The following is a 56,192-nucleotide window of genomic DNA, read 5'->3' as shown; positions in this document are numbered from 1 at the left end:
GGAGAACGATTGCGCTCATAGCCTAGAAGCTCTACAAGCCACCCTCACAGCAGCTGTGAGAGAATACAGCAGAATGGGGCTGTCTGTTAACATCCCAAAAACAGGGGTCCATTGTCAGGTCATCTGATCCTCCACCTGAACCACAAGCATTCTCCTTCTCAGACTCCTCACTTGCCATCGTACCACACTTTAAATACCTTGGAAGACGTTTTTAACAACAGAAACCTGCACCTAGACACCGATGTTGCAGTCTACCAGGCAGTGTGTGTATCTACAGTCCTTTATGGATGTGAGACACGGACAGTCTTCAGTCAACATTTAAAACAACTGGAGTCCTTTCACATAAAATGCCTCTAACGCGTTTGACCTGGCAGGACCGGAGCAGGAGCATTGAGGCGTCCATCACCCACCAGCAGCTATGATAACTCGGCCTCGCCATCCGGATGCTAGAGGATCGCCTTCGGGAAAGATGCTCCACAGACAGCTACAACTGGGCCGCCGCACCGGGCAGAAAAAGCACTCTAAAGGATCCCTTGAAGACCTCACTAAATATGTGTGGGGTAAACCCTGCCTTCCTCGAGACTGTTGCCACGGACCATTCCATATGGCGTGGGCTCTGCCAACAAGGTGTGCAGTTGGCTGTGGAAAAAAAGGACTGAACGGGCCATTGTGTTCTCTGACTGTGGCAGACAGTGCATACCACATCAGATTATATAGTCATCAGCAAACCCACAAGCAGTAGTAGATGTCATCATCAAATGCGATGGACTACCTTAAGCAATGTAAGTAAGGAGTCATTTAAGAGGCTTGCTTGGCTAGACTACTTGAAAAAGTGATTACTTTCTTCTTGCAAAACATTGCCCTCTAGAGGTGAGTCTCTCAAATAACATTTCAAATCAATTCAATCCAGATGTTCAACATGATTGAGACATATTGACACTTACATTCATCTGATTTAGTTTTAATTGGCACATTTCTTAAAAAAGAAATCATGTAAAAAAATAAGTTGCAAATGTCATTTAACATCAAAGACTGAAACCCTTTGAAACGCATTAACCCCTAATGTGGATGCTGCCACAAGCATGGGGGAGATCTTCTGGATGGCCCCTATCGCTGCACTGCCAGCAGCCCAGAAACCCAAATACATTTTACCTGCTCCATCATGGCGTCACAGATCAATCAATAACAACACTCCAGAATAACCAATCCAAACCGCTGAGTTGTCAACACTCCAGAATAACCAATCCAAACCGCTGAGTTGTCAACACTCCAGAATAACCAATCCAAACCGCTGAGTTGTCAACACTCCAGAATAACCAATCCAAACCGCTGAGTTGTCAACACTCCAGAATAACCAATCCAAACCGCTGAGTTGTCAACACTCCAGAATAACCAATCCAAACCGCTGAGTTGTCAGCACTCCAGTGAAGATGTCTTATATCATAACAGAGCTTGCATTTGTGGATTCTAGAGACTCTGGGAGCAACTCATCTGCTAGAGGGAGTCAGGACAACATTTTCCAAAACCTTTTGTTTCTTTATTCTTCAAAACCACATAATCAAACCAACTGTACCTTTAACACAGTGCTCTTCATATAGATATCTTATTGTGTATTTTTTGATCATATAACAGCAAAAACAAACACTTGATATGAGATGAATCTACATGCATAAACAATAACAGCATGATGTTAAAGGGCAATTCCTCTTCTTTTCAACATAACTTTCATCATCTCCAGCACTGAACCGGTGTCTACATACACTACATGACCAAATGTATGTGGACACCTGCTTGTCGAACACCTCCTTCCAAAATCATGGGCATGAATATAGAGTTGTCCTCCCTTTGCTGCTAGAACAGCAAAGGGGGAAGACTTTCCACTAGATGCTGAAACATTGCTGCGAGGACTTGCTTCCGCCACAAGAGCATTAGTGAGGTCGGGCACTGATGTTGGGAGATTAGGCCTGACTCGCAGCCGGCTGTACAATTCATCCCAAAGATGTTTGATGGGTTTGAGGTCAGGGCTCTGTGCAAACCAGTCAAGTTCTTCCACACCGATCTCGAAACAAACCATTTCTGGACCTCGCTTTGTGCACAGGGGCATTGTCATGCTGAAACAGGAAATGGCCTTCCCCAAACTGTTGCCACAAAGTTGGAAGCACAGAATCGTCTAGAATGTTATTGTAGCCCGAACCATGAAAAACAGTCCCAGACCATTGTTCCTCCTCCACCAAACTTTACAGTTGGCGCTATGCATTTAGACAGGTAGTGTTGTCCTTGTATCCGCAAAACCCAGATGCGTCCGTCAGACTGTCAGATGGTGAAGTGTGATTCATCACTCCAGAGAACGCATTTCCACTGCTCCAGAGTCCAATGGGGGCGAGTATTACACCCCACCAGCCACTGCTTGGCATTGAGCATGGTGATCTTAGGCTTGTGTGGGGCTGCTTGGCCATGGAAACCCATTTAATGTGCTGATGTTGCTTCCAGAGGCAGTTTGGAACTTGGTAGTGAGTGTTGCAACAGAGGACAGACAGCATTCGGCGGTCCCGATGTGGCCTACCACTTTGCGGTAAACCACAGGAAGCTTCATGAAGTAGTCACCTGGAATGCATTTCAATTCACAGGTGTGCCTTGTTAAAAGTTAATATGTCAAATTTCTTTCCTTCTTAATGTGTTTGAGCCAATCAGTTGTGTTATGACAAGGTATGGATGAAACAGAGACGATAGCACAATTTGGCTAAAGACCAAGTTCATATTATTGCAAGAACAGCTCAAATAAACATAGAAAATAACAGTCCATCATTACTTTAAGACATGAAGGTCAGTCAATCCGGAAAAATTCTGGAAAATCTCAGATTGCAGCCCAAATAAATGCTTCACAGAGTTCAACAGACACATCTCAACATCAACTGTTCAGAGGAGACTGTGTGAATCATGCCTTCATGCTAAAATTACTGCAAAGAAACCACTACTAAAGGACACCAATAATGAGAAGAGACGTGCTTGGTCCATGAAACACAAGCAATGGACATTAGACCGGTGGAAATCTGTCCATTCGTCTGATGATTCCAAATTTGAGATTTTTGTTTCCAACCGCTGTGTCTTTGTGAGATGCAGAGTAGGTGAGCGGATGATCTCTGCATGTGTGGTTCCCATCGTGAAGCATGGAGGAGGAGGTGTGACGGTGTGGGGGTGCTTTGCTGGTGACACTGTCTGTGATTTATTTAGAATTCAAGGCACACTTACAGTGGGGCAAAAAAGTATTTAGTCAGCCACCAATTGTGCAAGTTCTCCCACTTAAAAGAGATGAGAGAGAACTGTAATTTTCATCATAAGTACACTTCAACTATGACAGACAAAATGAGAAAAAAATCAACGGCACAGGTGGAACTATCCAAGCAGAAGATACATCTCTATGTTGATATTTGGTTGTGTCGACCACCAACCACAATTCAATATCAGTTTTGCAATATAGTAAATAGCCTAAAGTTAAGGCTAGCTTACAGACTAATATGATGATATTTATTCAACCTTAAAATGAGTAACACATCCATAGACACATTTTGAGCGACTTCAACTATAAAGTGTCTTCTAATGTAATCATAGAAAGAGTGCAAGTGCAAGTTCAAGATCAAACGATGCGATAATAATCTGCCCAGAATCTCCAACGCCATTGGTCACTTGCACCATGTACTTTTAATATAATATTAACTGCAATCCAGGTCATTTGATTGTGCTATTAGATGAAGCTCATTGATAACACATTAAGCTGTTGTAGAAATAAACAAAGTATCTGTCATTGTATTCCCATTAATTGTTCTGGTTTTAAATGGTTAAATGTGCAGTGATAATAGCACATTTAGCTGACAGCAAAACCAAAAACCAGACATGGTTTTTCTATCGGTTATGCTTCGTGATAACACATTGGGAATTCAACAAGCTTTTCGCTGGCTTTTTGAGTTCACACAAATGGATCGCTCCTACAGACAGTGAGTCAAGTGGCCATGGCTAACTACAGTATATAAAGCAGGCAGACAGGCTTCGAGGCATTTAGTTTGATTGAATGTTATAGTGGGAAAAACGACTAAGCGACTTTGAGCGTGGTGTGATGTCGGTGTCAGGTGCGCCGGATCCAGTATGTCAGAAACGGTCGCCCTCCTGGGCTTTTCACGCACGACAGTGTCAAGGATTTACTGAGAATGGTGCAACAAACAAAAGACATGTAACGGTCGTCGGTGGAAGAAGGTGAGGACCAAAGCGTGGTACTTGTTCATGTTATTTATTTAAACTGAACACTATCAAACAAAGAAACAAAAAACACAACCGAAACAGCTCCATCAGGTGCAAACCACACTAAACAGAAAATAATCACCCACAACTCAAGGGTGAAAACAGGCTGCCTAAGTACGGTTCTCAATCAGGGACAACGATTGACAGCTACCTCTGATTGAGAACCGTACCAGGCCAAACACAGAGCTACCAAATCATAGAAAAAAGAACATAAACTACCCACCCAACTCACGCCCTGACCATACTAAAACAAAGACATAACAAAAGAACTAAGGTCAGAACGTGACAAAACATCTAGTCAGCGGCAGTCCTGTGGCTCAAAACAACTCGCTGATGAGAGAGTTTAAAGGAGAATGGCAATAATCATACAAGCTAACAGGCCACAAACAGACAAATAAGGGGGCAGTACAACAGAACAGTGGTGTGCAGAACGGCATCTCGGAACATACAACTCGACAATCCTTGTCCCGGATGGGCTACTGCAGCAGATGACCACACAGAGTTCCACACCTATCAGCTAAAAACAAGAAGAAGCAACTTGAGTGGGCAGGCGATCACCTACACTGGACAAATGGAAGTGGAAAAACATCGCCTGGTCTGATGAATCCCGGTTCCTGTTGCGTCATGCTGATGGCAGAGTCAGGATTTGGCGTTTGCAACATGAGTCCATGGACTCATCCTGCCTGCTGGCGGTGGTGTACTGGTGTGGGAAATGTTTTCCTGGCACACATTAGGTCCCTTGATACCTATTTAGCAACAAATGTTTCCAACACATTGTAGAATCTATGCCCCGAAGAATTCAGGCTGTTCTGGAGGCTAAGTGACTTTCTGTTTCTTTCAGCTTGACCCAAGAGGCATGGTTGTGTTATTCTTTTTGCAGGCAGTCGTGTTCCTTTGATATTGTATTATCATTACAGTTTTGATGCATGTATTTGCTGTTTTAAGAAAGCATCTACATTTTGAAAATACATTTGCTGTTATGCAAAAGGCCACAAAGTTCTGTGCCTTGTGTACACTGTTTTGAAGATCGACAACATTGTTCAAATAATGTTGTGAGACGTCTCAACGTGCAGATTAAAAAGTGAAGTGATTCAAGTCAAGTGACATAGAAGAGACCTCTCCCGGCCTCATCGTTTCCTAGATCTACTGCTGACATAGGCTGACACGTCACTGGCGGCTGTTCTCGTCTCTTCTCCCTGCTTCCCTCCCTGGGAAAGGACCAGAGGGTTATGCTACAAAGCAGGATCAATAAGTTAGCCAGCTGACTTTGATAAACAACCCAAAACAACAATAGATTTGATGTGTCATTAAGAAAGCTCAACTCACATAGGTATATTTTAATTGTTGATTCAATTAGACCATGCCCATTCGAAGCGCATCTTTCTAAAAAAAAAAAAAATACGAAGTTACTTACGAATATTTTGACAAGCAAGCTGGCTTGTCATTAGTCTTCTCATCAATATGGTGTACACCCCCCTCTGTGGACCCTTTCACTTACGTAACACCAGTCATTTCTGACATATACTTGGATTCATTCATGCTTTTCCAATCCTTCATGCTTTTCCAATCCTTTAATTTCACATTGGTGGGATAACCGAAAGGCAGAAGAAGCTTAGTCTGTAAACATATCCAAACAGATCCAACAATGTGTTTTGATGCAATATGCAAGTGATGACATTAAGGTTACCAATTGCATTAGGGAACTAAATCTGTGACTAAATAGGTAGGTACAAGATCACAAACGATGTATACATTATCTGGGTATTTGCATTTCAATGCGAGTTCAGCCATAATTGGTCTGTGGGATTGTGCCCTGTCTATTCTGGTAACAACTGGATCACTGGTTGTCTCATGGTGTGTGTGAGTCATGATCGGGATGGCCTGAACTCGATAGAATGGCCAAATTTCAGTAACTGCAGTCAAAACACAGTGGAACAAACCCAGAGTGCAGTAACTTCACTTAGTAATTTAAGTTACTGCTGTTTGCCTTGGTTTTTACTTTACTACTTATTTTGTAGTTACTGTAAATGTGACACTCCATAGTATTTTCTCTGAAACTAAAGATAATTGAACCAGGGGACACAAGATAAAACAGATACTACAAAACCTGATTTCGGTCTTAACTCAATTTTGACCAAATGTGCAGTTACTGCGGTTTGCAGTTGTACAGTAGTGTCAGTGGAGGCTACTGAGGGGAGGATGGCTCATAATATTGGCTGGAATGGTGTCAATGGAATGGTACCAAACACATTAACAATGTGGTTTCCATGTGGTTGATTCTATTCCATTGACTCCACTCCAGCCATTATTATGAGCCGTCCTCCCCTCAGCAGCCTCCACTAAGTAGTGTAAACCTATGACCCTATCATTCTTGTTTGCACGTCTGGACATACAAGAGTTGGAGGAAGGGGTGAGAGAAGGGGAGGGGGTGGCATGTTTGTGAGTGAAAGAGCTAGAGGACATCCTGCAGATGGGCTGACTAGCTGACAGATAGGACTGAGTGGCAGAGCATGCCCACTGGGCACAGATGTCAATTCAACATCTATTCCATATTGGTTCAACGTCATTTCATTGAAATGACCTGGAAACAACATTGATTCAACCAGTGTGTGCCCAGTGGGTGGGTTAGGTCGGGGGGTTAAGAGAAGGAAAAGCCAATGCACAGAACAGAGATGGGATGGGAAGTGGTGTGTATTGGTCTGTCTTGCTGTCAGAGGATCAGTCCCAGACAGAGCGCTGGCGTTCATCATTTAGCCAATGTGAGGATGAGAGGGCTATGGAAATACAAACCATTCAATATAACCTTTTTGCTTAGTTACATGCAGATTGTGTGTCAATGTTTAAATGTAATTCAGTAAATAGCCTACACAAGCCACTAATTAGTAATTGTGAAATGTATTGTATTGGCCTTGCAATAAGGGAGGGCAGTGGAAAGCCGAGAGAGAGAGATGTTATTCATCCCCAATATGACAAGTTAACAGAACACATAGCAACCAAAGGGAAACAGATTTGTTTTTATTTCATAGATGGACTCTGGAAAAACAAAGATACTCCCAGCAGGGTCAGAGTGTATGTCTGATAGAGAGAGAGAGAGAGAGAGAGAGAGAGAGTGTGTGTGTGTGTGTGTGTGTGTGTGTGTGTGTGTGTGTGTGTGTGTGTGTGTGTGTGTGTGTGTGTGTGTGTGTGTGTGTGTGTGAGTGTGTGTGTGTGTGTGTGTGTGTGTGTGTGTGTGTGTGTGTGTGTGTGTGTGTGTGAGAGACAGAGAGAGAGAGAGACCCTGTGATCGTGAACATGACAATTGAGAGATGGCTCAAGGCAGACCCCAGTCAGCACATTCCACATGCCCATTAATAACAGTGTTTCACAGAGACCACAACTGCACACCACATGCAGTGCATCTCCTACCAGAGACCATGCTTCTTGCGCTCTCTGAAGTCATCAGGGCCACATTCTCCATTCACGCCAATCTGTTGAGGCTGACATTGTGGGGGCTGAAGAGGATGCTGGGGGAGATGTCCTTGGCCAGGAGCAACCTGGAGATGCAGCTGGAGGACCTGAAGGAGGAGGTGGTTTACTTCAAGAAGAACCATAAGAAGGTAGATCTCTTAGTACTGTAGGTTAGCCTGTTCCCAGATCTGTCTGTGCTGTCTTGCCAATTCCTATGCTGATACTACTGTAATGTTGTTGTTGATGTTGTTGTTGTTTCCTAGAAGACCATGTGGTTCCGTGCCCCGATGAGTGGTCAGGTGCAGGTGGAGGTGGATGCGGCCCCGGTCTAGGACTTGAACACTGTCATCACTGAGATCAGAACCAGGGATTGGTGTCAAAGAGCCGTAGAGAGACCGGGGCCTGGTTCAAGAACAAGGCAAGGGGACAAACACACAGACATAGATTACATCCCAAATTGCACCCTATTCCTGTACGATGTAGGGAATTAGTGTGCATTTGGGACGCCACCATTGTGTATGACTACAGGGACCTGAATACATAACATTTCAAGATGATTTTTTCTGTTCAAGAAATAACAGTATTGATGATTTTTATTATTACGTTTTCATATCATATATTTTATATATGTCTTATACTGATGAAATGTTTATTCATGAGTTAATGATTTTGACCTGTGTGTGTTGGTTCCCTCAGGCTGAAGTGGTGCAGCGGGAGGTGAGCTCCAGTACTGAGGTCCTGCAGACCCCGAGTGTAGAGCTGAAGAGCGGCCAGTCCACTGCCAGAGACCTGGAACTGGGGCTGCAGTAAAGTGGCATTCCCAACACAACCGATGTAGAGTTCCATGGTTTGGTGGCACACCCAGCACGGCAGACTTAGAACTTCTTGGATAGAAGCACTTTAGTTTCTCATTTACCTGTCACATTATAAGACTCTCCATTTGGACCCTATGATTTACTATTGCAACATGCGTCATGATGCTCAGAACAAATAGGCCTAAAGAGTTTCAAAACAAGCCACAAATGATTTTTTACAGTTCCAAGGATCACTTCAGCTCAAGACATCACAACTCTTGCCCTTTACTCGTCTGCTGTAGGGATTGGACATACATCTATTTGGAGAATAAAATGCTAAATGACCTCCAGAAATAAAGTGTACAAGTCAGACTTAACCAAAAAGGATTGAAGAATCAGAGTTCAGCTCAGTTCTCACTGTGTGTCTGTGGCCCTGCCCTTGTAGAAGGCTCTATGGAGGGGAACCTTGCGGAGATGGAAGCTTGCTATGGAGCCATGATGATGAGCCTACAGGCGTCGGTGACAGGTCTAGAGAGCCGGCTGACCCAGATCAGGGCAGACACAGAGCGCAGCTCCCAGGAGTACCAGGCCCGGCTGGACATCAAGACCGCAGGCTGCTGAAGGGAGGAGACATTGGGTGAGCTGATCTCTCAACTCTAACCCATTGACTCTCAGTACGACATCAGTCCTCCTCCTCTCTGATGAAGGCTGTCTGGAGGATATTGTGTCCTTTGAAATCTGTTATCATGAGATTTTGGTTCATTGTGCTGACATTTGGGATTTTTTAAAACTTTCTCCTCCTCTTTTCTCCTCATGTTTGTTCAATGGCAGCTGACCATCAAGTTAGATGTACCTCTATATATTGTGCCCAGTATTAGTTAGATAAATGCTCACTAACGTTCTGTTGTACAGTAGAGCAGTGTGAGTCATTACCTTGGACAGCCTCTAGGTGGCAGTCTTTGAAAACAGATAAAGATGGCTCTCAGCACTTCACAGTAATACGAGCACTGGGAAAACACAATAAATTGGTAACGTTAGTTCAGACCATGGAATGTTTTAGCAGATGAAGGTGCATTATTATCTTGCCAGCATTATGTTTAACACCAGACACAGGAGAATGTTCAGCTCTAATCAACTGCTTCTCTTCAAATCAAAGAGTATAAGTACAGGAAATCAGCAGGAACTAGCTGACTACCAAGTGACTGCTGTGATACTGGCTTATGTGTATGTTGTTGTGCTTGGCTGTTTTTGAGGAAATATACTAAATGCCAAGCTTACTATTGTATGAGCCTATACACACGCACACACGCACACACACACACACACACACACACACACACACACACACACACACACACACACACACGCACGCACACACACACACACACACACACACACACACACACACACACGCACGCTAGCACGCACACACACACACACAAACGAACAGACTCACGAATGCAGTCACGCACACACACACGCACCCACACAAAACACAATACATGAAAGCATGCTTAAGTATATGCAGGTGTATGAGTGAATACATGTGGGAGATTGAAAGAGGGAGAATGTGAAAGGAGTGAGGGAGTTTATCCCCTTTCAAAGATGTAACAGACAAAAAGCCCTGCTTTGCGCGTGGTGTGGCCCCATCTGTTATAGGCGGCTGTGCCTGTCTCTGTTTCAATGCACCACTCAACAACGCTTCTGAGATTGAGCCTAAATAGAGCTAGTTTATGCTTCTATATTATGTAAATGCTACAGCGGGAAGAGAAACCTTTGATCAGGGCCTCTTTGTGGCGGTAACCAGTTAACGCAGCTTAAGCGAAATGAATCTACCGCGTGGGGGAAACAGAGTTAGAAATGCAGAGTTGGAATTGTAAATGGATTTGCTGTTAGAAACGCAATAACATCTGGCTGGGATGTGATTTAAGAGCTTCTGCAGCATTCTCTCCCAGCAGTACACTTATTTTCACAAGGTTAATGATTGCATCCCTCCAATCGTAGCAGTACTATTTGCATAATACGTGTGTACTCCATGTGTGTAAGTCACTCCCATTGTGGGACTGGTGTAGTATTGTTGATAGTCTGAAATACCCATGCCTCAGCCTATAGGGCTCGGGAATTAGAATTAGACTGTAAGTAGAAGTGATAAGGGTTTCTTCTCTGTGTTGATATTTAGTGAATGATAGCTGTTAGGGGGAAGAGACTTCCTATTCACTGGCTGTCATCTCCTCCGTCAGGCCCTCGAAGCAGTCGGCAGGCCTACTGTTCCTCTGCAGAGCCTTTGAAATGCTACATTTGCTTTCAATAGAGGTTTAATATTGACATGGTTGTGCTTCTCAAGGGTTACTATAATGCAAACTGTGCATTATGCCTTGACACATTTTAGGAAAACATTCTGTGGTGGAATAGGGTGTGCCTGGCATGGCCCTTGACTCACTACAACTCTGGGAGTCACTCATCTTGCTACAAATACACTATAGTTTAGCTGATCACAGGTACCCTCTACAGACTAAGCCCTGTTTAAGCAGGGGGGGGGGGTTCTACTAAGCTACAGTATATGGAATTGTTTTAAGAAGGTCACACCAAGGATAATTGCCTATTTGATACAGAATTTTAAGTCCCCTTGAAGTATAAAAAAAATATATGAATAAATGATTTGATGAAAATGTAATATGGCCTTACATACTGCACATAGCCAGTGGTGCAAAATAAAACATGCTTTAAAGTACTACTTATGTCGTTTTTTTGGGGGGTATCTGTACTTTACTTTACTATTTATATTTTTGGCAACTTTTTCTTTTACTTCACTACATTCCTAAAGAAAATAATGTACTTTTTACCTGACACCAAAAAGTACTTGTTACATTTAGACAGGCAAACGTTTCTGTGGCTAAACCAACTAGGCTCGTAACTTAACAATTGTATTTGTATATTTACAGATGGCATACAAGTTTGTTATTAAGGCACATAAAAGTTGACATGTTCCAGAAGGCATTTCTGCACACATACGCCTAGTTTCCTGAATCGGGTCACAAATGGTCCAATTCACACCCTTATCAAGAGAACGTCCCTGGTCATCCCTACTGCCTCTGATCTGGCAGACTCACTAAACACAAGTGCTTTGTTAGGAAATTATGTCTGAGTGTTGGAGTGTGCCCCTGGCTGTCCGTCAATAAATAAACAAGAAGATTGTTTGTTTAAAATAAGGAATTTGAAATTATTTATACTTTTACTTTCGATACTTAAGTACATTTGAGCAATTCCATGTACCGAACAATTTTAGACTTTTACTCTAGTATTTTACTGGGTGACTTTCACTTTTACTCAAGTAATTTTCTATTAAGGAATCTTTACTTTTACTCAAGTATGACAATTGAGTACTTTTTCCACCACTGCACATCACCTGCATGGTATGCAATGCATAATGTTATTCAGAAGTTGAAGACTTCATATCAGTATTAGCTATCCATTAAAGGCCAGAATAATTTTCCTTCATGGGCAGTGTTGCATAATATTTCCAGGCTTAATCAATAGAGAAACTCATCATACACAAATAGCTTTAGCAAAACAACAACATTTATTCCAAAGACTATTATTGCCATAAGTAGATACAGACAGAGACAGCTCCTGGCCATGTGTTGTTAAGAGAGCTATGCACCCTCGTCCTCCGGTGAGTCATTGTTTGATTTACATTTCTAGAGAAGATGCCAGTTGAAAGAGGATGCTACTGAGAGATGAACAGTGACTTATACAGAAAAGAGCAGATATCGCTTCTGCCTGGATTCATAAACAAACTAAACTGTGATCTTGAGCAGATTTACTGAAAGGTCATGTCTGGAAATTCAGACATGTCAGCAACAAAACATACAAACAGTAGCAGTACGGCAGAATAGTAATATCTATTGGTGGATGGATTGGTTAGAGCGGTACAACACAGCACAGGTATACTGTAGTGCTGGTGGAGAGGGTGGAGGCTGGAGGTTCCCCTTAGTGAGCCTGCTGGCTGGGAGTGAACAGCTTGTCCCATACCTCCACCTTCATGATGGCCCTGCCCATGGGGGACATGGTGGCCTTGATGTCCAGGTAGTTCCCTTCATAGCTGATCCCTGAGCCATTGGCTTCTTCTCTTATGAAACCTTTCTGGTTCTTTTCATAGTACATCTCTTTATACAGTGACTCATCACAAGCTCGGCCCTTGTTGAAGATGCCCACAGCGAACCAGTTTTTGTAGATGTTGTAGTCCCAGGGCACACCGAACATGAGGGCCACCGTCTCGATGTAGTCGTTCCGGGACCTCTCAAAGAGGTCATAGGTCAGAACGCCATAGCTGCCCGTTGCCTTGGCGCTTGATTTGCTGAATGTGCAGACTTCGGTCTTTAGGGGCCGCACTGTGGGCTGGGGAGGGTTGTAGGTATCCCCACTCTCCAGGAATACCCTAGTGAGGACACACGCACAACGTTACGCTTTCAACATTTCCTTGAATGTACAGTGTGACAATAACAATAGTTTGGTAAGGTGTGCACTCACTTTGGGTTTATGAGACAGTAGTTGTTTGTGAGATTGGTGATCTCAATGGTGACATTCCTCTTGCTGCTCAGGTTAGCTACCACGGCCTCGGCTGACTCTGCCATTTTGGAGTGGTTCTGATATGTACCTCTTTATTTCTATAATACAGAGACTAGCAGGGTTAAGCCTTTCAGTTAGACTGCTGTGCAGAAATACATTTGTGGTTGACCCCCTGGAATGCCAAGGGGGATCTGTATTCATATCTGATCCAATTCCATCCAAAAACGTACTGTAGAATACAGTTACTGTACGTGTCCCTCTGAAACCCTTCACTCTTTGTTACGACATGCCTTGCTCGGTGTCAAGAGGTTTTTCTCAAATACAGTAGAGAACTTTTCAAATTTCAAAAGCAATGTCTTCACGACACACACAGGTTTTAAACAGCCAGTTTAGAATGGGAGATGTGAGAAACGCCTGAGAACCTGTGTGTAATAAGGAATATTTCAAAGATGTTCTCAACAATAACAAGATGGCTGCTCACTCTGCTCGGCTCATTAGGAAACCTGGCTCTTTAATTACATTACTAAGTAACGGTGAAATAAGCAGTTTAGAGAGGGGAAACCTAGAGAAAATCATTTCCACTTTCATTTGCAGGGAAACGGACACAAATCAAACGGATGTCTCACATGTAAACTGTACTAATAGATTCACATATGCCCAATAATGAATCTATAAATTGTCATCATATCAATGGTTACCGTGGGAGAACCAAATGGAAAGAAGATTTGTGTTAAAAAAGTATCATGGGAAGGGATCAAATGTAGGTGGAATACTGGCACCCTTACAACTCCTACAGTATATAACCTCTAGTTCTACTTATTCCAGTAATACTCATAGTGGTCATGAAAAGAAGTAACATCTTACCTGTAAAACTAATAGGAGTAATATCTTGCCTGTAAAAGTAATAGGAGTAATATCTTACCTGTAAAAGTAATAGGAGTAATATCTTACCTGTAAAAGTAATAGGAGTAATATCTTACCTGTAAAAGTAATAGGAGTAATATCTTACCTGTAAAAGTAATAGGAGTAATATCTTACCTGTAAAAGTAATAGGAGTAATATCTTACCTGTAAAAGACTTCTCTCAGCGTGTTCTCTCAGCTCTAGAGTTTAGTTTAGTAAAAATGCACCTGAAAGGAGGGACCTTTTTTTCAATCCAGGAAACAGTTTCACTACTCTGTCAAACACTTTCAGAACACCCCCCACCCCACCCCAACAACATTATGTTGTCTAGCTCTGTGGGAACGAGTCCGTACCACACCCTAATCTGGGTTTGGAGCTGGCAGACCAGAACAATAGATGGTTCCAGGTGGATAAAGGCCCATTATGTAAGCAGGGAGCAGTCACTCTGCAGTATACTCCGTTTCTCATGATAGATTATGTGTGACTGCATGCTTGACTGACTTGGAGGAATTGGGTGATTCATTGCAATGGCATTGTGCAACAGAGGCACTGAAAAAGCTGAACAAGTAAATACATGCACCCCTGAAGCTACGGTCATCTCTTATATGCTGCAGTTCTACAGGACGTTGGACAAGGCAAGAGACCAAGAACCATGTGAACCCTGACAGGATTATGATCAATTCTGAGCCAATAGTCACTGAATCACATTGGATTATTGTATTATGGCTAATATAACGTCTCTTTATGATTCATTGAAAACTGACAGTTCCAGGAATCTGAATTCAATGTAAAACCTTTTATTCTTAATGGTAAATATGAATGATTACATGAAACGGTTCAATAGATCGGGTGTGTAAGTACATGTTAATAAAGGTTATCACTAAAACATCTTACACCAATTCATTGTTCAACGTTTTATTAAAACAAACATGTACAGGTGCAGAAAAAGACACAGAATCAAATATTGTGAACAATTAGACAGTAATATCTTCCAGTTGATAAAGATTTATTAATTGGATAACATTAACCACCTACGTTGGTTGATTCATTCATTCTTATATTTAGTACGTGATTATGTATCAATATAAACTTGTTCCCTGCTGTGAGTTGGAAAAATGGCTCAGCTACCAGCTTGTCTTATTAGTGCCCCATTTTATCATAGAGCTCCACCTTGATGATGGACTTCCCAACATTGGACATGGTGGCCCTCAGGTCTACGTGTTGGGCCTTGTACTCCACCCCTGACCCACTGGCCTCTGATCGGACAAACTTGCTGAAGTCCTTCTCCTTGTACATGTGGTTGTACAGTTGCTTGTCGCAGGCGCGTGCCACCTCGAAGACGCCCACCCCTAGCCAGTTCTTGTAGAAGTTGTAGTCGTAGGGCACGGAGAACATGATGGCCATGCGTTCTGAGCACACGCGGCTCTGCATGTGGAAAAGGTCATAGGTCAGGACCCCCACGGCGCCCGTGGCTGTGTCGTCATCCTTGGTGAAGGAACACACCTCTGTCTTGGTGGTGCGGACGGTGGGCTGGGGTGGGTGGTAGCAGAAACCACTGGACATGTACACCCTGGGAGGTAGTAATGGGAATGGGGTGTCATTAAAGTTCTAATTAATTATCTGAACATTCATGTTGCTGATAAAATCCTAAACCTTACAACTGGACTTAAAGTTGTGTGAAAATACACTTTTTAACTTTTAGGATCACTGTCTCTCTACTTTTAGTCATTTCACTCTTCCTTTCTTCCTGTCCAGCCACTCTGTGCTGATGGATGGAGTGTGAGTGCTGCTATGGATTCGTAAGCAACACAGAGTGAGCCAGCGTGCAGTGTGCAATGAGCCACGTTGTGTCACTTCATGATGGATAGGTGGATGTACGCAAAGACACGTTACACATGAAAACCACCCATCCAAGAGAAGCCTGCCATAAAATATATTTACTCTGAGAAATTCCACCGAAAAGTAACATACAAATAACAATCTGGGGATGGGCAGCTGGTTTGTTATTTGGTTAAGTCATTTCTTTTCCATAGTGGTGTACTGTATGTAATGTAAGGAGATTAGAGTATTGAACGCCAACATACTTGGGGTTGATGAGACAGTAACCGGTGGTGACATTGGTGAGCTCTATAGTACAGTTCCTGTTGGTGGTTAGAGTGGCTGAAACGGCCTCTGCGTTCTCTGGCATCTTGGCTGGTCTGAGCGAGTTAGAGGGGGAAAAAGCTGTATAGTGGTATTTAGATGTGTGGAAACAGAGTACGTCTGGAGTGTAAAGATTATGACAGCTGAAGACATAATATTTCTCTCATGAGAGTAGCTTTGCCAACACAATCAAAATAACATTCATTAAAAATCTCTTTAATCTTCCCTTCAAACTAAAACCTCAGAACAGGTTTGCAGGCAGATGCATGTTTCTAAAAATCTAGGCAAGGTAGCAAACAAACCGTTCTGATCCCAATGCATCACTTGCTAAATATTGTAGCAAGCAGAAGACGTGAATTATGATGAAGACAATGTAAAGATATTCACCTTCTAAGTTCAGAAAACTCCAGTTGTGTCAGGCAGAGTAGAGTAGATTCGTGTTTCCCCAGACTGATGGAGGAGAGGAGGAATTGGCTGAAGTCACGCCTACTCCGATTACACTTTTGCGTGTTCGTGCACAAACACAGGTGTGGCACGGAACATAGAAAACAAGGCATACTTTTGAATGAGAGCAGCCAAAAAAAGAACGAAAAACAGGAAATACTGCATACCAATGTAATAGTTTTGACTTTTCCTGTATTTATTGGTGTTATGCTGGCTGCTGCCAGTTCTATTATATCAAATACTATGGGAGAAGATATTTTAGATTGAAAAGTAAGGGATTTGTGCCAATGAGACTGTTGTAACAAATGCTATCAATACAGCCAGCTCTACAATACTCATAGAACATTCCATAGTACTGTGTTTTGTGCTCTGACATGATGAGGAAGATCAAATGAAACATTGTTGCTGGTATCACTGCAGGCCTGGGAAAGATGTGGGTTCTGCATCTGTACATGTGCACGTACCAACCTGTAACAGATTCCTCACAGCCAGGTACCACCCTATCACAACAATGCATTGCAACACAGCCTTTGACACACCCCAGCTTCACAAACCTCTCCCTCACTCACACTTGTCAATAGAAAAATAAACACACCCTTCTTTTAATGTAAAAACCGAGCGGGGCAATAATTACTCAGCATCGATTGAGAAACCCAGTGGATACTGGAAGTCCAAAACGTCTGCTGGTTATTGGTGGCTGGGAATGACAACTGAATGAACAAGAGCTACAAATGTGTGCTTTGGAATCCCATGTAATTATCGTAGGTTTGCATCCCAAATGGCAACCTATTCCCTAGAAGTATATAGTCCCTATATACTTTATTTAACCAGGTAGGCTTGTAGAGAACAAGTTCTCATTTACAACTGCGACCTGGCCAAGATAAAGCAAAGCAGTCCAACACAAACAACAACACAGAGTTACACATGGAATAAACAAACATACAGTTAACAATACAATAGGAAAAGTCTATATACAGTGTCTGCAAATGAGGTAGGATAAGGTAGGAAAGGAAATAAATAGGCCATAGTGGCGAGATAATAACAATATAGAAATTAAACACTGGAGTGATAGATGTGCAGAAGATGAGTGAGCAAGTAGAGATACTGGGGTGCAAATTGCGGTAGATAATTTAAAAAAGAGAGGGTCCAGATTGTCTGGCCCGGCTGATTTGTAGGGGTCCAGATTTTGCAGCTCTTTCAGAACATCAACTATCTGGATTTGGGTGAAAGAGAAATGGGGGAGGCTTGGGAAAGTTGCTGTGAGGGGTGCAGGGCTGTTGACCGGGGTAGGGGTAGCCAGGTGGAAAGCATGGCCAGCCGTAGAAAAATTCTTATTGAAATTCTCAATTATAGCGGATATAGTGATCCCTATGGGCCCTGGTCAAAAGTAGGGCACTATAAATGGAATAAAGTACCATTTGGGACACACTAAATGCTGTGAGATGTGCTGGTGTAATTGGACCATTGCTGCCTGCTGTAAGTGTTGCCAGATTTCAGACTTCACCAGATGGCGCCAAACATGCACTTACAGTTTGAATGGTCAGCCTTATGGACAAATAGAACTTGCTTTACGAAGGTCGCAATGCTTTCAGAAATGCACTGATGCTTCTGTGTTGTAGTTTGACCTTTCAATATCAGAAATTAACATTTAGTCCTGCACAGATTTGATAGAGTACTGTGAAAATTTCCTCTGAATTTCATGTTATGGTCAACAACAATAACCGTGAATCACAGGAGGTTGGTGGCATCTTAATTGGGGAGGATGGGCTCGTGGTAAAGGCTGAAGTGGAGTTGGTGGAATGGTATCAAATACATCAAACACATGGTTTCCATGTGTTTAATGCCATTCCATTTGCTCCATTTCAGCCATTATTACTATCCGTCCTCCCCTCAGCAGCCTCCACTGCTGTGAACATAGGACACACAGCAACCTTCAGCCATAATGACTAGAATAAGGCATTATTTCTGTATGAATGAGTCAGAATATTAAATGCATCTTGGTAATTGTGTTTGTATAAGTGAGATATGTTTATTAAAAAAATCTCAACCTGATCATATTAGTCCTACTATTTACATTCAAAGTCCTCTTTAAACTTACACACCCAAAACTAAAAAACACAACCGGATAAGAGCAGAAGACACAATAAACATTCAACAAGATGCAGTGAAAATCCAGTAGTCGGTCACAGTAATTGTTATAGTTTATGCCTTGATTGTCTTTTATCTTTGTCGCTGGGGTTTATCCGTGACTGAAGAACTGCATATTAAACTATTATTACTCATGCATAGAGCTCAACGTTTCTGAAATATCATTGTTCCGTATATAGAACCATTTCTTATTGACCTAACACATCTACTGTATATCAATCGTTGATGTGCTCTGCTTGGTTGATGGCAAATTGCTATGGAATGTTCTACACATTGCACATTACACACGTTGGGAATAAAATATAGATTGAGTTTGAGAGAGAGCGAGAGAGAGAAAGATCAAATCACATTTGATTTATCACATGCACTGAATACAACTGGTGTAGACTTTACTGTGAAATGCTTGCTGATGAGCCTTTCCCAACAATGCAGAGTTGAAAAATAAAATAGTAACAGAAAAGGAATAAAATAAAGTACACAAGAATAGAGCTATATGCAGGGAGTAGCAGTACCAGATCAATGTGCAGTGGTACGAGGTATTTCAGGTAGATATATACTAGAAGGCAGGGTAAAGTAACTAGGCATCAGGATAAATAATAATAATAATAGTGAAATAAAGAACAAAGAGAGAGAACGAGGCAGACAGAGAGAGAGGGAGACAGAGAGGGTGACTGAGGCACTCAGACTCCTGACTCACTGTCTGCTGGCTTCCAGACGTCGTTTGCTGTCTATGCCAAACTTGTATCTTGCCCCATCCCTGATGCACCATATCCAAGACTGATACTAGTAGTCACATCCATCTATAGTATATCTGGAATGTCAGACTAGATTGTCAGGCGTTTCCTTTTTCTATAATCTGTCCTGGTCTGAGTCCAAATTTGAACATTTTGGTTCCAACCAATGTGTCTTTGTGAGAGGCAGAGTAGGTGAATGGATGATCCCCGCATATGTGGTTCCCACCGTGAAGCATGGAGGAGGAGGTGTGATGGTGTGAGGGTGCTTTGATGGTGACACAGTCAGTGATTTATTTAGAATTCAAGGCACACTTAACCAGCATGGCTACCACAACATTCTGTAGTGATACGACATCCCATCTGGTTTGCACTTAGTGGGACTATCATTTCTTTTTCAACAGGACAATGACCCAACACACCTCCAGGATGTGTAAGGGCTATCTGACCAAGAAGGAGTGTGATGGAGTGCTGCATCAGTTGACCTGGCCTCCACAATCACCCGACCTCAACCCAGTTGAAATGGTTTGGGATGAGTTGGACCGCAGAATAAAGGAAAGCAGCCAATACGTGCTCAGCATATGTGGGAACTCCTTCAAGACTGTTGGAAAAGCATTACAGGGGAAGTTGGTTGAGAGTGTACAAAGCTGTCACCAAGGCAAAGGGTGGCTACTTTGAAGTATCTCAAATATAAAATATATTTTCATTTGTTTAACACTTTTTTGGTTACTACTTCCATATCTGTTATTTCATAGTTTTGAAGTCTAAAATGTGGAAAATAGTAAAAATAAAGAAAACCCCTTGAATGAGTAGGTGTGTCCAAACTTTTGACTGGTACTGTATATATACAGCGGGAGAACAAGTATTTGAATCACTGCCAATTTTGCAGGTTTTCCTACTTACAAAGCATGTAGAGGTCTGTAATTTTTATCATAGGTACACTTCAACTGTGAGAGACGGAATCTAAAACAAAAATCCAGAAAATCACATTGTATGATTTTTAAGTAATTCATTTGCATTTTATTGCATGACATAAGTATTTGATACATCAGGAAAGCAGAACTTTATATTTGGTACAGAAACCTTTGTTTGCAATTACAGAGATCAGACATTTCCTGTAGTTCTTGACCAGGTTTGCACACACTGCAGCAGGGATTTTGGCCCACTCCTCCATACAGACCTTCTCCAGATCCTTCAGGTTTCGGGGCTGTTGCTGGGCAATATGGACTTTCAGCTCCCTCCAAAGATTTTCTATTGGGTTCAGGTCTGGAGACTGGTTAGGCCACTCCAGGACCTTGAGATGCTTCTTACGGAGCCACTCCTTAGTTGCCCTGGCTGTGTGTTTCGGGTCGTTGTCATGCTGGAAGACCCAGCCACGACCCATCTTCAATGCTCTTACTGAGGGAAGGAGGTTGTTGGCCAAGATCTTGCGATACATGACCCCATCCATCCTCCCCTCAATACGGTGCAGTCATCCTGCCCCCTTTGCAGAAAAGCAGTCTTTTATACAGGTAACGAGTTCAAACAGGTGCAGTTAATACAGGTAATGAGTGGAGAACAGGAGGGCTTCTTAAAAAAAAACGAACAGGTCTGTGAGATCCGGAATTCTTCTTCCTTCTTCCTACCAACTTCTGGTTGGTAGGTGATCAAATACTTACTGTATGTCATGCAATAAAATGCAAATGAATTACTTAAAAATCATACAATGTGACTTTCTGGATTTTTGTTTTAGATTCCATCTCTCATAGTTGAAGTGTACCTATGATACAAATTACAGACCTCTACATGCTTTGTAAGTAGGAAAACCTGCAAAATCGGCAGTGTATCAAATACTTGTTCTCCCCACTGTACATACATACAGTATATTAAAATACAAAAACACATTCATGAGAAGCACAAATAAAACATCACCCAGAAGAACATTTAGATTCCTCGACAAGTAAGTCTCCAGTCAATCATTTAAATTGCCAGAAAGGCACCAGAACATCAAGATTGAATGTTTTTAGAATTTTGTTCTTCTATCTCCTCCTCTGACGAGGAGGTGCAGCAAGGATCGGACCAAAATGCAGCGTGGTAATTTTCATACATGTTTAATAGACGAATAAACACGAACAATACAAAACGCAAAAACCTAAACAGCCTATTTGGTGCAAACAAACACAGCGACAGGAACAATCACCCACAAAATACTCAAAGAATATGGCTGCCTAAATATGGTTCCCAATCAGAGACAACGATAAACACCTGCCTCTGATTGAGAACCACTCCAGACAGCCATAGACTATGCTAGAAAACTCCACTAAGCCACAATCCCAATGCCTACGAAAAACCCCAAGACAAAACACCCCACATAAAAAACCCATGTCACTCCCTGGCCTGACCAAATGAATAAAGAAAACACAAAATACTAAGACCAGGGCGTGACAAATATGGTGCATTAAAACTAAAATACCCTCGGAACCTCAAGAGTTAATCAATCCAGTGAATGGGTTAGGCAACTCAAGTGTCTATACTTCAACAGCAAAGTTAGATAAGATGGAAGTTTATGATGTAGGGCCCACAAAAGGGAGTAATACAGAGATCTATGGGTCTTTAACGAAGTCCAGACAACCTTTTGATACAGGATGCAGTGATGAATATCAAACCTGTCACATGTAACAAAACGAAGGGCACTTTGGTGGTGAGAATCCAAAGGTTTAAGACGATTAGCAGCTGCACTTTGATAAACAACATCACATAATGAAGAACAGATAAGAAGGTTGACTGAATAATCTGCTTCCTACTGCTTAGAGAAAGGCACAATCTGTTTCTGTAGAAGAAGCCAACTTTAAATCTTAGCTTCTTAACCGGCTCATCTATATGTTTTTTAAACGTCAAATCCGTATCAATCCAAAAAGCCTAAGTATTCATTTGCGGGAACACGTTATATTGGAGAACCATGTAATGAGTGAAAATGTAGTTCATGTGAAACAAGAGTTTAAAAACAACATGGATTTTGTTTTGCCTGTGAACTTCAACTTAGCGCGAACAGTTTCAGTCAGCCTGCCATTACCTGGCACTTACCAAGGACTATTTTGAGGAAACATTCAGTCTTTCCTGTGGAGGAAACGTTCAGTCTTTCCTGTGTCTAGACCCTATCTATCTATACTACCCTTTAATGTAACTTTCCAGTCAATTAGTGGGCCTACATGTTTAATGGTTCGCCAATGATTGTATGCAAATTCACCAGTTACATATCACATTATGGCTGTGCAGAAGTCGTATAAATGCATAGGTCTCTGTGAATGAACTATTTTGATGAATCCTTCAAGCCATCGGTATAGTCTGTAAAAGGTAAAGGTTCTCAAACATGGGGTAATGGGTGGAGGGGGAGGCGGGAGGAGAGGGGGATTATGTAAACTTCAGCGTTTGATTAATTTTGGCCTGAGACCTATCTCTGGTGATGGCGGTAAAGCGGGGAGAGGAGAGAGAGGAGAGAGGAGCGTGCTGATTGATTGCCGCAGGGGGAAGCAAGGTTCTGCACGTTACCTTTTTGATGAATAGGCTGTCAGGGCCCGCGAACAACCAAATATGGCCCCGTAAATGAATGTTTAAGCGGTTATGCTATAAGTATAAATATTAAACGTCCATTAAGGGGGATTACACTTGGTGCCACTTTGAGAAGGGATAATAAAAGGACGGGGGGGACGGGGACGGGGGGGAGAAGAACCCTGAACAGTGCAGGTGCATGGCTGCCTGTGTGTTTGTAATTCTCCTCTAACAAATGTTAGAATTCTCAGCAGCGGCGAAAAGTCCTTGACATTAATCTCATTTATTCTGTGTGTGTGTGTGTGTGTGTGTGTGTGTGTGTGTGTGTGTGTTTGCAGACCTGCGTGTGTTTTCAAGAGGGCGAGAAGAGGAGGACTAAAGATAGGGAGGCTTTAACTTGACAGAGCATGCCAGTGCATCCCCCTTCTCAAATTACGGAGCGTTTAAAAGCATCCACGGTGGTGCACTTGGAGTGAGAGTGTGAATAAACGCCTGGTTTAAAGATTATTTGTGCTCAGCATGGAATAATTCCCCCTCCAAAGAGAAATCAATAGCGTTGTGCTGTACAAATACATTTGTGTCACTGCCTGCCGAGGGGACAAGGAGAGGAAACCTTGCTCAGGAAATGGGTTTAGACAACACACATCAAAATGACTAAAACCCACAAATTCCAAACGATCAGTGCTGATCCAGGGAGGAAAGCCTGAGCAAGTAAGAAGGCATTGGGAGCAAAACCAGTTCAATATGGAATTTAAAATCATAGGCCCAACCATCTTCAGTCCATTTAGTGACAGGCATAACAAGACATAACGTAATCCAAATGGAATACTAACATCTCTATTTCACGTACACATCCCTCCCAATGTGATTTCAATCTGTTAGAACTCAGTAAGAGAAAATTCAAAGTTTAGGAATCAGTAACTTTTGAAGCTCCTGCATTTGTCTAAATATGCAAATATATTCAACAAGCATTTTTTCAAGTAAGCATATTCCAACAAATTTTTGGCAAACATCCCCTTTTTCCTCACCCCCCTCCCATGTGTGTTTTTCCCTCATTTGAGTAATGGCTAATCTTTTTCAATTGGGCACAGATCATTTCTGCTTAATTATTATGTCAACTATGCCAAAACAAAAACAAAAATCCACACACACACAAACTCTCTCTCTCTCTCTCTCTCTCTCTCTCTCTCTCTCTCAAATATACTGTACACTCCGGCTCTGCTGGGAGTGTCTTTGTTTTTCCATAGTCAATGTAAAAGGACTCAACATCTCTTTCTCTCTCTCTCTCTCTCTCTGTCTCTTTCTCTCTCTGTCTCTTCGCTCCTCTTCCTTGTTGCAAGACCAATACACAACATTATAAACTTAGTAATTAGTGATTTGCTTAGGCCATTTACTGAATTACCTTCAAACATTGACACACAATCTGCATGTAAGTGAAATAGTTCTATTGAATAGTTGCCGTGCATTTCCACATCCTCAGACTGTGCTCTCTCATCCTCACATTGGCTAAATGATGAACGCCAGCTCTCTGTCTGGGACTGATCCTCAAAGATCAAGACAGACAGGAGGTCAATACACACAACTGCCCATCCCATCTCTGTTCTGTGCATTGGCTTTTCCTTCTCTTCTCTTCTCTTAAACCCCCCAACCCAACCCAACCCATGCCCTGCCACTCCGTCCCCTCTACAAACACATGCCGTCCCCTCCTTCCAAACCCTCCACCTCCACTTCGCTCAGTCCTCCATCCTGCTTTAGAATAAATATGATCCCATTGACCCAAAAGCCGCTGAGAAGCGTTGCTCTATAAACAGACTGATGCTCAATAGGAGGCGCTGAGCACCCCAGGAAGAGAGCGACTGCTGTAGTGGATAAGTGCGTTTCTGATGGAGGTAGTGGAGGGGGGCGGGAGAAGTGTGGGTGGGGGGACATCTAGCATCTGAGTAGTTTGGCATCATTTATCAGTTTTATTGCTTTACTGTCTTGTTGCTATCTGCCACCATCCCTGGCCAACCCCCACTGCCCCTTCCTGCACCCGTGACCCCTGTTCCTACGCCACGTTCCCTTCGATCACTCCAGGTTCCTCCTGTGCAATTAAGCGGCGGCAGAGGGCGGGTAGATGAAAGGTGTGACATTTTGCTTTTGACTGCAGATGAATTCGGAGCAATGGAACGGACGGATGTGTCCAGGCGTAAATATGGATTTATTTTCCCTGCGTTCCCACACTACTCCACTTTCCTCACTCCTGCTCTCTGACGTGATGGGACCTGGCTTTAAGAAAGGGCGACATGTGCCTTAGACTCATCCTAAATCATGAGTTGACAGTTTAAAAGGGCACAATGCAATGGATGTTTTTTTTTCTGTCTCCATGGTTATTTTCCCCACTCGATAAGCTGGGCTATGTGTTTTGAACCTGTTTGTGTATTTGATGGAGAGACTATGTGTCACTGTTTCAAAAAAGGGTGTGTTTTTTGTTGTTGAGTATCTCTCTCCTCCTTGAATCACCCCAGGACAGCATGAAGGCTGTGGGCCCTAAAAAGAGTCCACCCAACCCAAGTCCAATTGTGTCACCCAAACACTAACAAACACTTTAATAATCTAATAATTAATGTTTGCTCACAGTCAGTCTCAACCCTCTCCTTAGGTGCCCTTAATCTTAAGGATCCGCCCCTTTTCCCCCCAATTTTTGCCTAACATGACATACCCAAATCTAACTGCCTGTAGCTCAGGACCTGAAGCAAGGATATGCATATTCTTGATACCATTTGAAAGGAAACACTTTGACGTTTGTGGAAATGTTAAATTAATGTAGATGAATATAACACATTAGATCTGGTAAAAGATTTATACAAAGATTTTTTTTTGTACCATCATCTTTGAAATGCAAGAGAAAGGCCATAATGTATTCATCCAGGCCAGGCGCAATTTAGATTTTGGCCACTAGAAGGCAGCAGTGTTTGTGCAAAGTGTTAGACTGATCCAATGAACCCTTGCATTTCAACATTTTGTATCAACACTGCACAAATGTGCCTAATTGCTTTTATTAATACATGTTCAAGTTCATAACTGTGCAGTCTCTTCAAACAATAGCAGGGTATTCTTTCACTGTAATAGCTACTGTAAATTGGACAGTGCAGTTACATAAACAAGAATTTAAGCTTTCTGCCTAAATCTGATATATCTATGTCCTGGGCATTTGTTTTGTTACTTACAACCTCATGCTAATCACATTAGCCTACGTTAGCTCAACCATCCCGCGGGGGACCCACCGATTCTGTAGAGGTTAGGAAAGGTTTACCTAAAATCCAGAAACTCCCAAGTGATTCCAGACATTGAAACTAGTTCAGTGGAATTTCCCCTCTCTCCCTCTCGCTCTGGAGTGCAGAACTGAGACAGCTGCAAAAATTAGTCACGTGACTCGTGACGTTGCTGGATGCAGGCCTCACTCTACTCCGCAGTCAGTAATTGTATGATTCACACATCCGCAAACTGTGGACAAATTCATTGTTTTATTGAAAGTGTACAGCTGAATTAGGTATTTTTGTTAAAAGTACTATCGGTTTTGAGTTAGGAAATGTATACTTTCTTTAAAAAAAATATATTTTAGCCCTTTTTCTCCCCAATTTCGTGGTATCCAATTGTTTTTAGTAGCTACTATCTTGTCTCATCGCTACAACTCCCGTACGGGCTCTCGAGAAACGAAGGTTGAAAGTCATGCGTCCTCCGATACACAACACAGCGCGCATCCAACCCGGAAGCCAGCCGCACCAATGTGTCGGAGGAAACACCGTGCACCTGGCAACCTTGGTATCCTTCAGTTTTCTGACCCCATAATTTCAGATTGCACATCTCGTTCATTTTCATCGTCGCTGAAGTGCTACACACACACACACAGTGATGTACAGTTGGCTGCGGGAGTTTGTACGTTGTATTTACTACTTCTAATTGCTGCTAACCATCTTCTGCATCTCCATGTATCTTCTACCGGAAAACTGTGACATTTTGTGTCTTCATCCCTTTATTTCCTGTATAAAGTGCAGCTGGGGAGCAAACACCAGCCTGCTCTTGCTACCATCTCTTTTTCCACTTTGCATAACTAACATTACTTGTCGTAAGGCTAACTCTATGAACTTTCGCAACAGCTCCTTCTCCTACCAAGTAAAATTGTGACATCAAGCTCCATATAAGGGCATATCGTGTGTAGGGTGTGTCCCCTCGGAGGGAGCACATAGTTGTCACCCATCTCCACTGCTGTGGCAATCTGCTACATAAAATAAATAGATCAAATTATCACAAATGTTTTAGGTGGGAAAGTGCGCGTTTTACTTTTGACAAAAATAATAATATTTTCAATAAAATAATGAATTTGTCAAGATTTGTGAATCATGCATTCACTAACAACGGAGAAGAGCGAGGCCTGGATCCGGCAATGTCAAGTATCATATGACCCGTTTTTGTAGCTGTCTCAGTTCTGCAATCCAGGGAGCGAGAAGGGGAGAGGGCAAACTCCACTGAATGAGTTTCAATTTATGGAACCACTTGGGAGTTTCTTGATTTTGGGTAAACTTCTCCTTTAAACTTTGCTTCACACTGAAGTATAAATGGTCCTCAACTCTCAAGACATTTTTTTTTTAATCACCAGAAGGAGAGGTTAATGGCATAATTATTCTAACAAACGTTTCAATGATATTTAAATGTCATACTTTGGAATATGAGCACAGAAGATACATACAGTACGAGCCTGTGCACATTCAAATGGCAAACCTTTAAGGCATGTTGAAATTCTAGGCCCATTCAGTAATAAATCTGTCAAATCTAATTTAACAGAACACAGTAACCTTCATGGGCTATGCAAACTGCTATCATTTGATATAAAGGTGATTTTCATGTAACTGGGACTGGCGAGTGGTGATCATTCTGTCAATGTGTTCTTGGTTACCCGTCAGTAAGGGGAAATAATCCCACTTTTCTAATACAGTTTAATAACTAATTCACTTGCCTAATGATCATTTATCAAGGGAAATTAACATTTGTTTTAATTAAGACACTGCTCTCTATAGTTGCCACAGTGTTCTATTCTTGTTTTTAACTTATAGTAATTGCCCAAGTATCAGTTGCGTGAAATTGTACACATGATTGAGATGGTAAGAGAAATGTACCAGAGTATATCTGAAGACAGGGACATTGAATCTACCACAACCACTAACACCATCTATTGTTTTTTGATTGCTGATGACCTGGCATCCACAGAGGCTGGAGGTCAAAGTTCCTGCCTTCTCCTTCTCGCCAACGACCCCTTAAACTTGAGAAATCCATCATCAATATTGACACAGCTGCTCAGCTTCAATGAAGACTGCTCCCCACCATTAAACAAAAACAATGCCAGGTGCACCAGGTGCTTATTTCTAGAAAAAAAATGTGTCTCCACTCAAGAAAACTTGCGCAAAGAGGGATGAGTATGATCCCACTCCAACAGAAACAAGCTCATTTGAGGCAGCCCGTGAACATTGTAGTGTGGGTGCTAAAAACGTTTGCAGAGCTGCCTGCCATGATTGCCATCCATGGCGATTGAGATACTTGGAGAGGACACTTGAGTACCTGATTCATTAAGGTGGGTTTTATACAACAAAGGGAGACAATGATAAATAATGATGTTCTCCCATGATTTGACCATAATACAGCTCTCTAACTCTCTCTCTCTCTCTCTCTCTCTCTCTCTCTCACTCTCTCGCTCTCTCTCTCTCTCTCTCCATTGGAGGAGGATGAGGTAGAACCAAATTAGTGGGTGTAAACATCAGAGCCAGACATTGGCCAAAACGAGACACAGAGGCAGGCGGGTGCACTGAGCTCCTCTGTCTCTCTGTAGCTCCCTAGCTCAGCTTGCCAGTTCACAGAATGTCAAGCGTGCTCCAAACATGCTGCGTTGAGAGAGCGCAATGACACTCAACCTGCTCAGAGACACAGAGAGGCCCTTGAGTGCTTCTTTCATGTGTGTTCATCCACAGAGCCATTTAATTCCATTGTTTATTTCCTCTTTCGAGCATTTTGTCGGTTAGATCCTGGCTCTATCCCTGGTGGAGCTTCTCGATATGTAGCTAGTGACTCAATAAAGTCTGGGGTTTGTCTGAGTCATTTGTCTGTTTGAGTGACAATGTGATGTGGCCACAGCCGTCACACTGGCATACCCTACTAAAATCAAAACGACATTTTATTCATTCGTCGCATGCTTCGTAAACAACAGGAGCAGACTAACAGTGAAACTCTTCCTTGTGGGCCCTTGCCAACAATGCAGAGAGAAAGAAAATAGAGAAATAATAGAAAAGTAAAACACGTAATAATAAAAGTCATAATAAATACACAATGAGTAAAGATAACTTGGCTATGTACATAGGGTACCAGTACCGAGTCGATGTGCAGGAGTACAGGATAATGGGGAATAGGCGTTGTTGTGCCCTCTTCACGGCTGCATTAGTGTGTGTTGACACAGAGGAACCTGAAGCTCTAGCATGTAGTATGAATGTTAGATTACATGAACACTCAATGTTGGACAACATCGGTTTCCCTTCTTTATTGGCTTGATCGACCAATCGCGGGGGGACAAAGCATCCATCAGACAACGACAGGACCAATCAGGAGCATTGATCCACTAAGGCTCCCAATCAGCAATAATCAGCCCGCTCTTTAGCCCAGAGGATACCAGACTATTGATCTTAACATAGTCTCTTAACTCTTCAAGCATTCTTTATCATTAGTACTGTGACCTAACGGCACACAGAGACAGTGAGAGAATTGCTCTGGAGAGGGAGAGAGAAAGACAGAGTGACTGAGTGAGAGAGAGACAGAGAGAGAGAAAGAAAGAGAGTGCAAGAGAGAGAGAGAGAGAGCAAGAGAGAGACAGAGAGAGAGAGAGAGAGAGAGAGAGAGAGAGAGAAAGAAAGAGAGTGCAAGAGAGAGAGAGAGAGAGAGCAAGAGAGAGACAGAGAGAGAGAGGGAGGGAGAGAGAGAGAGAGACAGAGAGAGAGAGCAAGAGAGAGAGGGAGAGAGAGAGAGAGAGAGAGAGAGAGAGAGAGAGAGAGAAAGAGAGTGCAAGAGAGAGAGAAAGAGAGAGAGAGACAGAGAGAGAGAGAGAGAGAGAGAGAGAGAGAGAGAGAGAAAGAAAGAAAGAGAGTGCAAGAGAGAGAGAGAGAGACAGAGCAAAGAGAGAGAGAGAGAGAGAGAGAGAGAGAGAGAGAGAGAGAGAGAGAGAGAGAGAGACAGAGAGAAAGAGAGAGAGAGAGCAAGAGAGAGAGGGAGAAAGAGAGAGAGAGAGACAGAGAGAGAGAGAGAGAGAGAGAGAGAGAGAGGGAGAGAGAGAGAGAGAGCAAGAGAGAGAGAGAGGGAGAAAGAGAGAGAGAAAGAGACAGAGAGAGAGAGAGAGAGAGAGTGCAAAGAGAGAGAGAGAGAGAGAGAGAGAGAGAGAGAAGCAGTGAATAAACAGCCAGCAATTAAGACACAGATGACAGTTGTCTTTCAAGGGAATTCTCTGAGAAAGGGAAGGCATTGGGAAGTTAAAGGCCAATTAGCCTCTTTCTGATAACTGAGCTTCAAGAGAAGAAGAGTAAGGGTGTTATAAAAAATGACAGTTTGTTAAGGAGATCCTTCAAAATTTCCATGCAGCATACAGACAAATGTTAGGATATGTGGATCATGGATGATTGTTCTTTCCAGAGAGAAAGAGAGATGGTGGGAGATTGTGAGGATGAGATATGGATGGTGGGAGACACAGAGACCATTAAGGCTTTGTGGTTAGTGATGGGTCAGCTGAGGATAATAGTAGATCTGGCTGGATCTAGCTACACACAGAAGCAGTTTGATGACCCAGCCAAAGTCACATTCAGACTGGCTTTGAGAAAATAGCTGTGACTATACTGAAAGGCCAAGAGAGGGAAGATGGTTTCATTCTGTTGAAGCGGTCATCACCACTGAGCTAAAAAATATCACCCAAACCATAAGGATACAGTTACTGTTGTGTCTAAATGAGATGATTGATTGATCCAGCCATATTAAGTAGCATCAAAGGAATCTCTTGACATTCTGGAGAGAAACAATACCATTATCAATATAAAATTGATTGAAATGGGAACATGCCTTTGATTGGGCCAAGTGAGAGTACTTTATGATTTGTATTTACTGAATAAGAAAAACCGAGTCAATGCCTGAGGCTGGAAAAGAAACACTACATTTGATTGACTTATTTCCCCTGATTTGCTTAAATCTCTGCTGAACTTCCCCAAAGGCCCTCTGCTTTAACTGAATGACTTTGGCTGTGTAATTGTTCTGGTCACGTTGGGGGGAAAATCAGTAAGTGTGTATGTGGGTGTGGATGGGCTGTCTTGCCAGTGAGAGGAACCTGGGGAATAATCAGATTGATCTGGAGACAGAGGAACTTACAGCCTGTTTCTGTGTTGGCACAGAAACAAGAGCAACAACAGTGGGTCCCCGATTAAGGCCTCACAGCAACACCCTAGAAAAAGAGAGAGAGAGAGAGAGAGAGAGAGAGAGAGAGAGAGAGAGAGAGAGAGAGAGAGACATGATGTGTTATTTTATTTGGCACCTAGATTCTGACAGCTTGACATTGATGGATCCCTTCGGTTTTGACTGTGTTATTGTCTCCCTACAAAATAGTCATATTAGTCAAAACAAAATATGACTTTGCCACTAATAGTTCAGCAATGTGCATTGCACATTAGGCAGTAATGAACCAATGCCAATCATCATCACTACCAGCGCCATGACCAGTATAGAGAAAGCCCATGCTCTTAAACCAGCTGAGGGATGGGGCTGAAGAAATGTAACCACTCTCAAATTCAAAGACAGAGCTCTGGAAGCAAGGACTGACCATCCATGGTATCAAAATGTCAGTTTGAACCATGTTTTGAGGCTATACAGTATTTGTTAACATTTACATTGTTTAAAAACAGTGGAGTTAAACAAGCGTATATTTTGGGTTCTGATGGCGTACGACAGTTGAACTAAGCTCATAAGACATTTGAACGATTTTTTAAAAGAATCAGTGGGTATAATGTATGCCATTAATTTAAAAGTAAAAAAATGGAAATCGAAGAATGCCCATTTAAGTCTTCCAGTGAGTCTGAATGTGAGATAGGGAGTCAGAGCGGCATGGCCCATTCCATTCACTCTCCTTCAAATAATGGGCTGCCAGGTGAGAGTCGTGAAGATAAGACGGATGGAGGATACACATAGGAGTGGGGCCTCTCCTCTGCAATTGTCTTCAGGTGTCAACTCCAGACGAGCTACCTGGCTGCAACCCCATCTCCTCCATTCAGGCCTAATAGGCAATCCATCCATCCCCACTATCTCCAGCTCTAGTGATGGGCAGCTAATTAATCACAATTGTGTGAGTTTTTCTTTTCTTTTTTGGTTTCTCTCGGTCTTGTAACCCCCTTCTCCCTCAGAACAATGTTGTCTCCTTTCCTCTATATACCCTAACAACCAGGGGTTGGAACCAACATCATTTTCCAATCGTTTTGTTCTGAACAGAACCATTCTTTTTTCCGTTCCAACCAGCAAAATAAAGTCCCCAAAAAGTAACGGCTTATATTGTTCCTTTCTGTTCCTTTTGAAAGCTTATTTTGTTGTACAATTACCCCAACATCACCAATCAGGGCAGATACAGCAGCTTGCTATGGAGCGGGCAAGTTATTTAAATGAAATGGACAGGGTAGAGCGTGAGATGCGACTGACATTTTGCTGGTGGGGAGAGAGTGAGAGAGGGTGTAGCAGGAGGCTTGGCTTGAAGCACTGGGCATCTTGTTGTTATGACATGCATTATCTGAATTAGGCCCACAGGAGTGGGCTTCTATGAAGGGACATTGAATGTCTTTGGCATAATGTTGGCATAATTGGCATAATGTTGGACCAGCTAACAAGCTTGTGTGTGCAGAGTGGCACCAGAATTCAAATAAAGACACGTGTTTTTGTGTTTAATAAATCCATCTGTACACAGATCCCTCACAAGCGTACATATTGCACCGTACCCAAATACATCCTATGTAAATATACACATACAATGTCATGACAGCACTTGCATGTACACTGTATACCTGTATACTGTATGTTGCACATGTCCACATTGTTTTGGTGTGTGTGTGTGTGTGTGTGTGTGTGTGTGTGTGTGTGTGTGTGTGTGTGTGTGTGTGTGTGTGTGTGTGTGTGTGTGTGCGTGTGTTTGCACATCCACAGAGATAATGATGTTTTGGTCATTGAAGCCATGTCAGTCATGTGTTATTGTCTGAAGAAACCTGAACCAAGAATCAATAGCCTGACGTTTGTGATTAAATGGGAGTGACACAAAGAGAGAGAGAGAGAGAGAGAGAGAGGTAGCAAGAAGAAGAGAGAGAGAGGTAGCAAGAGGAAGAGAGAGAGAGGTAGCAAGAGAGAAGAGAGAGAGAGAGAGAGAGAGAGGTAGCAAGAGGAAGAGAGAGAGAGAGGTAGCAAGAGGAAGAGAGAGAGAGAGGTAGCAAGAAGAAGAGAGAGAGAGGTAGCAAGAGGAAGAGAGAGAGAGGTAGCAAGAGGAAGAGAGAGAGAGAGAGAGAGGTAGCAAGAAGAAGAGAGAGAGAGAGGTAGCAAGAGGAAGAGAGAGAGAGAGAGAGAGAGAGGTAGCAAGAGGAGAGAGAGAGAGGTAGCAAGAAGAAGAGAGAGAGAGGTAGCAAGAAGAAGAGAGAGAGAGGTAGCAAGAAGAAGAGAGAGAGAGGTAGCAAGAGGAAGAGAGAGAGAGGTAGCAAGAGGAAGAGAGAGAGAGAGGTAGCAAGAAGAAGAGAGAGAGAGGTAGCAAGAGGAAGAGAGAGAGAGGTAGCAAGAGGAAGAGAGAGAGAGAGAGAGGTAGCAAGAGGAAGAGAGAGAGAGAGGTAGCAAGAGGAAGAGAGAGAGAGAGAGGTAGCAAGAAGAAGAGAGAGAGAGGTAGCAAGAGGAAGGGAGAGAGAGAGAGAGAGGTAGCAAGAAGAAGAGAGAGAGAGGTAGCAAGAGGAAGAGAGAGAGAGGTAGCAAGAAGAAGAGAGAGAGAGGTAGCAAGAGGAAGAGAGAGAGAGGTAGCAAGAGGAAGAGAGAGAGAGAGAGAGGTAGCAAGAGGAAGAGAGAGAGGTAGCAAGAGGAAGAGAGAGAGAGGTAGCAAGAGGAAGAGAGAGAGAGAGAGAGAGAGGTAGCAAGAGGAAGAGAGAGAGAGGTAGCAAGAGGAAGAGAGAGAGAGAGAGAGAGAGGTAGCAAGAGGAAGAGAGAGAGAGGTAGCAAGAAGAGAGAGAAAGAGGTAGCAAGAGGAAGAGAGAGAGAGGTAGCAAGAAGAGAGAGAGAGAGAGAGGTAGCAAGAGGAAGAGAGAGAGAGGTAGCAAGAGGAAGAGAGAGAGAGGTAGCAAGAAGAGAGAGAGAGAGAGAGAGAGATAGTGAAAGCAAGAGATGGGCAGAAGGAATTACACCTCCAGCTCTGTTAGCTTTAGTATCCACAGTGTAGCAACGTGGTCCCATATCATAGCCCAAGAGTCCATAAAGAATTAATCAACCTTAAATATCAAAGTTACTTTCTCTTCCTCAACACCTCATATTGCAGGAGCACTCCTGAGCCTATCCTTGACAGCCCTTTGATTCATTTCCTTTGGCCTGAAAGACAGGAAATGACTAGAAAGCTTGGATATTGTCAGGCGCTAAATGGAAAAGTACTACTTCTCCGCCTTGCTCTGGAGCTCTGGCAGGATCAATGCAGTGAGAGCTGCTTCTCAGTCCCCCTTGGTTGCTGCTCTCCTATCCTCTCCCACACGACCCTGAGTGGAGACGGCTTCCAGAGTGTGTATAATTCATACAATGCCATGATCAGTCTCCGGGCTGCATGGACATCATCTGAGGAGTGACGTACTCCCTGCAGTCTGTCACTCCTCAGGTCTCTGTGGTGTCACATACAGTATATGCTGAGCACGCACGCACGCACACACACACACACACACGCACACACACACACACACACACACACACACACACACACACACACACACACACACACACACACACACAGACTTAACTTGTCAGAGGTCCTCTATTGTAAGCCGGCCATAGTCTAACGTAGTCTAGAGTTCTCTCAGAGATATAGAGAAACAATATAGAATGGATAGGAATGGTTGATAAAGAAGGGACTTAGGTTCATAGAAGGGGTAACTCAAAGCCTCCTTGCCCAGGGACAGTGTCTGACTCACCAGGTACAAACACAATGCTCCTTTCCTTGTGGTGTTGAGATCCATAGAGATGCCTCTGGAAAGGAACAAAGGACCAAGAGGAGAACAAACACTTCAGGCTTATCCAGAGAAACTCTACAGGATTATAAACGCGTCTGAACACAAGTATGAATGGTACTTGGCTTTATGGACACACAGTAAATTCAGATTTAATGTGACCCTAATGTATTGTTCTTCACTGAGATGTTATGAAATGACTGAAGGGGTCCATCAGAATAAGAGTAACTGACTTTGGCTGGGTCATAAGAATATCTCTGCTGGACTTTACTTCTTGGTCAATGCTTCGTGGTCATTGTGTTTAGCATGGTCAGTGAACCCTGCATGGTCAGCTGGCTGCTCCGTCAGCATGGTGCTCCACGGGGGTCACTGTTTCGTGTCTGCTGGTGTTGGTCTTGGCCCAGAAACAGAGGGCCAGAGACAGCGTGGGGCTGGGCTTCGTGCCAGAGCTTGGATCCAGCTGGGGTTTGGACCCTGGATCGGGTCACTACCACACACACCCTGCAGGAGGGGGAACGTGCGGTCAGCTGAGTTAGCCCAATCTATTTATTTATTTTTAAGTCAGTTAAGAACAAATTCTTATTTTCAATGACAGCCTAGGAACAGTGGGTTAACTGCCTGTTCAGGGGCAGAATGACAGATTTGTACCTTGTCAGCTCGGGGATTTGAACTTGCAACCTTATCCACTTATCTACTCTGTCCCAAAAATATTTTATTTTACTTCAGTCTTGGTAGGTTTTGGTCAACCTACTGTCGATATAAAATCATGAAAAGATGACTGTCTATGCCATTGTACTGGTCACACCATACTCTACAGGTCATCATACTATCAACAAATCTGTTGACAACAACTACCTGCTAAGCTTACGGTTAGGGTTAGGTTTAGAATAAGAGTTAAGGTAAGGGTTAAGATCAGGGTTAGGATAAGGGTTAGGGTTTGAGTTAGGGTTGGTAGATAGTTAGTTGACATTGTACTGATAGTCTACAGAGCATCTACAGGTGGACTATGCAAGTAAAGTGACAACCAATACTGTAGTTCAACATCTTTCAGAAAATATTATTATTGTCGCTCAAGGTTGCAAAAACGTAATTCCATTTTTGAAACACCCAGCAATTCAAACCTCTGCACATCCTTCCCCGACAAAAGCCAGAGTGTGTATAGGAAGGATGCTTAGAACACACACAGTGGGGACTGTATGCTACTTGCATGACTCCAGCCATGCCTATCTACAATGGCCTGAGCTGTGAACTGAATAGGCTGGTTAAATGTTTGCTGATTGTGATGAAGACCAAGGGGAAGGAAGAAAGAAGGAAAATCAAACTAGTTGACTGCTGTATTGAAATGTTGGATTGGTCGGGTTCGAGGAAGACGGCCGAGGTGATTTCGGTGCAGCAATAGCATTTTGTGTTCCGGCGCTTGACCTAGACAATAGCCTCCGAGATGGAGCCCAGAGAGTGAGAGGGTCCTGGGAATGGATGCGGGAAGCATGACAAAGCTTTGCGTAATGATGTCGCTTTCAATTACTAACCTCTGTCAACCCTGTGCACAACGGAGGGCAACTAAGTTCCACCCAGAACAAAGAGAGCTGAGCTTCCCCACCTCCTCCAAGGAATCAATGTAGACAGAGATCAGAATGCCGACTGAGGCAAGGGAAGTGCTCAACTGAATCCGGAATCAAGAGTCACTATGCTGTGGCCAGATGATGTGTTCCGACCATCAGGAACTATTGTGTCTGTGAGTGTGGGAGTGTGTCTGCATGCATAGCTTTCTATGCCCTATGTGTCTGTTTGTGTTTGAGATTGTTTGTGCGTGTGTGTGTTTCTGTATGCGAGAATATGTGTGTATATCTTACTGTGGGGACATTGGCTGTGCCAATGCCAGCTGTTCTGGAGAGGGGCTGACACCAGACTAGAAAGATTCCGTGCCAGGATGCTGCTTTAAACATTGCATGTGTGTGGCTGTCAATCTGAGTCCGTTCAAAAACTCCAAGAGTGTGTAATGAGTCATGCGGAAGTCGCTCGCTCTCGGTCCTGACACACTGCGCACGTGTTGACCCCCCAACACGTGTGGACACAGCGTCCCGCATGGAGGAAGGACGACCAAGACCCCTAGCGTGTCCGGGGGCCAGAAACACGGCTCGTATTGCCCGTGAGACCAACGACTTTCTCAGTAAAACTAATCATCACTGCTCTCACACAATCACCCCACCTGTCAGTTGTTGTGCTATAACACTTACAAGGAGATGTGAGGCAGAATGTATAATGGAGACACACAGTGAGTTGAATTGATGTTAGGGGGTTCAGTATAGAGTATATGTGGTGCTGTGGATCTTGATGTCAAATCTGTGAATAGATAATAGTAAAGGTCTGAGCCCCTTCGTGCCCCAGAGTCAGAGGAGTCAACGGCCCCCCTGCTGTTGATGAGCCATATGGCCCTGGAAGATGGAGGTGTGTGCCCGTGTGGCAGTCAGAGCTATGCCATCCCTGTGCTGATTTCTCCTTATCGCAGTATAAATAGAAAGAGAAGACGGAAGAAGCGGTGCATCGTGTCACAGTTGCTTTTGACTTCGGTGTGAGACAGATGGTGCAAATTAATGACAAAGTCTGAAAAAAGACAGACATAAACAACTGCGGCGCCGGCAAACCAAAAGTGAACAACTCACTTGTTATTAACAAAGTGGCACTGTCTATCTGACAGCTTTCGTTGGAGCATTAGCTCATCACACCTCGATCACGTGTCATCCATCTGACTTTTGCCTGGCCTTTTACCACTTCCAACACGTGACTGGTTGACTCTATACTCTTTGGCTTTACTTTATTGGCTGTGTGAGCAGAGTGTGTGCTTGTGGCGGGGGCGTGGGTGGGAGGAAGCATCGAGGAATTGCCGAGCGGAGCGGCAGATGCCTGTTGTCCTCTGAGGGGGCTGGCAGGCAGGCAGGCAGGCAGGCAGGCAGGCGAGGCGAGGCAGACAAGGAAGAGGCATGGGGGCTAACTGTAAATATAGCTCGGCACTGAAGCTCCCCTCAGCTCCTGGACAGGCGATTCCATTAAATAGCCATGTATTTCCCAGCTCCTGACTTTATTGCGGTGTTGCTCAGGGATTGAGTGCCCAGGAGGCTCTTCAACATTATTAGCAGCTCGCAGTGCATAATCCCAGGGCAGATACTCGTCTATCAGCAGCCCAGACAGCCCAGACATAGGGCGAGTCAGAGAAAAGGAGACAGTGGTGAGAAGAGCGAGGGAGACAGACAGACAGGCAGACAGACAGACAGACAGACAGACAGACAGACAGACAGACAGACAGACAGACAGACAGACAGACAGACAGACAGACAGACAGACAGACAGACAGACAGACAGACAGACAGACAGACAGACAGACAGAGGAGGTGATTTCAGTGCAGCAATAGCGTTTTGTGGTAGATGGACATCATATGGTACCCTGTCTTTGCAAAGGTCCTTTGTGTCTCAACAGTGCCACCACACAGACAGACTCTGTTAGCCTCTGCCTGGTTCTAGAAACTTCTACTGAGTAGTTCCAGGTATTGATGGGTTGGTTCTACAGTACCTGGATGTACATAGAGACAGACAGAGGTTAGCAGTTGGCTGAAATGTGCATGTCTAGGTTCACGACCCGTGGATCTGGGCCTGGATTGAATCAGATCAGCGTTAACCCTGGTTAGCCGACAAACGCATCGCTTTTTGTTGATTTAGTTTAGGCGGTGTTGGAGGTGTAACTGCGCTAGAGCTGTCAAATGGGTGAGCGGGGGCTCTTTTGGCCACGAAACCACACCCGTCCTTATATCCTAACTGCGTTAGAAGTTCAGAAAGAGAAAGGCTATATAAAACAGATGACACTCAAATTCAAAATCCTTTAACTAAATAATAAGGATTCCTATCAGCCTAATCAAGGTGTAGATCACATTCCAGTGTTAGAACGTGTAACACGGCCGCAATGGATTTCTACTAATGCGACTGGGTACATGTGACTTGGTGATGTCTGCAACAGGTATAGCGACGGGAGCTGCTTGTGGGTTAGACAGCTCCAATGCAGCTAGACCTCCGAAAACTCCTAAACAAAAGCAATGACAAGATATGTGTTTGTCAGTTACTGTGGATTACCGCGGATCTGATTAAACCCTGAACCTGGTGTCAGGAGGGTTAGCTACAGTTCCACCTACATTGACTCATTTCAGTGTTGATTTTTAGCTATTTTTATTCTCCCTGCCATCTGTTTACAAAAGGAAGGAGTTTACGTCACAGCCCCAGACATTTATCACATTGGCGCTATAAGCTGATTGAGTGAGTTGCCTTTCTTTGGCAAATGTTTAAAAACTTGCTTACTGTAATTCCAGCTATTTTTAGCATTATCTTTAGGCTACTCTTGATTTTCATTCCGCTGTGTCTTGTCTCTACTAGCTATTGGACATTCAGATCTCTGCAATTTGCATTGACGTGTGTAGTCATTTCTATTGTTGCCATGGTATATGGATCTAACTCGGACATGTAGATCCTACTTGACAATCTATAGTTAATGGATCCTAAGTCGACAGTGTAACGGTGTACGGGGTGCATAACTGGTGGCAGTGAAGTCAAACGCAGGAGAGCAGAACTTGGTAAATAGCCGGAGCATAACTACCGGCATACAAAAACAACAAACACATGGGCACCAAACCCGTAACGCACCAGTCACACAATGCACACGTACTTAAAAAAAAGAACAATTCCCGACAAGGACATGGGGGTAACAGAGGGAACATATACAACATGTAATTAGGGAATTGAAACCAGGTGAGTGTGAAAACAAGACAAAACAAATGGAACATGTCAAATGGATCGTCGATGGCGAGAAGACCGGTGACGTAGACCGCAAAACACCGCCCGAACAAGGAGAGGAACTGACTTCGGCAGAAGTCGCGACAAACGGTTACATTCTCAACTCTGTGTCACTGTTACATTCTAAACTCTGTAACTGTTACATTCTAAACTCTGTGTAACTGTTACATTCTAAACTCTGTGTAACTGTTACATTCTAAACTCTGTGTAACTGTTACATTCTAAACTCTGTGTAACTGTTACATTCTAAACTCTGTAACTGTTACATTCTAAACTCTGTGTAACTGTTACATTCTAAACTCTGTGCAACTGTTACATTCTAAACTCTGTAACTGTTACATTCTAAACTCTGTAACTGTTACATTCTAAACTCTGTGTAACTGTTACATTCTATACTCTGTGTAACTGTTACATTCTAAACTCTGTGTAACTGTTACATTCTAAACTCTGTGTAACTGTTACATTCTAAACTCTGTAACTGTTACATTCTAAACTCTGTAACTGTTACATTCTAAACTCTGTGTAACTGTTACATTCTAAACTCTGTGTAACTGTTACATTCTATACTCTGTGTAACTGTTACATTCTAAACCCTGTTTAACTGTTACATTCTAAACTCTGTGTAACTGTTACATTCTAAACTCTGTGTAACTGTTACATTCTAAACTCTGTAACTGTTACATTCTAAACTCTGTGTAACTGTTACATTCTAAACTCTGTAACTGTTACATTCTAAACTCTGTGTAACTGTTACATTCTAAACTCTGTAACTGTTACATTCTAAACTCTGTGTAACTGTTACATTCTAAACTCTGTGTAACTGTTACATTCTAAACTCTGTGGAACTGTTACATTCTAAACTCTGTAACTGTTACATTCTAAACCCTATGTAACTGTTACGTTCTAAACTCTGTGTAACTGTTACGTTCTAAACTCTGTGTAACTGTTACATTCTAAACTCTGTGACTGTTACATTCTATACTCTGTGTAACTGTTACATTCTAAACTCTGTAACTGTTACATTCTATACTCTGTGTAACTGTTACATTCTAAACTCTGTGCAACTGTTACATTCTAAACTCTGTGTAACTGTTACATTCTAAACCCTGTAACTGTTACATTCTAAACTCTGTGTAACTGTTACATTCTAAACTCTGTGTAACTGTTACATTCTAAACTCTGTGTAACTGTTACATTCTAAACTCTGTGTAACTGTTACATTCTAAACTCTGTGTAACTGTTACATTCTAAACTCTGTGTAACTGTTACATTCTAAACTCTGTAACTGTTACATTCTAAACTCTGTGTAACTGTTACATTCTAAACTCTGTAACTGTTACATTCTAAACTCTGTGTAACTGTTACATTCTATACTCTGTGTAACTGTTACATTCTATACTCTGTGTAACTGTTACATTCTAAACTCTGTAACTGTTACATTTTAAACTCTGTGTAACTGTTACATTCTAAACTCTGTGGAACTGTTACATTCTAAACTCTGTAACTGTTACATTCTAAACCCTATGTAACTGTTACGTTCTAAACTCTGTGTAACTGTTACGTTCTAAACTCTGTGTAACTGTTACATTCTAAACTCTGTAACTGTTACATTCTAAACTCTGTGTAACTGTTACATTCTAAACTCTGTAACTGTTACATTCTAAACTCTGTGTAACTGTTACATTCTAAACCCTATGTAACTGTTACATTCTATACTCTGTGTAACTGTTACATTCTAAACTCTGTGCAACTGTTACATTCTAAACTCTGTAACTGTTACATTCTAAACCCTATGTAACTGTTACATTCTAAACTCTGTGTAACTGTTACATTCTATACTCTGTGTAACTGTTACATTCTAAACTCTGTGGAACTGTTACATTCTAAACTCTGTAACTGTTACATTCTAAACTCTGTGTAACTGTTACATTCTAAACTCTGTAACTGTTACATTCTAAACCCTATGTAACTGTTACATTCTATACTCTGTGTAACTGTTACATTCTAAACTCTGTGCAACTGTTACATTCTAAACTCTGTAACTGTTACATTCTAAACCCTATGTAACTGTTACATTCTAAACTCTGTGTAACTGTTACATTCTAAACTCTGTGTAACTGTTACATTCTAAACCCTGTTTAACTGTTACATTCTATACTCTGTGTAACTGTTACATTCTAAACTCTGTGTAACTGTTACATTCTAAACTCTGTAACTGTTACATTCTAAACTCTGTAACTGTTACATTCTAAACCCTATGTAACTGTTACATTCTAAACCCTATGTAACTGTTACATTCTAAACTCTGTGTAACTGTTACATTCTAAACCCTGTTTAACTGTTACATTCTATACTCTGTGTAACTGTTACATTCTAAACTCTGTAACTGTTACATTCTAAACTCTGTAACTGTTACATTCTAAACTCTGTGTAACTGTTACATTCTAAACTCTGTGCAACTGTTACATTCTAAACTCTGTAACTGTTACATTCTAAACCCTATGTAACTGTTACATTCTAAACTCTGTGTAACTGTTACATTCTATACTCTGTGTAACTGTTACATTCTAAACTCTGTGGAACTGTTACATTCTAAACTCTGTAACTGTTACATTCTAAACCCTATGTAACTGTTACGTTCTAAACTCTGTGTAACTGTTACGTTCTAAACTCTGTGTAACTGTTACATTCTAAACTCTGTAACTGTTACATTCTAAACTCTGTAACTGTTACATTCTAAACTCTGTGTAACTGTTACATTCTAAACTCTGTAACTGTTACATTCTAAACTCTGTTTAACTGTTACATTCTATACTCTGTGTAACTGTTACATTCTAAACTCTGTAACTGTTACATTCTAAACTCTGTAACTGTTACATTCTAAACTCTGTAACTGTTACATTCTAAACTCTGTAACTGTTACATTCTATACTCTGTAACTGTTACATTCTAAACTCTGTAACTGTTACATTCTATACTCTGTGTAACTGTTACATTCTAAAGTGCATTTTGACAACTGTGTCTCCATTTTACACTTTTAAAATATCACCTTTTCCTTTACTGTGATATTTTCGTACTGGTAGGTTGCCACCTCAGACGACCCTACATCGTCTCTGTCTGGCCCTCCATTTCAAAGCTACCACTCAAAGTGTTTTTGGTTCTACCTTAGCATTAATGTTAAAAGGCTCCTCTCTGTCAGGTTAATAATGTAGTTACGACAATGTTCAGGTGCTGCCTGGAGAGGTGTGTCTGTAGTCCTTTATAGACTAATCTTGACATACTAAAACATTCTGCAGTAAGAGCACTGTTGAAAATGTACTCTAATTGTAATCATTTCCAAGAGATCTGTTAGCCCTACCACCCAGGTTTGGTGTGTGTCAGCTGCATGACCAGTGGGTGAGGGAGGGGGTGTATGAGCTGAGGTCACTATACTTTATGTGTATTTGCATGTGCTCACCACCATGTGTCTCTAGACCCTGCAGGCTACCCCTCCAGCACCCTGGCACTGCCAACTCTGCGAACTCTGCCAGCCACACTGCTTGGCTTTGGTTGACTACCCCCACTGCAGAGAGATGTTGGCTTCTGTAAGCTCCTGCTCCACCACACTCCCATCAGCCAATCATCCCTCTCCCCCTCTCTCTCGCTCTCATCATCTCTATCTCCTGGCTGTGACATTTGCCATTTAGAGAAGGGAAGGAGGGTGGACCCTTATCCAAAACATCCCTGACATTTCCTCCCTCCATCCCTCTCTCCTTCATCACAGACATGTCTGCAGACAGTACAGTATAACATTGGGTAAAAATGGACCTAGCTCGGATGATGTCATCAATATGCACTTCACCGCGTCATGCTAGTTGTTCAGAATGTGAGCTATTGTTCCTACTCGTGTGTTTGTTTTTCAAATACCCTTTCTCAGTATCCTCACTGCAGAGGAAAATAAACGCCTGCCTTATAATGTAGAGGTAACTGCTGCTTCACTTCCTGTGATCGGGAGTAAAGGTTAATGCATGCTAATGAATGCTTGCTGAATGTCATGAGGAATGTGTTGCTGCTTCTGTGGGCATTATACTGTAGTACCAGTATGTGCCATTCATACTGATGCTCTAGATCATGTCTGCTGAGACCACTTAATGTTAGAGCATCTCCATCCCCTTCTCCTTTATTCATTCATTTATTCATCCCTGTAACACACCTCCCCTCTTACAGTCAAGGTCTGCACACAATGACATGCTTTTACCTACAGCAGTACACTACTTTTAAATAGGTTCCACAAGGGCTATGGTCAAAATTAGTGCACTATGTAAGAAAATAGTGTCATGGTGCACGACTTTTGTGAGAGAAAAAAAAACATTTCAGGGGGTGCTGCAGCACCCTCAGCACCCCTACTTCCTGCGGCTATGAACAGGGTGCCATTTGGGATGCAGACAAGCATTAGTAATAACCAAATAAGTCTGCACACACACCCTGTCAGATCCTTCTGCCCTCCCACCCCTTTCCCTTTCCACCAATAACAGCAGGGTGGTGGTGACACATATGGCCAATTAAAGGTGGAAGTGGAGACGATGATCTGAGTTGAAAGCTTTTTCACACGTGGCGGGTGGCCAGACAGCCAGAGGGAGGAGGTGAAGTTGGGAGAAGGGGTGGGTGGTGGTGGCAGGGCCGGCTCCAGGCATAAGTGAAATAAGCTGTCGCTTAGGGCCCCATGCCGCTAGCAGGCCCTCAGCCTCAAAAAAAAATATATTTGTATTTTTTAGGTACTCAGTCAGCGTCTCAACATACAGTTTTATTTTCAATTTTAATTATTTTGCCACTACGGCTTATTTATTGCCTTACCTCCCTAATCTTACTACATTTGCACACGCTGTATATAGATTTTTCTATAGTGTTAGTGTTATTGTACATTTGTTTATCCCATGTGTAACTCTGTGTTATTTTTTTTGTCGCACTGCTTTGCTTTATCTTGGCGAGGTCACAATTGTAAATGAGAACTTGTTCTCAACTGGCCTACCTGGTTAAATAAAGGTGAAATAAAAAATAAAATTAGATTTTGAATAGTAGAATACACAAGGTTAAAGTTCAAAATTCTCCACTGTGAAGAGGGGTCACGAAAATGTATTGCCCGCTTAGGGCCCCCAAAAGGCTAGACACGGCCCTGGGTGGTGGTTAGGTTGGGAGGATGGAGAGAAACTCACCAGTAGCCCTCCTCTCTCCCAGGCAAATCAAAGACAATTTTTTCTTGATCAATACCGTCCCTTAAGTTCCCTTTATTGCTCTACCTAGGGAAACGGGGGCTAGAGGAGAGGGAAGCAATGTTCACTTCATAAATCATGCAGGGAAAAAATGTCAGGGGAGTAATTGTGGTTTTCCAACACCCTATAAAGGGAGGCAGATTTTATAAGTGGGTTAACATCACCAGTCGACCCTAATTTCTTCTCATTACACACACAGAGGTATCATCAGCCTGAAATGTTGCATGGCTACCCTAGGAACCCTGGCCTAATTTCCCACAAACACACACTTACAGAACTGGCCCAAACTCCTACACACAGCACAACACCAGGTCCAAACTCATACACACAGCGCAACACCAAAGGCACATACTGTTAAACAGTTTTTTTAAACTTTAGATTCTGAAACACCTATAACTGTTAAATGTTCATACATAAACACATTTTAGTAGAGCGTTTCAGACTCAATTTCGTTCAAACTCAATTTAAAAAACGAATATTCCTCAATCATTGGCTCATTTGCTGTAATGAATTGTGCAGGAAATGGCTTGTTAATATGTGCAGTCTCATCACACACAACTAACCTCTAATGATTTCCACAGCTCCAGTTTTCTCCTCAGTACATCCAAACCCCAGTGTTTTCCCTGATAGATGGCACGGATAATTGGAACCATTCAGGGCCAGAATGTTATTTTCTTCCCATATCCCCCCCCCTCAACTTTTTTGCTATTTTTACTCATGACCTACCAGTAATATTTTGTAAAGCCTGTGTGGCTACGTACGCTGATGACTCAACATTATACACGTCAGCTAGCATAGCAAATGAAATCACTGCAACAGCTAACAAAGATCTGCAGTCATTTCTAGAATGCGTGGCAACTAATAAGCCAGTCCTGTTATATAACAACAACTAAAAGCACTGTATTTGGGACAAATGATTCACTAAACCCCAAACCTCATCTACTGTAAATCTTGTCATGAATAATATGGCAATTGAGCAAGTTGAGGAGACTAAACTACTTGGTGCAACCCTAGATTGCAAACTGACATCAAAACATATTGACTCAGTAGTGAAGACGTAGTGAAGACGGAGAGAGGTCTGTCTGTGATAAAGAGCTGCTCTTATTTCTTGACATCACAATCAACAAAACAAGTCCTACAGGCCTTAGTTTTATCACACCTGGACCACTGCCCAGTTATATGGTCAAGTGCCACACAAAAAAAGAACACAAGCAAATTCCAGTTGGCTCAAAGCAGAGCAACACGACTGGCCCTTAAAATGTACACAGAGGGCCAATATCAATACGGTGTTTGTCACTCTCTACTGGCTCGAAGACGAGGAGAGATTGACTGCATCAGTACTTGTCTTTGTGAGAGGTATTGACGTGTTGAAAACACCGAACTGTCTGTTCAAGCAGCTAACACACAGCTAAAACACCTATACATACCCCCACAAGACATGCCACCAGGGGTCTCTTCACAGTCCCCAAGTCCAGAACAGAGCCTGGGAAACGTTCAGTACTACATAGAGGAATGGCTACATGGAACTCTCTTCCGCATCAAGTAACTCAAGAAGTACAATCAGATATAAAAACAGAGAAAACCATACCTCCTGGCACAACGCAGGTCTAACATACACGTTGTAGTATTGTGGATTTTATATTGTACATTGTCATTTTTATACATTTGTATTTAACCCTTATTTTACCAGGTAAGTTGACCGAGAACACATTCTCATTTACAGCAACAACCTGGGGAATAGTTACAGGAGAGAGGAGGGGGGATGAATAACTGTGTAATAATATAAACCCTGCTTAGACCCCAGGAAAAGTAGCTGCTGCCTTGGCAACAACTAATGGGGATCCTAATAAATACTAAATATGAAATGCAAAAAATCATGAATTGTGCATTTATGTGGAAGAACGTGATATTCCATAAAAAATAACGTTTTAGAAACTCTCTTTAATTGGCATTCTCATTCTCTTCATCTATCTCTTGCGCTATCCCTCTTTCCTCTGGCCATAAGAATCTCCCAGCTTTTCCCTCTCTTACGGTGTTTTGTCAGCTCTCTCTCTTTATCTCCGGATAAATTGATTGATTTCTGCTCTCTCTGGGATGATTAATCCCACAGTGGTTATACAAAGAGCCTGACAGAATCCCCCTGTAATGGATTCACAGTGAGACCCCTCCATTTATACAGCTAATGAGATGTGGTTACGGAGCAGAGGTGAGTGGGACAGTGCTACTATACTGTATGTAGGGGGGTAACTCACGTCCGTCAGGATCAGAGCGCTTAGCTGCTAAATATCTGTTTAATGATAATGGGAGAGACAGAGAGATGATTAGAGTAAGAGAGGCAAGGCAGTATAGCTGTACGTGGGATTTATCTGATCTGAAGAGGGCCCTCAGGAGCTTTGGTGTAGATGGCTGATTGAGAGTATTCCCTCTTGCCATAACATCCAACCTTGTATAGTATCCCAGTGTGCACCTCACCTCGTCTCACACCCTTGAGTTATTGCTCGTGCCATGACAAACCCTCCCAAAATCCTTGGATCCGTCATTGAACTAAGACCCCTTTAGGCTGTTGACAGTATTTCAGCTGGTGATGATGCCTGTCCATTTAGCATGTCTCCCTTTACATTTCCAATTGACTTTGTCAGGAAGGCATATCAGCAAAAATGTTGGTTGTGGGCTCAATACTAGGAGGGATAGATAGAGCGAGACAGCTGAACTTTACTGGGTCTGAGATGTGGCAGCAGCTGCAGACATGTCAGTGTCCCACATACAATACAGCGCTCTGGCTGTTTTTGGCAGGTCTGGAGGAACGGGGTTGCCACTTCATATAATGTTTTCATGCCCTACATTACTCATCTCATATGTACAGTATATACTGTACTCTATACCATCTACTGCATCTTGCCTATGCCGTTCTATACCATCACTCATTCATATATCTTTTTATGTACATATTCTTCATCCCTTTACACTTGTGTGTATAAGGTAGTTGTTGTGAAATTGTTAGGTTAGATTACTCGTTGGATATTACTGCATTGTCGGAACTAGAAGCACAAGCATTTCGCTACACTCGCATTAACATCTGCTAACCATGTGTACGTGACAATCTAATTCGATTTGATTTGATTTGGGTTGGAGGAGGCCGGAGGAGAGGACTGCAGGGGAGCTTCTCTCTCACTGCAGCTGGGCGTGGGAAGGGGGACTGGGGACCGTGGATGGTGTGGTCCAGTGGAGTGTACTCCCTGCACACTGCTCTGTCCATCTGTGTCACACTCCACAGCATACAACCTCTATCATCTTCTGTCGGAAGTCAGCAGGACAGAACTCCTGGGTTGCCTAAGCAACAGAGGAGGAGGGGGAGGGATGGGGGAGGAGAGGGGAGGGGAGGGGAGGGGAGGGGAGGAGAGGGGAGGGGAGAGAGAAAGGTGGAAGAGAGTGGGGGAGGGATTGGGGAGGAGAAGGGAGGACAGAGATGAGTGAGGAGAGGGGAGGAGGATGGGGAGTAGAGAAGGGAGGAGAATAGAGGAGGATGGCAGGGGAGAGAGAGAGGGAGAACATAGTCCAGTCCTGTGTAAAAACACATGTAGGACCCACAGGGGGATCAGAGGCCCCAATCACAGCTGGCAGTCAGACATATGTGTTGGGGGGAATGGGAGCCCAGGCTTGCTGTAGTGGGTTACCCCAGGTCACTGCACAAGTGATAGCCCCTTTTCATCAAAGAGTGAACAGTTTAAAGGCCTCGAGAGTAGAACAGATTATAGAGTGTATACACCATCCCCCCATAATGGTCCCTTGTCCATGGCATCACACTAGCTAGCTCACAGGAAGTCAAATGTATGTGTGAAAGTGTGAGCCTTTCCTGTGTTTGTGTGTGTTTGTGTGTGTGCATTCGAGTGCACGTGTGTGAGAGAGACAGAGAGTCAGTGAGAGAAAGAGAGTGGTAATGAGAGCATGTTTTCTAGCATAGTGGACTCAGTAGATTATTAACAAACTGATAGTGACAGGTCAAGAAGAGGGCCGGGAAGAAGCAGAGGGGGGCCAGACGTGCCATCTCTCATCCCTCAGCACTGGGCCTCACTGGCACAAAACAGAGAACAGCAGAGAGCAGAGAGAACAAGCCTTCTGGTGCCAATAAGGGCAAACAGTTTTTCTGTCCCTAGCCCACCCTCCTTTACAATAGGCTGAGGCTGTGGATCCGTAGGCAACCGCCCAGTTCCGCCCCTGTCCCGCCCCTGCCCCACCCCTGTCCCTCCTCCTTGATCCCGCTGGAAAGATCCGTGTCATGTTCCGCACATGTGTTTCTATGCCGCTACCTAACGCACACATTGTTGTGTCCACCCTCCCTTCACATTTCTCACGGTCAATCGTGAATGATGTCCATGCAGCATCTGCATGCCAACCATGCAGGGAACCAGGGAACCATACAAGCTAGAACCGCCACTGACTGTGAGCGAATTTTACAGCCGATGGTGTTAAGAAACTGTAGCATAAATGTGTATTGTTTCATTCAAATACATATTTTGCTTAGTGGCGTGCGCTGTTGAGTTGTGGCCACGTGAGAGAAACATTTGAGCATTTGCACAAGCATCCGAAAATCGAATAAGAAATGAGGTGGTGTTTTTTTCTTACAGTAATGTTATGATATGCTATTATATGTGACACGATTCAGGGGAGTCGCAAGTCACGACTTCACAGGAGAGCAATTAGAATGTCATTTATTTATTTTTTAATCAAAATGCTTAAGTAAAACAAGGTGGTTCTGTACAATATAGCGTTCATTTTGGCAGCTATTTTCAATATAGTTTTAGTCACATTTGGTCATTTCTTCCTTGTTAGTTTTAGTTATTATCAGTTGACTAAAACTCTGGACCATTTTAGTCCTATTTTAATGAGTGCATTTGTTTTCTACTATCCCCCCCAAACTGCTGATTTTCAGTATTTTTTCGAACGTAATATCCCTGCAGTCAATGCCTATAGTTAGTAAATGTTATCAGTGCTGGTGGTGATAACAACAGTGGGCCTTGATTTGGGGTGAGAAGGTTCAGGTTTTTTAAAGATCCGGGTTTGTCAAGCTCACAGCTGCAGTATATTTTTGGAATAACACCATTGCTGTGCTTCTGCATGATGGTTCAAGGTTAAGTTCTGTGTCTCAGACGTCAACGGTGAAAACTGAGGTGGAGTTGAAGAAGATAATTATGGACCATCACTTTGGGGGATGTTTGCCTCTGGAGGAAGTGCAAACCTGGCAGGGGAGTTGTGTTTCTGCTGACTCTTACAACTGCAGCCTGTCAGTGGATATTACGGTACGTGTGTTTTTGTGAGAGTGTGAATGCTTATGCAATAACGTGTGTGTGTGTGTGTGTGTGTGTGTGTGTGTGTGTGTGTACAAGTAGTGTACATTTAGCTAATAGCACTACCCTATATTTCTTTGCAGTGTGAAGAGTGTCCAGGTACAGAGGTGAGAGAGAAAGAGAGAGAGTTTTCCCCTCAGTGCAGGAACCATTAGTCAGAATGCAGGTGATTTATTGGTTGTCTCCTTGCAGAATTTAAATTAACTGTGCTGCTGTACAGGGGAGGGAGGGACACAGGGGGGAGACAGGGTGAGGGAGGGAGCGACACAGTGCTTTTCAGTTGTGCTCTATCACTCACTCAATCTGACTCTCTCAATCTGATAATCTCTCCCTCTGTCTTTCTCTCTCTCTCTCTCCCTCTCTTTCTCTCCCTCTCTTTCCCTCTCTCTCTCTCCCTCTCTTTCTCTCCCTCTCTTTCCCTCTATCTCTCTCTCTCTCTCTCTCTCTCTCTCTCTCACCCTCATGGGAGAAATCAGGATCACTCCAGGTGTTCCAGTCAGTTGTTCATCTCTCATGAAATATACAGTGAGATTGGACTGATTCTCTATTAGAGACAAAAAGAAGCCAACAACAAACAGCAAATCAGACAGTACAATAATAAGCCAAGTGTGCAGTAAAAGGCCTTAGACGAAGTACTGAGGCCACCATCACATTGCAGATTATTGATCCATCACAACACACTTCCCCTTTAAGTTCAAATTTGTTTAAGTGTGCTAAAGATTAAGGAATGGGATAGCAGTTCAGGACAGACAGTAAGGGTTAAGTAGTTAAAAGTGTTCTGAGAATCAGAACTTAATGTTTACTGAGTATCCCAGTTAATGGGTTTATAAGCACCATATACTTGCCACTACTACTGCAGGAGCAAGCATATACATCAACATGTTACATAGTCCTATAAGTATAAATAATAAATGTGCCTCTGCTTGCTGTACCAGTGTTATAGGACATAGTGACTGTGATAGTAATCATAGCACCTCTCATTATATCAAGCTGTGTCTTTTCCCTCCTCTCAGATCCACATTAATGATGTTCTGTAGCGTACACTCCTCCCTGACAGCTAGATGATGTATAATTGAGAGAGGAGACGTCCATGCCTGGAGTGGAACTCAGATCGCTGGTGATGAGTGTGACTCACAGCCATGCACTCCAAGTTCATCAGAATTCTTTCCATATTGCTCATGATTAATCTAGACCACTTCATTACCATAAATACTTAAGGAGACAAAGCTTGTGGGTTCTCCCTTCTCCGGCTGGGTAGTCTTTGATGATTGGCTGGGCCAGAGTCCCAAGGTGCAACACTGCGTGAGAGAGGAGGCTAAGGCTCACTCTAGGTGACATGGTGCATCTGCCTCTCAGCCTACTGAGGAACTGCTCTTCAAAAACACTCTAATGATATGAATATACTATGTATAGGCAATCCAAGATGTGTATAATTCTTTGAGTGAGTGTGTGTGTGTACTAGTATATGTGTTATTATTATGTCTGTGTGTTACCGTGCCATTGTGCGTGTTTATTGGTGTGTGTGTGTTTTGCTCTGTTATTAGCTGAGAGTTTTGTAGCTGGAGATGTGCTTTTTCAGCGCATACAATTATCTCAAAGTCTCCCCCCCCCACTTCCTCCCTCAGCTCCTCAGGCCACACTGTATGTAGTCATTACGCATCTATTTCCCCTGTGACTCTCCTCGTCCTTTTGTGTACTTATGAGCTTACTTCCGAACAGTAATAAGGAGCCAAGCATTATATAATACTTCACTGATATCAATATTTACATTGCCACGAAGCACTTCATGCTGTTGAATATTTCGGACTAATTTTAGATTTCATGCTGTTAAGGTACTTAAGGACAGTGGAGGGCACTTGAGTGCTGAGCTCAGACTTTTGGAGATCTGAAGTCTGGAAGTAAACAGAGTGTCACGCCCTGACCTTAGTTCCTTTTCTATGTCTCTATTTTGGTTTGGTCGGGGCGTGAGTTGGGGTGGGCATTCTATGTTGTTCTACGTTTTATTTTCTATGTGTTTGGCCTGGTATGGTTCCCAATCAGAGGCAGCTGTCTATCGTTGTCTCTGATTGAGAACCATACTTAGGTAGTACACAGAGCTTGGACTTGCCTCCGTGAAATACACAGCAATACGCCTGTCAGCCTAATAAGTCGTTCTCAACATTCAAGTAAAGAAATCTACAGGTCTAACATCTATGGTAAGGAATCTATGTTTTGCTGGACTTAACTATTTTAGTTGAGACAGCCCTGACAAAATTAACCTGCTTCTAAAATACAGTGATAACCACCAGGCCATGAGCTAAAACATAAGCTTACTGTATATTCATGTCTTTATGGTGTTTTCTCAATTCATATTCACAAGGGAACATCAAGCTACAGTACATGTTAGGTGATAAATGACAAAAGTTTGGTGAGCTGAAAGGATGGAGGTAGCCTTTTCCCCTCCTCTTCTACCATCCATCCTTCCTGTCTCTAGAGAAACAACACTTCACACCAGACCACAATTCCTCCATGGTTCTTCCAAAACACTCTAGCGATGCTGTGAGCGAAGCCAGGTCACAGTGCACCCTAGCTGCGCTCCTGCTGAGGCTTTGACAGGCCCCTGTCTCCAACGCCTGGATGATGGGAGTCACTCTGGGATTTCTCCCTTGGGTCACATAAAAGAGAGGAAAACAGACAACTCAGAAGTCTCCCATTTATTTATATATTTTGTCAGTACAAATACGTTTTTGAGAGCACTCAAAAACTCAACAAAATAATATTTAAAAAAAAATGTAAAACCTTGACAGACATTTCAGTCAATGGATACTAGACAACAAAGACAAAAAAAAGCCCCATTTATATCTGGTTCTAACATGGATCCTTCATCTGACGCTTGTCCACATTCTGGTTGTGCCCACATTTTCAGAAAGGTGTAAACGAATAAAAGATGCTCCGTGATCGGATCTTCCTGGCCACCTCCAGAGGTAGTCAGGCACACAATGTATCTGTATATCAAAGAAGTATAGACCGATTTGGACAGGTGGCACTACTGACTTAGCCCTCATTCTACCGACTGGGGTCCAAAGGTGGTTCATTCAATTCTTGAAAATGTTCATTACTTTTTCAATCAACTTGTTTTTAATAAATCTAAATCATTGTTTAGTGTTTCTGTATCATAAAAAAACATGAGCTGGCACACACCCAGAAACATTATTTTGTGTGGAGGTGCTGACTAACGACAAATAAACTATAAACTCGCACATCCATATTTCAACTCACAGTCATTTATTGGATCATTACCGGGTGTTTAAATATGGAGTGTACAACTCTCTTTATTTTTGATAGTTTATAGTGTTTATGTATCAACATAGACTTAACATTTTTTGAAGTCCTCTGGGGTCATTTGAAACCTGCCAAAAAACACCTACAGTTATTCTATAGTAATGTAAAACTGTAGATAGGGCCTTTATTTTCTCAGGAGAAAGAAGTTATGCATACCACCAGAGGGTGGAGGAGGACCTGCATTAGTGATTTTGACTTCCCATGTACTCGCCTAAGATTGTACTTTTCTATACCACGTATTGTCTGACTGTGTACAAAATCAAAATGACCTTATTTTTGGGCATTTAATAATATGCGATGGTATAAAAAGTCTGCCAATGGTATAAATACTTAATACAACTGCAATACAGAACTCAGATACAGTCTGAATCGACACAGAGGGATGTATTGGTGTGTATTGTTCGAAAAGTAGTGATTCTACGGAAAATCAATAAATACATTTAGACTCCAGGTTTTTCTGGAGATATAATATTAAGTTATACAGTTGAAGTGATCTGTTGAAGTGATTTTGACCAGATACACAGATCACATACAGAAATAAGCACCTTATGTACTCGCCTATAGTTATAACTGGTTATAACAAGGCATGACCATGTACAAAATAAAAATGACCTTACATATATGCTTAGTTGCAGTCAAAACAGCTCATAAAAGTATGTCAGGGGTATAATTACTTGGTAGAAATGTAATACAGAAACCATATACCCTCTAATATACCCTAAGCTAAAGTTGAATTGAAAACATGATTGGCATTGTTGAATTGGACTGATGGTTTGGTTAGCTAAGCTAGGAAGACTATTTGTCAATGCGGCAATCACTGTAACTTTCTAGTAAACTTACTAGCTACTTCAGTGGATGTTGAACATATTTCTCCTGGCGAATTAACACATTTCTAGTGGCAAATGTGTTAAATTATAGCCATTGTATATAAGGGATAATCAACTCTATGCTTTATGTGTTCCATTATTTTCCAGAGAACGCATAGCCCCTCACGGATGATCTATTACATATTCTATATGTGAAACTTGTTATGGCATTTAGGTTGCTATAACATTTGGTTTGAAGTGATTGGAGATTTTGGCATGCATTTTGAAGCATCCTGCCATTGGCCCTACCACTCCCATTGTTTCACTAGCAGCAACGCTAATGCTGGCTGTGGGGCAGGTAAATAAAGAAAACTAAGCCATATTTTTGGTCATTGTCTCTCAGGATACATGGAGGATTCACTTTTTGTCAATAAAATGAAGTACATTTCAAATGTTGGTGTGTCGCCCATTCTAAAAACAAATGATACTAAAATCAAATGTTGGTGTGTCGCCCATTCTAAAAACAAATGATACTAAAATCAAATGTTGGTGTGTCGCCCATTCTAAAAACAAATGATACTAAAATCAAATGATGGTGTGTCGCCCATTCTAAAAACAAATGATACTAAAATCAAATGTTGGTGTGTCGCCCATTCTAAAAACAAATGATACTAAAATCAAATGTTGGTGTGTCGCCCATTCTAAAAACAAATGATACTAAAATCAAATGTTGGTGTATCGCCCATTCTAAAAACAAATGATACTAAAATCAAATGTTGGTGTGTCGCCCATTCTAAAAACAAATGATACTAAAATCAAATGTTGGTGTGTCGCCCATTCTAAAAACAAATGATACTAAAATCAAATGTTGGTGTGTCGCCCATCCTAAAAACAAATGATACTAAAATCAAATGTTGGTGTGTCGCCCATTCTAAAAACAAATGATACTAAAATCAAATGTTGGTGTGTCGCCCATTCTAAAAACAAATGATACTAAAATCAAATGTTGGTGTGTCGCCCATTCTAAAAACAAATGATACTAAAATCAAATGTTGGTGTGTCGCCCATTCTAAAAACAAATGATACTAAAATCAAATGATGGTGTGTCGCCCATCCTAAAAACAAATGATACTAAAATCAAATGTTGGTGTATCGCCCATTCTAAAAACAAATGATACTAAAATCAAATGTTGGTGTGTCGCTCATTCTAAAAACAAATGATACTAAAATCAAATGTTGGTGTGTCGCCCATTCTAAAAACAAATGATACTAAAATCAAATGTTGGTGTGTCGCCCATTCTAAAAACAAATGATACTAAAATCAAATGATGGTGTGTCGCCCATTCTAAAAACAAATGATACTAAAAT

At 42.4% G+C, this 56,192-nt stretch overlaps 2 protein-coding genes across 3 annotated transcripts; both read right to left on the bottom strand.

Annotated features, from left to right (window-relative positions):
• Positions 1-12,091: 12,091 nt before the first annotated feature.
• LOC112258674 (DELTA-stichotoxin-Hcr4a) lies at positions 12,092-14,325 on the bottom strand. The gene is made up of 3 exons (XM_042327411.1): positions 14,171-14,325; positions 13,065-13,201; positions 12,092-12,972 (listed from the first exon to the last, which is right to left on the bottom strand). The coding sequence occupies exons 2-3, from the start codon at positions 13,166-13,168 to the stop codon at positions 12,525-12,527; spliced, it is 552 nt and encodes a 183-aa protein (XP_042183345.1). The 5' UTR covers positions 13,169-13,201; positions 14,171-14,325; the 3' UTR covers positions 12,092-12,524.
• A 579-nt stretch (positions 14,326-14,904) lies between these two features.
• Positions 14,905-16,681, bottom strand: LOC112258673 (bryoporin). 2 transcript variants are annotated; one of them, XM_024433200.2, is made up of 3 exons: positions 16,535-16,681; positions 16,090-16,228; positions 14,905-15,575 (listed from the first exon to the last, which is right to left on the bottom strand). In XM_024433200.2, the coding sequence occupies exons 2-3, from the start codon at positions 16,191-16,193 to the stop codon at positions 15,146-15,148; spliced, it is 534 nt and encodes a 177-aa protein (XP_024288968.1). In that variant the 5' UTR covers positions 16,194-16,228; positions 16,535-16,681; the 3' UTR covers positions 14,905-15,145. The 2 variants fall into 2 exon arrangements, with proteins under 2 accessions (XP_024288968.1, XP_024288967.1); XM_024433199.2 differs by having other exon boundaries at positions 16,090-16,203.
• Between the last annotated feature and the right edge of the window lie 39,511 nt (positions 16,682-56,192).

This window comes from Oncorhynchus tshawytscha, linkage group LG09 (genome assembly GCF_018296145.1).
Source record: "Oncorhynchus tshawytscha isolate Ot180627B linkage group LG09, Otsh_v2.0, whole genome shotgun sequence".
NCBI classification, from domain to species: domain Eukaryota; kingdom Metazoa; phylum Chordata; class Actinopteri; order Salmoniformes; family Salmonidae; genus Oncorhynchus; species Oncorhynchus tshawytscha.
The sequence above is the reverse complement of the archived record's forward strand: the minus strand, read 5'-3'. Positions and strand labels throughout refer to the sequence as shown.

Bases quoted from the DNA above. Each gene is read 5' to 3' on its own strand.
- LOC112258674 (XM_042327411.1), bottom strand. From the start codon at position 13,168: ATGGCAGAGTCAGCCGAGGCCGTGGTAGCTAACCTGAGCAGCAAGAGG. The intron at 12,973-13,064 runs GTGAGTGCACAC...TGTCCTCACTAG, and splicing joins TACTGTCTCATAAACCCAAA to GGTATTCCTGGAGAGTGGGG.
- LOC112258673 (XM_024433200.2), bottom strand. From the start codon at position 16,193: ATGCCAGAGAACGCAGAGGCCGTTTCAGCCACTCTAACCACCAACAGG. The intron at 15,576-16,089 runs GTATGTTGGCGT...ACTACCTCCCAG, and splicing joins TACTGTCTCATCAACCCCAA to GGTGTACATGTCCAGTGGTT.